Below are 72,089 nucleotides of genomic sequence, written 5' to 3'. Positions count from 1 at the left end.
TCCGAGGCCGGTACATCCTGGATGGTGTGCTCGTCCTTCATGAGACTGTCCATGAGGTCCGCTCCAAAAAACCTCAAGGCAGTCTTCCTGAAGCTGGACTTTCACAAGGCGTATGACACTGTTAGCTGGGATTTCCTTCGGGAAGTTCTACTGCGTAAGGGCTTCGACAACCGATGGTGACTAGGGTGATGCAGATGGTCTCCTCTGGCCGTACCGCAGTAAACATCAATGGGGAGATCGGACCCTACTTCCCCACCATGTGTGGGTTTCGTCAGGGTGATCCTTTCTCCCCGTTCATGTTTAACATGGTGGTCGATGCGCTAGCCTCCATCCTTGACAAGGCCAAGGAGGCTGGCCACATCTGCGGCATCGTCCCGCACCTGGTGGGAGACCTGGTGGGAGATCTTGGCGTCTCTCTCCTGCAATATGTGCACGACACGATCATGATGGTTGAAGGCTCGGACGATGACATCTCGAACCTGAAATTCCTCCTCCTCTGCTTTCAACAGATGTCCGGTCACAAAATAAACTTTAATAAGAGTGCGCTCATGGTCCTGGGCTACCCTTCTGCCGCAGCCCAGAGCATTGCCGACCGCCTCAATTGTCAACTGGGCTCCTTCCCCGCTTCATACCTGGGGATCCCCATTAGTGAGACCCGCCTCTCGGTTGCGAAGCTGTGACCTACGGTCGGCAAGCTTCAACACTGTATTGAACCATGACAGGGGCGGTGGCTATCGAAGGCTGCCAGGACGGTTCTCATCAACTCCTCCCTCTCCAACTTGTTGCTCTTCTTAATGAGCTTCTACAGCTTGCCAGAGACCCTCCACCATGAGATCGCCACGGTTCAGGCGCGATTCTTCTGGGCCGACGAGGGAGATAAGCAGAAGTACCACATGGTGCGATGGTCCGAGATCTGCAAGCCGCGCGAGCAGGATGGACTTGGGATCGTGTCCTCCAAGCGTATGAATATCGCTCTGCTCACCAGCTGGCTCTGGCGGATTGCTAAGGGCGAGGGGGCCTCTGGCTTCGCATAATTCAGAATAAGTACTTGTGCGGCCTCTGGCCTTCTGCCAGCGGTCTGGGGTTCTCATTTCTGGCAGCCCCTCATCCAGCCGCGCCAGGTCCTTCGCATTGGGACCTCTATCGAGGTTGGCTCCGGCTGGTAGAGGCTAGGGTTCTACCAGGTCTCGGACGTAGGTTGTAGGGGTGGAAGTGCGGGCTGCGAGGTTGGGGACGCCGGCGCCGGCGGTTGGGTGCCGTCACAGCGTGAGAGAGAGAGAGACGGCTAGGGTTTGGGGCTCCCGTCTCCTGAGGGAGACGACAACAGAATACTGTTTATTGTCTGCTTAATATCGAAGGGGTACATGTGTTTATATAGGAGGACAGCCTCCACTAAACCCTAGATAACTTGGACTCTAATATAACTTGGACTCTAATATAGCTAAGATAACTAGGGCTAAGCCCGTAACTAACCCTGCCCATTGGGCCTCCTCCGTTGGTACGTTGTACCGGTCATAACACTGGCGCATCCACCTTGTTCTGTTTGACCGCTGGGCCGGCGAGACCCCCTTTGCTGCTCGTTTGCCGGCCCTATTCTCTATTGCGGTCGAGCCTCGGATCTCGGTGGAGAAGGCCCTTATCGACCTCAGGCGCCTTGCTTTTAGACGGCCTTTCGGGCCTATGGACACGATCGCCTGGCAGGACCTCCTGGAGTCCATCGCCCTTCATGAACCGGACGTGGAGCGATCCATCGACAGTCTCTGTTGGCAATTAGAGCCATCGGGGTGTTTCTCTACGAAGTCCCTCAACCGGGCCATAGCGCCATCCCAGGGCATCGAGCCTCTCGCGGCGCTCTGGGAGATTCGGCTCCCCTTAAAGATTCGAATATTCCTCTGGCAGTGGCTTCGTGGCCGCCTTCCCTCTGGTGTCGAGGTCCTTAAGCAGAACGGACGAGGGGATGGCATATGTCCGCTCTGTGCGACGGAAGAAGACTCGAATCACCTCTTCTTCTCTTGCATGTACGCGCAATTCCTCTGGAGTTGTTTCCCCAAAGTGGTCGGTGGCGCCTGGTGCCACACAAACTTCCCTGACCTTTTCGCCGAACTCTAGGCTACGCCCTCATCTGTCCACCACACTAGGTGGCTGACGGTTGGGGTTCTAGCATGGACGTTGTGGACTGTTCGGAAGAATCTTGTTATTCAACGTGTTCCTCTTCGTCGTGCTACTGACTCGGTGTTCAAATTGTGTGGATATCTGCAGCTCTGGCGGACGCTTAGCCGCTTGCAGGACCGAGACGCCATCAACTCCATCATCTCTCCTCTTCGTGAGATGGCTCTCCGCTTGGCGCCGCCGCTACCTCCGCCACCTCCGGAGCCGGATTAGTGTTCCCTCCTCCAGGCCGCGCCGCCGTGTTGTTTCTATTTCTTTGGGCTTGCTGTGTTGTGCCCACAGCGTAACCTTTGTACCATGTGTTGTGCTACCTCCAGTGCGGCGTGTGTGTGTGGTGTTATGACTGTTGTCGGATGTTGTGCTTCCGTGGTTTGCTTTATCTATAAAGCGGGGCGAAAGCCTTTTTCGGTATGTAGATTTGGTAAGTGGACATGCCATCTCAATTTGGATCCTAGAGTTATCACGCTACTCACCGATGCACAGATGGCAGCATAGGAATTAGCAAGGGTTCCCTAAAGGAAAATTAACGATAAGCAAGTATGAAGAACCCATTAGCTTGACATCTAGCAATAGCATATATCAGGAACCATTCACAAACTGTATACCAACTACAATGATAAAAAATATGCTTTTAACAAACTCGGCAAAATGTGCAAATAACAACAGATGTAGTATAAACCCAGCAGTATGGCACCGCATTCAACCTGCAGATGGTTGTGTAATTGCGTTTAACCAAAGAACAGCTAAGCCACAAGGCACAATCTTTTCTATTCGCGGTTCAATATAGGGTTCACCTTGTACAACAGTATCCACAATTCTACAACTGAACTTAGTCTACCCTTTGATCAGATCAAGAACTCAGAGCCCCTGGTCAATGCTAAGTTGCTTAAGACCAAAGCAAAAAAAAAAAACGATATCTGCGCTAATTTCGTTTACACATATACAGCTGTTTGGTCACAAATCAGGATCAAGAATTCAATCACCTCAACGAAGTTAGTGAACTTGGGATCCCTGTTGACGACCAGCCGATGCACCTGGGATACAGAAAAATAACCCAGATCAACAACACCCTAATCAAATACGTAGAATCTTTCTCTGCGGCTAAGGGGCTGGCCCTGGCTCCGCTCACCTCATACTCAACCTTGTGCTTCTCCGAGTCCTCGAGCGGGACGTAGTACTTGGCAAGCCGCGTCTTCCCCTGCCGGTTCTGTAATAGTATGAAACGGATCTGCAACGAGGCGAGCAAAGATCGGACGGACAAATGTCAGATCCCGGAGAGGAAACCCTGCCGGGTGGAACGCGTGACCGATCTATACCATGCTGGGTGATGATGATGGCAACCACGCTTGAGAATTCGCCGGATTGGAGCTTGGGGGCGAAATGAATCGGATTTGTGCTGCTTGGTTTGTTGGGCTGGTATGCAGAATGAGCTGTGTGTGGGCTCACCGTTGAAAAGTGGTGCCTCCTCTCCAGCCAGACTAGTATGCGTCAGTTATTCTCTCCTAATCTATACTTCTCCCCTAATAATAAAGCAAATACGGTTTCTGGTCGTCCGTTTTGCAAATTACATTTAAAGTTTGCATAAATTACCCATCATGCCACTGATAACTAATAAAAAACGTTTCACAAAACGAAAAATCTTGAACTGGGCCGGTCCATATAAAATCCTCCTATATTACACTGTGCATGCTGGGAGAATATCCAGCACACCATATGGGCCGGGTCATGCACAGGCGTCTGCTTTTAGTTCTGTTTATTTATTTATTTTCAGTTTTATTTTATTTTTTATTTTCAATAGTTTAGAACTTTAAATAATCTTTAAATTTTAATAAATTGAAAATTATAAATCAACATATTTAGAAAACTAAAATGTTTGTGACTTCAAAAACTGCTCGGAGTTTTGTAAAATTGCTCGCATATACAACAAAATGTTTGCAATTTTAAAAAAGTTTTGTACAATAAGAAAAGTCCATGGTCTCAAATACAATTCCATGTATTAAAAATTATTAAAGACATTTAACAAAAAGCTTTCTAATTCAAAATATGTTAATGCATTTAAAAAAGTCACAAAATTTTAAAAATAGCTAATGCCTGTTTTGGTAGTTTCTTTTTTTTATTTAAAATTTTCCGTTTCATTTTTGTTTATTTCTAATTTAAATAATTTAGAATTACAAAAACTTTTGCATATTAAAAAATAGGAATTTTGAATTAAAATCCTGACGAATTTTTATTTTGAATTAAAAATAGGATTCAAAAAAAACGCCGGATTTTTATATTTTCTTTTCTTGAATTGGTCGCCAATTCAAAAGAAAATATTTAAACCCATTCGAAATATAAAAAATATTCACGATTTTTAGCAAATGTTTGTAAATTGGAAAAAATGTTCTCAATTTTAAAATTGTTTCCATATTTGTAAAATTGTTCACGAAAGATCTAATGTATGTAGTTAAACATTAATGCTTCTAAGTCTTTGTGACAATATACCTGTGTGAATTTTGAAGACTTAACTGTTGGATGGATCGAATTATTATTGTATGTTTTCTAAAAAAATTCTTGAAATTCAGAATAAATCTTTGAGTTATCAAGATTTTTGATAACCATGATATATATTTTTTAAAAATGTAAAGATTGCTTCAACTTGTGAATAAATTTAAAAGAAGAAACATTTTCTTGCATTCGTGCACAAAATTTCTAAATCAAGCGATGATATTTGAACATTAACGTAATGTGGTCACGATCATTGGAGATTATGTTTTTTTTTCCGTGGCAACGCACGGGCCATTTTGCTAGTCTATACCTAATATCCACCACGACATTTTTATAAAAAAAAACTGTAATTTTCGCGAAGACCCTGGTCCATCCTGGCCTGTGCCCAGGCCGCTGCCACACCACTCGCCGTCGCGGCCGACCTCAACCACCACTGTTGTCGATCTCAACCAACCCGCCTCCGCGGCCGTACCTCTGCCCGCTTGATGCCCCCGTTTCGGCGCTCGAGCACAGCTTCTGGATCAAATCAACGCGACAACTACAGTGACTCGGGCTGATGCGTCTGCTCGATGCAGAATGGCGGTGGCGCGCGGATAAGGCGCGGCGGAGCGAAGTACTTGCAGGTGGAGGCGGGCATCCATGGCTCACACGGGGAACTCCGAGGTTATGGCGCGGCAACGACGACTCCTTATGGCCAGATAGAGGCGCCTAACCCTTGCTCCCTTCATCGTATCCCCTCCTCCGGCAGGAACTCATCATTTGGTGAGATCCCCTCCCCATGCCTCCAACCGTGTGCCAAGCACCGGCAAGAAATTTTGTTTTATGGGGTTTTGTTTGCTGATGAATGAATGTATTAAATGTAAGATTGTATTGTTGTAGAGACAGAGAATGGAACACCGCCTTCAGTTTGTCATCTGATCCCACATTCTCTACCCAATGAGTGAAATAAGATAACAGTCCATTGATCAATTCACGTAGCCTTTTTGTTTTGCTTTGCTTGTCCCGCTCAATTTGTTATCATGATGGATTTAACAATGGACGGGTTGATTTCTTAATAAAATAGGATAGGACTGACTACATTAGTTAGTTAGCTTATTATTTTAATAAATCAAAATGATTATAAAAAAATTAAAAACGTGTGGTATTTTTTTCTCCCTTTGCAACGCACGGGCCCTTTTGCTAGTAATAATAAAGCAGGTATTGTTTCTATCCTACGTCGTCGATCATTTTGCATAAAATCTCCTACAATTTTAGATAATCAACCCGCAGTACGTTTTAAGTCGGACGAATCTTTTTTTCTTTTTACAAAAAGCCCCTGACTTTTATACTGATGAATCCTAAGTCTGATGAATCCTCAGTCTGATTTTATACAAAAAGCCACACGTATTGCTCTTGCTACTTGGCGAGGAACGAGCGAGGGAAATAATTACAATGAATCAATTACCATCCCTAGGCATGTTGTACTTTCACCAGCCTCTTTTTTTGTACATGTCACATGATCGAACATGCTATGTACGTATTTTATTTGGTCAAATCCACATGCGTATTTACCAACGGACTACACATTTTTTAGAGTGAATACATAAATCATTTTTGTAGCATATACATACATTTATAAAACTCATGAACATTACAAGTACATGAATATTTATTTTAGAAATATCCAAACAATTATTGTGATAGTCATGAGCATTAATATTGAAACCGATTCAAAACCGATACATAGCATCTTATTTTGTGTTTCATCTGCTGCATGTAACTGTGACACATATAGAACTTTTTAAATCTATATGCACACCATATTTAAATAGAAGACGTGTGGAATCTTCAACTGCGTTTTGTAGGCTAAGATCATCTTTGTTTGAATAGTAGCTACAAATACTCAAATTATAGATCATTTTTTTTAAATTAAGAGTATGTGATATTCTTTTCTCCCGTTGTATCGCATGGGCCCTTTTGCTAGTACTAGTACAAATGCTCGTGCTTTGAACATGTAGAAAAACACAACTATTTCATATATAAGAGCAACTTCAACGGACCGACCAAAACGAACATCGATTTGGTCCGCTTTTTGTCCGTTTGGATCGGCCGCCCGTCCGGCGTCCGTCCTGTTTTAGATATGGGTCAGCAGCGCGTCCAATGCGCCGACCCATATGTGTCGGCGTGGCCGGCTGGCCGCCCTATTTTGCATGATTTTTATAGTTTGAATCAAATAACATAACTTGGACCGAAAATATCATAGTTATTACAAGCCAAATAAAAATAAAAATGTATCACATAGTTTTGCAAACGAATAAAAGAAGATAAATCTATTGGTTGCCAACATGAGCCCACATATGCTCAACCAAATCATTTTGCAGTTGTACGTGAGTTTCCCAATCACGCATGTCTTGATGAAATTGGGTGAACTGTTCAAACGTTGCCGCTCCTTCATGCTCAGGCACAACATTTTCACCCTGAAACTGAAACCCTTGATCGTACAGACGTTCTGGGAGCTCGTCTTCTACGATCATATTATGCATGATCACACAAGAAGTCATCACCTCCCACAGTTTCTGCGTGCTCCAGGTATTAGCAGGATATGGAACGATGCCCCTCGAGATTGCAAAATACCAAAGGCACGTTCGACATCCTTCCTAGCACCCTCTTGCTCTTGGGAAAATCTTTTCCTCTTCTCTCTGATAGGGTTGGGTATTGTCTTGACAATGGCGGTCCACTGAGGATAGATACCATCATCGAGTAGTATCCTTTGTCGTAGTTGTGGCCATTGAGAGTAAAGTTCACCGGTGGGATGTTGCCTTCGACAAGCCTAGCAAACACCGGCGAGCGCTGAAACACGTTAATATCATTGTGTGATCCGGCCATGCCAAAGAAAGAGTGCCAGATCCAGAGATCTTCAGACGCAACGGCCTCTAGTATGACAGTGCAAGCCTTGACATGACCCTTATACTACCCTTGCCAAGCAGAAGGGCAATTCTTCCACTCCAGTGCATGCAGTCTATGCTACCAAGCATTCCTGGGAAGCCCCTGCTGGCATTCATCGCCAACAAATGGGTTGTATCTTCAGAAGTCGGCTCTCCCAAGTACTCAGGGTCAAACACAGCAATAACAGCCTTACAGAACTCATACAGGGACTTTAGGCAAGTAGACTCGCTCATACGGACGTACTCGTCAATAAGATCACCGGACACTCCGTATGCAAGCATCCGGATGGCGACAGTGCATTTCTGATAAGGGGAAAAACATATCTTGCCAACGGCATCCTCTTTGCACTCAAAATAGTCATCATAACCGACCACCCCCTCTCTAATACGGTTGAAAAGATTCCTACTCATACGGAAACGACGGCGGAATTTTTTATGCTTGAACAATGGGTTTCTTGTATCAAAGTAGTCCTTCCAAAGAAGGAAATGTCCGCTCTCTCGGTTGCTATTCAACGTCGGAACGTGGCTCGAAATGGAGCCACGGAACAACGGCCGTTGGCTGTTGAGCTGGTGATGGACCAACACGGCAGCCAACACCTCCTCCTCGTCATCAGACGACGAATCATCGGAGTCGCAAAGGAAATTGTGAAAAAAGAACTCGTCGGCGGAGTCCATTTTGTACCTTGGCAAACTGTCGAACAGCTTGCGAGCGTCGACGAAGAAGACAACCAGCGAAGGGAGTCGCAGCATGCACGGAGCAGCTAGATGCCCTGCCGGTGTCCGACGAGCGTGCTGATGAGGATCTGACCGGGCGGCGAGGCGGCTCCCCGGCGGGCGGTGTGCTGGGGGCGCGGGAGTGGGAAGCAGTTGGCTCCCCGGTCGCAAGACGTTGATGGGCAGACGTGGAGGCGCCGACAGCTGGCAGAGTCGCCGGAAAAATGAGCGGCGGTGGCGGTGACGAAGGAGGCGGGTGAGGGTTGGTTGTGGGGAGGCCAATGTGCCTCCGACGAGCGGGTCCGGAGGAAGAGAAGGCGAGCGTGCGCGCGTCCGTCGTGTGTCCGCGTCGACGCAAATCCGGCTAAAAAATGGACCGGGAATGGGTCGCCCGCAGACGAAAATCGGGGGCGCGTCCATTTGGGTCGGCACGTTGGGCCGCCTTTTGTGTCCGCGCCGATCCAAACGGACGGTGGCGGACGAAATGGGTCGTCCATTGGAGTTGCTCTAAAAAACATATATTTATTAAAATATTATTGAGCAATAAATAAAGTGTGTAGTTAGCTAAAAAACCTGCTTTATGTGCCATTATGCATCATTTTATATATCTAATTTTAATAAATGTCGATGATAAAGTTAAATGTAGAAATTTGCTTATTTTTTATAAAATTAACGTTTAAAAAAATGGAACACATTTTCAAGAATAGTTAACTTTTTTACAAAATAGGAACATTTCTCTAAAATGGAATATTTTTTAACAAATGTTTTTGAAGAATGTTCTATTTCTTGAATATTATATCATATTTGTAAAAGCAATTCATTATTTAGACTTGGCCCAAAATAAGGACTTGATTACACAAATTCACGTGCTCTCACAGAGAAAAGAAGACGCTGCCTGTTGCGAGAAAATAAGGTCTTATATTGCACTCAAATTTGGTTCCGGTATACAGTTGTCCGTCAAGACCATTAAATAAAAAATAAAAGGTTCGATTGACTCGTTTTTTTACCGGACACTAACTGCACCGGACATACCTTCGGGCGTTTAGAGATAAAATAGGGGTCCGGATGTAGCTCTCTTATCTATTATTAAAAAACTTGTGTGCTACTTGGTGTTTGTACGGGTGTTATGAAGGAGAGATGTGAGATGTGAATGGAAATTGTTGGGGAAAAAAGAGTGGATCTCGCGAGATGATTTAGCGGTGTGTGGGACCCTCACGATGTCGTGTGTATCTTGCGCAAGCCGGCTAACAGGCTACAAGCGGATTAGATCAATTCCCCGTCAAGGGACTTGCAAATAGCGGCACAATGCAGTCTTCCTTCTTCCCCAGATCTCACCGAGCCCGAGCACCTCCTCATGCCCTCGTCCATGAAGCGGGCAACAACAACACGACCACGTCGGTGAGTCGGCTCTTCCCCGCGCTTCTCCCTCCCAATACAACCATAAGTCTCGTCTATGTTCTCACCATCTTTCTTCTGTGTTGAATAGGAGAACTCACATGAACAACAATGGCGCCGCCATCATGGAGTTCAAAACTGCCGTCGGCACGCCCCCATCAAGTCGCCGGATTCAGATCGTCCAGAAGCATGTGTCACTTGCCCGCCTCATCCTCAAGCTCCTCCTCTATCGTCGTCCGATCTGGCCCGCCAAGTCGTCGTCCTGCGTTACGGATCCGTCCAGCAGCCTCGCGCCTCCGACCCCGATTCGGACCGTCCCTTCATCCTCGTTTCTTCATCTGTTCGCGATGGCCGCCAGGAGGCTGCCTCGGCCTCGTTAAGGCGCATCCCACCAGTCGCCTCACACCGGCCTACTCTGCCACAATCGTGTCCTCCGTCTTAGGGGTATCAAGGGGATCAAGTAGCACGCTGGCCGCCGCCAAACCCTAGCGACCGTCGCCGCCCTCACCAAGCCCTCGCCGGAGTGCCACCGACCGACATCCTCCTGTGCCTCCTCGACCCCGCCACCTGGCGTCATCCTACACCTCCTCGACCCTACCTCCTTGCGTACTTTCACCGCCTCGTCGGCGACACCCTCCCCCAATCGTCTAAGCTCCCTCGCCTCCTCGACGGAAGTCGCCGCCGTCGGGAATGGATTCGGCGATTCGCAAATGCCAGCCACGAGTGGTGAACCAATTTTTATTAAGCGGCAGTGGTGCCCGGTGGTGTTGTCTGGGGTTTTTATGTAAAAACTAAAATGTTTTTTAATATAAAAAATAAGTGCATGTAGAATTCTTAAAAACGGAGGTTTTTTGTAAAAACACCGACGACGTACGGTCAAAAGCGATTCATCCTTCAATAGTGGGTATAGACATATGTGAATGAAATATATATATACGCACCATGAAACAAGAACCGAGAGCCATTTGGCGAAACAGATTCCTCCAAAACCATATCGTAAATGTTTTCTGTTTTTTCTTTTTTCTTTACTCATGTTTCTTCTTTCTTGGGACATGTGCATGGACGAACTTGAACTCTGGTCGGCCTATCGTCTGATGTGGCTCGCTGCCTGCTCCAGTGACACTCCAGTCCGTTGCGTGCTCCCACGATGCTCCAGCTAGTCGTTGGTGAGCTCCTTCGCCTGCTCGGTGCTCATGTGTGGCATCGCGAGGCTCCCTAATCCAGTGTTGACAATCCTGCAAAAACGGTTGAAATCCTTCATATATCACAGATGGTCAAATATAGGGGAGCTCGTACTTTTTTTATGGAATAGACTATTTTATAAGGTCCATTCATAATGTTTTTTAGCTAGTACCGTAAATATGAAGGTTTGACCGTTTTATGGGATCTAGCACATTCGCAATCAGACAGCGTGCAAAAATAGTTTAAAGGCGTCCGAAAAACCTTTTTATGGTATCGCGAGCACTCCGCCGAAACAGATTTGATGAGATGGTGACAATCTTTTTTATGGAGTAGACTTTCATCATCCGACTACGAATGTGTGAAGACGTCACGTCTTAGAAATTGCTAAATCAACTTGGAGAGGTTATTAACCACGCGGGAGCACAATCAACCTGACCACGAGGGTCTATTTCCTGCACGCAAAGGAGCAACAAGCAAGAAACTAAAATTGCAATCTGAATATTGCGAATATAAGAGGAAAACTCTATTAATGAAGTGTGGTTCTACGACGTCTTGGTATGGTCGTGGAACACAAACGAAGAATGCAAAGTTACATTTATGGTGAACTTTTAATCTAAACAAAACTCAAGTCTAGACGGTGCCATAGGGTCTGTACTTATAGGGGAAATGGGAAGGGATTTCATCCTCCCTTTGCAAGGTGGGACTAATACACCTTCTCGATCATTTCCCCTATAATACAGACTCTAAAAATAGCATATTAAGTTGTATTTCTAAATTACATGGCTCTGGCCAAAAAATAAGGTGGCGCAGCACCTATACTAAGATATGGGTGAAATTTATAAAATAGCATCTTGTATATATTGTCCATGTCCTTGTATGTCATCGTGGTGGCTTCAAAGTGCTAAAATCTACATTAGAAACGTCGTTTTGGTTCCCTTCACGTGCGCTTCATCTCCATGCTTGATCCCGCTCCAGTGTTCATCCCTCATGTGTTGGGGAACTTTGCATGGGAAACAAAAAAAATTCTTGCGCACACGAAGACTTATCATGGTGATGACCATCTACGAGAGGGATATCGAATCCAGATACCCTTGTAGATTGCTAAGCGGGAAGTGTTAAGAAACACGGTTGATGTAGTGGAACGTCTTCGCGATCCGAATCACCCCCGTCCCACGATCCGTCCCGATCTAGCGCCGAACGGACGGCACCTCCGCGTTCAGCACACATACGGTTCGACGATGATCTCCGCCTTCTTGATCCAGCAAGAGGAGCGGAGAGGTAGATGAGTTCTCCGGCAGCGCGATGGCGTGACGGCGATGGTGGTGGAGCTAGTCCAGTAGGGCTTCGCCTAAGCACCGCTGAAACTAGACTAGAGGAGAAACAGATCTAGAGAGAGGGTAACACGTGGTTGATTGTTGTGTCCAAAACCCTCAAAAACCTATAGTATATATAGGAGGAGAGGAGAGGAGGCAGCCTTGGCGCCTACTCCAAGGAGAAGGGGTCGGCCGAACCAAGGAAGAGTCCACCTCCCCTTGTGGGGAGGTCGACTACTTTGGGAGGACTCCACCTTCCCTTCCTTTTAAAGGTCTCTTACCTTTTATCTCTTCTCCTAGCCGCATGGGCCTTTGAGAGATGCTTAGGCCAGCCCACCAGGGGCTGCTCCACCTCCTCTCACAGCACACAAGGCTCTTGGGTCGTCACACCCCTCCCGGTGGTCCCCCGGTACCCTCCCGGCACTCCCCGTACACTATCAATGAGCCTGAAACTTTTTCGGTGACCAAAATAGGACTTCCTATATATCAATCTTCACCTCCGAACCATAACGGCACTCCACATGATGTCACGATCTCATCCGAGACTCCGAACAACCTTCGGTCACCAACACCTATAACTCAACTATACCGAAACATCATCGAACCTTAATGTGCACACCCTGCGGGTTCGAGAACTATGTAGACATGACCGAGACACTCTTCGGTCCATATCCAATAGCGGGACATGGACGTCCATATTGGATTCTACATATTCTATGAAGATCTTATCGGTTGAACCTCTATGTCAAGGATTCACACAATCCCGTATACCATTCCCTTTGTCCTTCGGTATGTTACTTGCCTGAGATTCGATCAACAGTATCGACATACCTATTTCAATCTCGTTACTCACAAATCTCTTTACACATTTCGTAATACAAGATCCCATGGCTAACTCTTTAGTCACATTGCTTGTAAGGCTTGTTTGTGATGTTGTCTTACCGAGTGGGTCCCGAGATACCTCTCCGTCACACAGAGTGACAAATCCGAGTCTTGATCCATGACAACCCAACAGACACCTTCGGAGATATATGTAGAGCACCTTTATAGTCACCCAGCTACGTTGCGACGTTTGATACACACAAGGCATTCCTCCGGTGTCTGGGAGTTGTATGATCTCATGGTCATAGGAACAGATACATTGACATGCAGAAAACAGTAGCAACAAAATAACACGATCACATGCTACGTTTATAGTTTGGGTCTTGTCCATCACATCATTCTCCTAATGATGTGATCGTGTTATCAAATGACAACACTTGTCTATGGCTAGGAAACCTTGACCATCTTTGATCAACGAGCTAGTCAATAAGAGGCTCACTAGGGGCAATGTGTTGTCTATGTATCCACACATGTATTTGAGTTTGAAATCGATAAATTCTAGCATGGATAATAAACGATTATCATGAACAAGGAAATATAATAATAACCAATTTATTATTGCCTCTATGGCATATTTCCAATAGTCTCCCACTTGCACTAGAGTTAATAATCTAGTTCACATCACTATGTGATTGCAATGAATCAAACACCCTTACAGTTTTGGAGCTTGATCATGTCTTGCTTGTGAGAGAGGTTTTAGTCAACGGGTCTGAACCTTTGATATCCGTGTGTGCTTTCCAAATCTCTATTTCATCCTATAGATGCTGCTATCACGCGCCATTTGGAACTATTCCAAATGACTCCTCCACTATACGAATCCAATTTACTACTCAGAGCCATCCGGATTAATGTCGAAGCTTGCATCGACATAACCCTTTACGACAAACTCTTTAATCACCTCCATAATCGAGAAAAATTCCTTAGTCCACTAGTTACTAAGGATAACTTTGACCGGTGTTCAGTGATTCAATTTCGGATCACTCTTTGTACCCCTTGACAGACTCATGGCAAGGCACACATCGGGTGCGGTACACAACATGACATACTTTAGAGCCTACGGCTAAGGCATAGGGGACGACCTTCGTCCTTCTCTTTCTTCTGCCATGGTCGGGATTTGAGTCTTACTCAAATTCACACCTTACAACACAGCCAATAACTCCTTCTTTGCCGATCTATTTTGAACTCCTTCAATAACTTGTAAAAGCATGCAATATGTTGAAAGTTTTATCAAGCGTCTTGATTTATCTCTATGAATCTTGATGCTCAATGTTCAAGTAGCTTAATCCAGGTTTTCCTTTGAAAAACACTTTTCAAACAACCCTATATGCTTTCGAGAAATTCTACATCATTTCCGATCAACAGTATGTCAACCACATATACTCATCAGAAATTCTATAGTGCTCCCACTCACTTCCTTGGAAATACAAGTTTCTCATAAACCTTGTACAAACCCAAAAGTTTTGATCATCTAATCAAAGCATATATTCCAACTCCGAGATGCTTGTTCCAGTCCATAGAAGGATCGCTCGAGCTTGCATACATGTTAGCATCCTTAGGATCGATAAAACCTTCTGGTTGTATCACATACAACCTTTCCTTACGAAAACTTCATGCCCCCTGCTACACACTCGTTGAAGTGACGGTTCAATAACCTTATCAAGTTTCCACCATCTCCCACTCAATTCTTCCAAGAGAAACTCTTTCTTGAGAAAGGACCCGTTTAAAACAACAAACACTTTGCTTTCGGATGTGAGATAGGAGGTATACCCAACTATTTTGGGTATCCTATGAACATGCATTTATCCGCTTAGGGTTCGATCTTATCAGGCTGAAACCTTTTGACATAAGCATCACAACCCCAAACTTTAAGAAATGATAGCTTAGGTTTCTCCAAACCATAGTTCATACGGTGTCATCTCAACAAAATTACGTGGTGCCCTATTTAAAGTGAATGTGGTTGTCTCTAATGCCTAACCCAAAAACGATATTGGTAATTTGATAAGAGACATCATAATATGATCCATATCTAATAGGGCGCGCCTATGACATTTGGACACACCATCACTATGGTGTTCCAGGTGGCATGAGTTGTGAAACAATTTCCACATTGTCTTAAATGTGTACCAAACTCGCAACTCAGATATTCATCTCTACGATCATATCGTAGACATTTCATCCTCTTGTCACGACGATCTTCAACTTATCTCTGAAATTAGTTGAACCTTTCAATAATTCGGATTTGTTTTTCATCAAGTAAATATACTAGTATTTACTCAAATTGTCCGTAAAGTAAGTGTTGGAGAACATCACATGGGAAACAAAAACTTTGCTACGCACACGCAATACCTATCCATGGTGATGATCATCTACGAGAGGGGAGAGTGAATCTACATACTCATGTAGATCGCTAAGCGGAAGCGTATATAACGCGGTTGATGTAGTGGAACATCTTCGCGATCCAAATTGCAGCCCATCCCACGATCTCATCACGCCCCGTCCCGCGATCCCATCACGATCCATTCCGATCTAGTGCCGAACGGACGACACCTCCGCGTTCAGCACACGTACAACTCGATGATGATCCCTGCCTTCTTGATCCAGCAAGAGGGGTGGAAAGGTAGATGACTTCTCCAGCACAGCGTGGTGGTGGTGGTGGTGAACTAATACAGCAGGGCTTCGCCTAAGCACAGCCGAACTAGACTAGAGGAGAAACAAATCTAGAGAGAAGTAGAGGTAGCACGTGGCAATTAGGGTTAGCCCTCACCTCTAAAACCTCTACTATATATAGGAGGGAGGGAGGGGAGGAGGCAGCCTCAAACCCTCAAGGTTTGGCCGAAATTGGAGGTGGAGGAGTCCTAATCCAGTCCTACTAGGAGTAAGATTCCTCCTCTCCACTTGGAAACCCTTTCCACCTTTCCACCTTTGGGTTTCTTTCCTTCCCACATCCAATCCGCCTTGGGCTTTAGTGGAGGCTTCGACCAGCCCACTAAGGACTGGTCTACGTCCTCCCACAGCCCATGAGACCCTTTGGGGTGGGTGGGCCCACCTGGTGGACCCCCGGAACCCATTCGTCACTCCCGGTACAGTGGCGGAAATGCCCAAAACTTTTCCGGAGTTCAAAACCCACTTTCCTATATATAAATCTTTACCTATGGACCATTCCGTAGCTCCTCGTGATGTCCAGATCTCATCCGGGACTCCGAACAACTTTCAGTTACCAAACACACATAACTCAATAATACCAAAACGTCACTGAACCTTAAGTGTGCAGACCCTGCGGGTTCGAGAACTATGCAGACATGACCTGAGACACTCCCCGGTCCATAACCAATAGCGGGACCTAGATGTCCATATTGGCTCCTACATATTCTTCGAAGATATCTATTGGTTGAACCTCTATGTCAAGGATTCAGTTAATCTCGTATGTTGTTCCCTTTATCCTTCGGTATGTTACTTGCTCGAGATTCGATCATTGGTATGTCCATACCTAGTTCAATCTCGTTACCGGCAAGTCTCTTTACTCGTTCTGTAATACAAGATCCCGTAACTAACTCCTTAGTCACATTGCTTGCAAGGCTTGTTGTGATGTTGTATTACCGAGTGGGCCCCGAGATACCTCTCTGTCACACGGAGTGACAAACTCCAGTCTTGATCCATGACAACCCAACAGATACCTTTGGACATACCTGTAGAGCACCTTTATAGTCACCCAGTAACGTTGCGATGTTTGATACACACAAGGTATTCATTCGGTGTCCGGGAGTTGCATGATCTCATGGTCATAGGAACAAATACATGAACATGCAAAAAACAGTAGCAATAAACTGACACGATCATATGCTACGTTTATAATTTGGGTCTCGTGCATCACATCATTCTCCTAATGATGTGATCCCATTATCAAGTGACAACACTTGCCTATGGCCAGAAAACCTTGACCATCTTTGATCAAGGAGCTAGTCAACTAGAGGCTCACTAGGGACAGTGTGTTGTCTATGTATCCACACATGTATTTGAGTTTCCAATAAATACAATTCTAGCATGGATAATAAACGATTATCATGAACAAGGAAATATAATAATAACCAATTTATTATTGCCTCTAGGGCATATTACCAATTGTCTCCCACTTGCACTAGAGTTAAGAATCTAGTTCACATCAATATGTGATTGTAATGAATCTAACACCCATACACTTCTGGGGTTCAATCATGTCTTGCTTGTGAGAGAGGTTTTTAATCAACTGATCGGAACCTTTCAGATCCGTGTTTGCTTTACAAATCTCTATGTCATCCTATAGATGATGCTACTACGCGCCATGTGGAAGTATTCCAAATGATTGCTCCACTATATGAATTCGGTTTACTACCCAGCGTTATTCGGATTAGTGTTAAACCTTGCATTGACGTAACCCTTTACGACAAACTCTTTAATCACCTCCATAATCGAGAAAAAAAAAATCCTTAGTCCACTAGTTACTAAGGATAACTTTGACCGTTGTTTAGTGACTCAATCCTGAATCACTCTTTGTACCCCTTGACAGACTCATGGCAAGGCACACATTAGGTGCGGTACACAGCATGACATACTTTAGAGCCTACGGCTAAGGCATAGGGGACGACCTTCGTCCTTTCTATTTCTTCTGCCATGGTCGGGCTTTGAGTCTTACTCAAATTCACACCTTACAACACAACCAAGAACTCCTTCTTTGGTGATCTATTTTGAACTCCTTCAAAAACTTGTCAAGGCATGCATTTCATTGAAAGTTCTACTAAGCGTTTTGATCTATATGTATAGATCTTGATGCTCCATGTTCAAGTATCTCTATCCAGGGTTTCCTTTGAAAAAACTCCTTTCAAACAACCCTTTACGCTTTCCAGAAATTCTACATTACTTCCGATCAACAATACGTCAACCACATATACTTATCAGAAATTCTATAGTGCTCCCACTCACTTCTTTGGAAATACAAGTTTCTCATAAACCTTGTATAAACCCAAAAGCTTTGATCATCTCATCAAAGCGTATATTCCAACTCCGAGATGCTTGCACCAGTCCATATAAGGATCCTGGAGCTTGCATACTTGTTAGCATCCTTAGGATCGACAAAACCTTCTGGTTGTATCACATACAATCTTTCCTCAAGGAAACCGCCGAGGAAACAATGTTTTGACATCCTATGTGCAATATTTCATAAATAATGCAGCAACTCCTAACATAATTCCAACAGACTTTTAGCATCGCTATGAGTGAGAAAGTCTCATCATAGTCAACTCTTTGAACTTGTCGGAAACATCTTTGCGACAAGTCGAGCTTTTCTTAGTGGTGACTTTTCACCATCATCGTTTGTCTTCCTTTTAAAGGTCCATCTGTACTTAATAGTCTTACGACCATCAAGTAGTTCTTCCAAAGTCTACACTTTATTTTCATACATGGATCCTCTCTCGGATTTCATGGCCTCCACCCATTTGCCGGAATCCGGACCCACCATCACTTCTCCATAGCTCGTAGGTTCATTCTTGTCCAACAACATGGCCTCCGAGACAGGGTTACCGTACCACTCTGTAGCAGTACGTGACCTTGTCGACCTACAAGGTTTGTAGTAACTTGATCCAAAGTTTCATGATCACTATCATTAGCTTCCACTTCAATTGGTGCAGGCGCCACAGGAACAACTTCCTGCGCCCTGCTACACACTGGTTGAAGTGACGGTTCAATAACCTCATCAAGTTACCACCATCCTCCCACTCAATTCTTTAGAGAGAAACTTTTCCTCGAGAAAGGACCCGTTTCTAGAAACAAACACTTTGCTTCTGCATCTGAGATAGGAGATGTACCCAACTGTTTTGGGTATCCTATGAAGATGCATTTATCCGCTTTGGGTTTGATCTTATCAGACTGAAACTTTTTCACATAAGCGTCGTAGCCCCAAACTTTTAAGAAATGATAGCTTAGGTTTCTCCAAACCATAGTTCATACGTTGTCATCTCAATGGAATTACGTGGTGCCCTATTTAAAGTGAATGCGATTGTCTCTAATGCCTAACCCAAAACGATAGTGGTATTTCGATAAGAGACATCGTAGTATGCGCTATATCCAATATGGCGCGGGTATGACGTTCGGACACACCATCACACTATGGGACTCCAAGTGGCATGAGTTGCGAAACAATTTACACATTGTCTTAACTGTGTACCAAACTCGCAACTCAGATGTTCATCTCTATGATCATATCCTAGATATTTTATCCTCTTGTCACGACGATCTTCACTCTGAAATAGCTTGAACTTTTCAATATTTCAGACTTGTGATTCATCAAGCAAATACTCTTGTATCTACTCAAATCATCAGTGGAGTAAGAACATAACAATATCCACTGCGTGCGTCAGCACTCATTGGACTGCACACATCAAAATGTATTACTTCCAACAAGTTACTTTCTTGTTCCATCTCACTGGAAAAATGAGGCCTTCAGTCATCTTGCCCATGTGGTATGATTTGCATGCCTCAAGTGATTCAAAATCAAGTGAGTCCAAACGATCCATCTGCGTGGAGTTTCTTCATGCGTTTATACCAATAGGCATGGTTTGCATGTCTAAAACGTTTCAAATATGAGTGATTACAAAGATCCATAAACATGGAGCTCCTTCATTCATTTTACACCAATATAACTCAAGCGACAGTGCCACAAGTAAGTGGTACTATCATTACTACTTTTTATATTTTGGCATCAATATTATGAACATGTGTACCACTACGATCGAGATGCAATAAACCATTGAAGGTATTTATTCAAGCAAGTAGAATAACCATTATTCTCTTTAAATGAATAATCGTATTGCAATAAACACGATCTAATCATGTTCATGCTCAACGCAAACGCCAACTAACAATTATTTAGGTTTAATACTAATCCCGATGGTAGAGGGAGTGTGCGATGTTTGATCACATCAACCTTGGAAGCACTTCTAACACATATCGTCTCCTCACCTTTAGCTAGTCTCGGTTTATTCCGTAGCTTTATTTCGAGTTACTAACACTTAGCAACCGAGCCGGTATCTAATACCCTCGTGCTACTAGGAGTACTAGTAAAGTACACATCAATATCATGTATATCCAATATACTTCTGTCGACTTTGCGAGCCTTCTCATCTACCAAGTATCTAGGGTAGTTCCTCTTCAATGATCGTTCCCCTCATTACAGAAGCACTTAGTCTCGGGTTTGGGTTCAACCATGGGTCTCTTCACTAGAGCAGCAACTCGTTTGCCATTTCATGAAGTATCCCTTCTTTCCCTTACCCTTCTTGAAACTAGTGGTTTTACTAACCATCAACAATTGATGCTCCTTTTTTATTTCTACTTTCGTGGTGTCAAACATCACAAATAGCTCAAGGATCATCATATATATCACTGATATGTTATAGTTCATCACGAAGCTCTAGTAGCTTGGTGGAAGTGACTTTGGAGAACCATCACTATCTCATCTGGAAGATTAACTCCCACTCAATTCAGGTGATTGTAGCACTCAGACAATCTGAGCACATGCTCAACGATTGAGCTTTTCTCCCTTACTTTGTAGACAAAGAATCTTGTCGGAGGTCTCATACCTTTCAACAAGGGCATGAGCACGAAATCCCAATTTCATCTCTTGGAACTTCTCATATGTTCCATGACATTCAAAACGTCTTTGGTGCCCCAATTCTAAGTCGTTAAGCATTACACACTGAACTATCACGTAGTCATCAAAAATGTGTATGTCAGATGTTCACAACATCCACAGACGACGCTCGAGGTTTAGCACACCGAGCGGTGCATTAAGGACATAAGCCTTCTGCGCAGCAATGAGGAAAATCCTCAGTTTACGGACCTAATCCGGATAATTGCTACTATCATCTTTGAACTAAATTTTCTCTAGGAACAGATCAAAAACACTAGAGCTACAACGCAAGCTACAACATAATTTGCAAATACCTTTTGACTATGTTCATGATAATTGAGTTTAGCTAATCACATTACTAATAACTCCCACTCAAATAGACATCCCTCTAGTCATTCGAGTGGCGCATGATCCAAATCCACTAACTCAAGTCCGATCATTACGTGAGTTGAGTATAGTTTCAGTGGTGAACATCTCCATGTTGATCATATCAACTATATGATTCATGCTCGAACTTTTGGTCTCTTGTGTTCCGAGGCCATGTCTGTACATGCTAGGCTCGTCAAGTTTTACCCGAGTGTTCCGCGTGTGCAACTGTTTTGCACCTGCTGTATGTGAATGTTGAGTCTATCACACCCGATCATCACGTGGTGTCTCGAAATGACGAACTGTCGCAATGCTGCACAGTCGGGGAGAACACAATTTTATCTTGAAATTTTAGCGAGGGATCACCTTATAATGCTACCGTCGTTCTAAGCAAAATAAGGTGCATAAAAGGATTAACATCACATACAAATCATAAGTGACATGATATGGCCATGAACTTGTGCTTCTTGATCTCCATCACCAAAGCACCGGCATGATCTCCATCGTCACCAGCACCGCACCATGATCTCCATCATCATGCCGCCATCAAGGTTGTCACGCTATCTATGCAATTACGACTAAAGCTACCACCTAGCGATATAGTAAAAGCATCTGCAAGCACAAACATTAGTTTAAATACAACCCTATGGCTCCTGCCGGTAGCCCTAGCATCGACGAGCAAGTCGATATTTAACTATTAAAACATGATCATCTCATACATCCAATATATCATATAATGTATTTGGCCATATCACATCACATGCATACCTTGCAAAAACAAGTTAGACGTCCTCTAATTTGTTGTTGCATGTTTTACGTGACTGCTATGGGTATCTAGTATGATCGCATCTTACTTACGCAAAGCCATAACAGTGATATGCAAATTGCTATTTAACCTTCTCCAAGGACCGCCTCGGTCAAATCTGATTCAACTAAAGTTGAAGAAATAGACACCCGTCAGTCATCTTTATGCAACAAGTTGCATGTCAGTTGATGAAACCGGTCTCTCGTAAGCGTACGAGTAAAGTTGGTCCGAGACGCTTCAATCCAACAATACCGCAGAATCAAGAAAAGACTAAGGAGGGCATCAAATTGAACATCAACGCCCACAGACTCTTTTGTGTACTACTCGAGATACCATCTACGCATGAACCTAGCTCATGATGCCACTGTTGTAGAACATCGCATGGGAAACAAAAAATTTGCTACGCACACGCAATACCTATTGATGACGAGTTGATGTATATACTTCTCGCCCCTCGTTGGTTACCCCAAGTAGAAGGTGGAGATGTAGTGAGCAAAAAATTTCCCTTACACGAAGATTGTAAGGTTTATCGAACCAGGAGGACTCCTAGGCTCAACAAGTAGGTGTCTTCCACCCTGGCGCTATCAGAAGACGTGGACCCCCACACACAACAAATAATTTTGCTCCCAACGAGTACATAGAGGTTGTCAATCTCTCCGGCCTTGTAGTTTGCAAAGGATCAAAACACAAGAGGGAAGGTAATAGTGATTGCAACGAAAAAGTAAATGAAAGCGATAAATGATGGAGGTGTAAGCAATGATGGTGAGATGGACTGGAGTCACATGATGTTCACTAGTGATGTCTCTCTCCCAAAAGACGATAAACAACTATGCTAGGGTAAACAAATCAAAGTTGGGCAATTAACAGAATTATGATCGCACCACAATGTTAATTATGCTCCTTGATAGTTAGAGGTTCAATAGTAATGGGCAGTACGCCAAGACAAGTAGACCATTTATTCATCAGCATATACTTACTAATCATCCACCTTGAGGTATCTATCCAGAACACCTCTCCGGTATTAAGTTGCGAGTCCCATCCAAAGTGTAAACTCAAAGCAATGGACAACTTCATTAACAAACTATGCGTAAGGTAAACAATCCTTGCAACCGTGGCCACAAGCACCGTTGTTTTCTCCCTGGTGGCAACAAGCACATCCCCTAGTCTCATGTTTATGTCACTCAAGCTAGACATCGAGGGTCCCAAACCCACAATCATGCATAACACTCCCTCTTGGAGTTACGATCTACTACTTGGCCAAAGCAATAAAAAACAATGGAGAACATGCATGAATCACTAAGAAACATAATATAAAAGGACAATCAAATATATAACTCATAACAATCTGAACATAATATCATAATTCATCGGATCCCAACAAATCGAGCATAGCAATAGCAAGAGAATTACATAGATGCCTTGATCATGTAGGGCAGCTCACAAGGACTAACCATTGAAGCACAAGATTGGAGAGAAGATATCACATAGCTACGGGTCATGGACTCATGGTCCAAGGACGACTACTCACGACACGTCCGGGAAGCGTCCATGGCGGTGGAGAAGCTCGCAGAGGTCAATCCTCCCTCTGAGAGGGTGCCGGGAAGCGGTCTCCTGACGCTCCCGATCTTGGAAGTGCTGCGGCGGCGGAACGATGGCAAAATTCGCGATTCCAGAAAGTCTGCGAGGATTTCCTCTCGGGACTCTAAATATAGGCCAAAGTAGGGCACCTGAGGAGGTGGGACCCACCGAGGCGACCTCCTGGAAGGCTGGCCCGTGGCCCCCCTCTGGCCCTCCTTCGATGATCCGGAAGCTTCTGTTTCGCTGATTTTTTATATATTTTTTCTGGATTTTCTGGGCTTCGGAAAATTGGGTAAAAGCCCCTGCAAAATAGACATCAAAAGACAAAATCTGACACTGGTTGCACTGAGTTAGTAGGTTAGTCCAAATATGTGTAAAATGATATAAAAGTGTAGCAAAACATATAACAATTTCACCCAAAAGATCATGGAACAAGCAAAAATTATAGATACGTTTGGGACGTATCAACATCCCAAGCTTAATTTTTGCTCGTCCTCGCGTAGATAAATGATAACACAACAATTTCTGTGGTGACATGCTAACAGACATATAAGAACTTCAAAGTAAAGCAAGTAAGATATGCAATTCAACTCAAGATAATAACAAGCAAGAGTCTATATCTAGTATCGAGTTTAGCAAAGTAAGAACATAAAGGTGCAAGAGCTCTCGCTGTCCGTGACTCGAATGTCTCCAAATGGTGTTTGCGTGCAAGAAGTGGGAGATGGGTTGATATCATATTTTTTTTAATTGATAACTCAATCTACTAAACCTCACACTTAGTCTCCTTCGGAATCTTATTTTGACTCATCCCCAAACCATTAGTCAGGCACAAGTCAAAATGATCCTCTCCCTTTCGACTTTGAGCACTCATGCAATGTATGAGCGTAAGCAAGATGTGTTGGCACTTAGGATGGCAAATAGAATAGTGACGGGGAAGGAAGAAAAAAAGGTGTGAAAGACTCACATCAATGAGGACAACCATAGGCGAGAGAAAGCCAAATGATAGATATGATGTGAGGAGTAGGGATTGTCATGTAACAGATGCAGATATGAGCTAAGGTAAGATCTCCAATGGAATTAGTGGGGGTGCATCCAACTTGTTTGCTCATAAATACCTAGAGCTCATTTGAGGAGGCTCATCGCTGGAATATGCAAACCAAGTTCTATAGTGTAAAGGTCCCCACATAGTTATGCATGAATGATAATCTCTATGTAGTACCAATATAACAATGGAGTTTGAGTGTGGATCTTTCAAAAGGAATAGTAGTGTTGCCCTTTTTTTTTACTTTTCTATTTTTTATTTTTATTTTTGTGTCCTCTTTGGCTCTTTCTTTTTATCTCTCATTTGTCCTCTTTGGGATCTTTTGTTTTGTCCACTTTGGGATCTTTTCCTCACTTAAGGGCAACACTCTATGTTATACATGAATAGAAAGTAAAATCATCACACTTTATAAGAAGTACTCAACATAAAGACAAGTGAAAAACTATCATGATGTATGCAAATGTATGTCTCTGCGAGTGTAGCAGGATATGCAATGATACTAGCGCGTCACGTAGCAGTAATGAGGCCAAGGCCCAACTAGCATGCGGCTCTATGATCAAGCAAAAGCATGTATGACATGAATATCAAGTCCTGAGATGGTGGATGTTGCATGGCAATGTATCTCAGAAAGGCTATGGAAATGCCTTAATAGGTAGGTATGGTGGTTGTTTTGAGGAAAGATATATTGAGGCTTATGTATGACAGAGTGTATCATGTCATGGGTTTGGATGCACCGGCGGAGTTTGCACCAACTCTCAGTGTGAGAAAGGGCAATGCACGGTACCGAAGAGGCTAGCAAAATATGGATGGTGGAAGTGCCAACAATCGAATACTCACATTAGTCCGAAGAACTCATACACTTATTATCGGTAACTATTTATCTAATTAGGAAATTCACAAAGAGACAAGTACCCCGAGGAGGAGTGTTTGGGGGTTTGGTTATCCTTGCGCATCCTCGACTCATGGTAACGTGTGGGTACTCTATATATTCCAACCCCTCCAGAGGTTAGCGATCAATTTAGTAGCTAGAGTTCTCAACTATCTTTTTTGTTTTTGAAGAACACACGGATTTCCCAAAATACGACACCTATCACTAATAGGCTCAAGCTCTTGGCACCAATAGTCCAAACATTACTCAAATCAGTACCTCAAAACTATTGCAAGTTACTGCTATACTTAAATAGCAACCTCATTTACCTACTCATGCAAGACACACAACTCAGTGCAACAAGCCAACTCTCTAAACAAGATAAGCATGATAACTCAAGAGAGTTCCAAAATGAACCTAAATACAAGTTCTGAAAAAGATAAGCATGAAAACTAAGAGCCATGACAATAGCTATGAAAAGATGAAGAACACATAAAAAGATAAGCATGAAAACCTATGTTGTGTTCTAGAGTGGAATGGAGCATGTGTCTCTCCCAAACAAGGTAGGCTAGGTTCCGACTTGTTATGAACAACAAGCAAAACTAAAAAAACTAGAAAGCAAATAGCGGGATGCTCCAAGCATAGCACATATCATATGAAGTGATAAAAATATAGCATGGAGATGGGCGAACTGATGATTGTTGATAGAGAAGGGGATGCACGGGGGCATCCCCAAGCTTAGACGCTTGAGTATCCTTGACTATTTATTAGGATGCATGGGGGCATCCCCAAGCTTGAGCGCTTGACACTCATGTATCTTCTTTCATCATCTCTCCCATCGCATACTTGAAAACTCCCTTCATACAAAACTCATCATAAGCTGATTAGAGTGGTTAGTTCCCATAATAAAATAATTCAATACCTGCTAGAAATAAATATTTTCATGGAAAGCTACTGCTTCTCATGATTGCCAAAAGGTTTTTGAAAATAAAAAGCAAGCTTAGGATTCTCAAGACAATGAAAACACAAAACATGACAGAATATGTGAAATAAAGAACATCATGTAGTAAATAAATTATTCGGGCCACTTCAGCAACTCAAATCAAAAAACTCAGAACATATGCCAGAAAGACAATTATATAGAGCATGTTGTCAAAACAATTCAGATCAAAAAGATGATCTAGTTATTTTTGGCGAATGTTTCCGTCAAGCAGACATAATCTGTTTCTGGACAACATGTCACAATTTTTGAACTTTCTTGCAATTGGAGGCTATAACTTGGCACAAAGCTTAAAAATAAAGATACAATGATGTTGCTACAGTAGTAACACACATCAAGACCACTAAAACAGAAAGTAAAAACAAATTGGGTTGCCTTCCAACAAGCGCTTTCTTTTATGCCTTTGAGCTAGGCACAATGCAAGAAGATCAAGTGTTAACAACTCCAAAAGAATAACTTGCCCGTGTAACGGACTCATAAGGTAACTTAATATTCTTTCTAGGGAAGTGTTCCATTCCCTTTTTAAGAGGAAATTGGAATTTAATAATTCCCTCTTTCATGTCAATGATATCACCAACGGTGCGGAGAAAAGGACGTCCCAAAATAATTGGACATGAAGGATCACATTCAATGTCCATAATAAGAAAATCAACGGGCACATAATTATCATTGACAATAATAAGAACATCATCAATTCTTCCTAAAGGTTTCTTTATGGAAGAATCAACAAGACGAACAACGAAAGAACATGGATCATAAGGTTTCTAATCAAGCATATCATACATTCTTTTGGGCATAACGGAGGCACTAGCTCCAACATCACACAATGCAAAGCAAGAGATATTATTCAATTTAATCTTGACCATAGGATCCCAACCATCTTATAGTTTCCTAGGAATAGAAGTCTCTAGCTTGAGCTTCTCCTGCCTAGCTTTGATAAGAGCATTGGTAATATGCTCGGTGAAGGCCATATTGAGTGTACTAGTGTGGGGGTCTTTAGCCATTCTTTGCAAAAAGGTGATATCTTCGGAGAGACTACAATTGTCAAAATCAAGGTTACTACCATTAATTAAAGTGGTACTAATGTCATCTAAGCTCTTTGGTAGTCCCTAAATTCATAGGACCTTCTTGTCCTATAGTCGAGGTATTAACATCACCATTAATATGTGGCAGTCCGAGACCGACGCTCCAGAAGATTCCCCTCTTTTCCGTTGTCGTCGTGTTATTATTTTGTTTGTCGCATTCATCATCGCATCATTTGCATCATTAACATTGCATCGGCACTCCGTTGCCGCCAGTTTTCAAAACCTGCATCCGTTATTAGTTGTCGGTTCCCTCCGTGTTCGTCGTTGTCCGTTTTGAGCCCGACCACACTCGCATGCGCCCGCAGCATCGTCGAAACCTTGTTTTAAAAGTGTGTATAAAACTTTCTCTTAGTGGATTGAAACTTGGTGTGCGGTCTTAATATAGTGTAGGTAGTCCGCCTGTCAATTTTCGTCGCAGTCCGAGTTTGTTTGATACCCGAACAGGTAAACCTATAGCGACACTATAGCCGGTCATTTCGTTAGACGTTTTTGGTTTTAACACCTTGTTACTGGGCTGCTCATTTTTTTCCTCTCATCTTAATTCTAGCCCATCCGTGTAGCCCAATGGAGCCCACCTAAACCTTCTTGTAATCTAGACCATCCGATTATGATCTAATGGACTAATTGATCCCTACCCAAAACCACCTATTTTATATAGTAGGTAGTGTCCTAGCAACCCTAAAATCTAGGAGGTTGTCCCGTCCATCCCATCGTCGCACCGCCACAACTACGTGGTATCCTCCCAGCTCGTGTTTGACATCCAGCCAACCCCCTCTTCCTGTTTCAGCCATCACCAAATCCACATTGAGCCAATACACAACGCTCGAATGCCCAATGCCTCCACCTCTCTCCACGTGCAGCCAACCAGATCGCCAACATGCGTCATGCCCTCCTTCGCCGCGCGTCCGAGCTCGCTCTGACCCAGCACTTGATCCAGTTGGATTGAGGCCATAGCCTCGCGCGCCCGCGTTGCATGGGAAGGAGCTCCCCGCACCAAGCCAACAGACCCCGCCGCCTTGCCGCCAGTCGCTTCGCTGCAGATGAGCTCCTCGTCCTCGCCTCGTCGCATCAAGCCGCCTCCCCATCAGCCCGAGCGTCCGCTCCCCATGTTCTCCCGCAAATAACCATGGAGAGGAGCTGCAGCTGGTCGCCCGATCTCCGCGTCCGCGCCGCCCCAAGCCTCCTCGTCACCGGGAATGGAAACCCCGGTGTCGGATCTATCGAACCCCGCTATTTACGCGCCGCCGGACCTCATCCTCAAGCCGATCCTGCCATGGCATCCCCTGCATCCCCGACCTGCTATAGAGCTGTTCAATGTATTTCTCAGGTTCGCCTCTGTTCTGCAGTTCCCGCTCGATGTAGTGCATTAGATATTTTAGGTCTGGCTTGCATCACAAGGAGCATGCTAGCTCAACTGGTTTGCAACACTGGATTGTACCCACGCGACCAAGGGTCAAATCCCCGCAGCTGCGTATCATTTTGTGCATTTTCGCCTTGGCCACAAGATCAACTCACGTTGTGTTTTATAAAATAGCCGAGGTCATTTGGTTAAAAGCTCTGTCCTTAGTCTAATGGCTGGTGCCACAAGTTCCATGCGAGAGTTGCTCGGTTCAAATCCGAGGAAGCTGATTTTTGTTTTGTTATTGCTTTTTCAGTTTTTTTCTGTTTCAAGTGTGCATGCACTCACCCGCTTGGGCTGATCCATTTCCTGGCTGCTGCACTATGGTGCAATTCGGCACGGTTGTGTTTTTTCCCGCGTGCGAATTTGTCGAATTAGCCCCGAATTTCAAAATTACACATTAGATGCATGATTTTAAAACGTCTGTAACTTTTAATCCATGCGTCGGATTGCGACAAGTTATATATTTAACTTGTCTAGAATTTTGCATAGATTAACATTTTCCAACTCTCATGCATGATAAAAACTGCTAAACTCGCTGTTTACCTCGTTTTGCGTGTTGTGTCGTGTTTAGACGGTTTAGGTCGTAACTATTTGTCCGTAGCTTCGTTGAAGATGTGTCATATATGTAAATGGACCAGAACGACGAGTAGAATCACGTGAACCACTTTGTTTTGACTTTTAACAAACATAAAATGTGATTAGGACAAATCTGGACAGATTTAGAAATTAATGCATGGGACCATATCGGAGATGCTATATGATGTTTCCGGCCTCATTTAAAATGCCTAGATAGGTATTTTTATTCCGCTTCACCCCTTGCCATGTTAACAACATTTTAATATTGCCGCGTTAATAAACGGGAGTGAACTAAATAATTAAACATGGAGTTTCGTCAATATGCAACTCGTTGCATATTGAACTTCACTTAAGGTGTAGTGTTTGCGTGATGTGAATTGTCATGTCTTGCACATTTGAAACTGCTCAGGCATCACATTAGGGTGTGCATCATATTGTGCATGTGCCGTCATGAATATCATGTGTTGATTCTTGTTTCCGGTTTGCTTCGTCTAGATAGAGTTCCGCAAGCGTGTCGGAAAGTGAGGACCCGTTCGACTACATCGATCCGTCTGCTTCACTGAGTCGTTCTTCTTCCAAGCGGGATCTCAGGCAAGATGAACATTTCCCTAGATATCATTACTATCATTGCCATGCTAGTTGTCTTGGTTATTTTGTTATGTCTTGCTGCCTACCACTTGTTAAATATCAGCCTCCCAACAATGCCATGAAATACCTTCAACCTGTACACAACCTAGCAAACCACTGATTGGCTATGTTACCGCTTGCTTAACCATGTGTTAGCGTTGCTAGTTGTAGGTGCAGTTGCTTCCATGTGTTAACATGGGTTACTTGTTATATCACCATATTTATTGCTAATTAATTTAATGCACCTATATACTTGGTAAAAGGTGGAAGGCTCGGCCTTTCTAGCCTGGTGTTTTCTTCCACCTTTGCCGCCTTAGTTTTTGGCTACCGGTGTTATGTTCCATAAATGAGCGCTCCTAACATGCTTGGGGTTGTTATGGGGACCCCCTAGATTCTCGTTTTGGGATAAATATCGTCTGGCAAGGCCCAATATTGGTACTATATTTGCCCAACATAATAATGTTGTTAATACTAAAAAACATAGGGCATCATGAACCCAAGGAGTAATTCAACATAATACAGGGAGGGCCAGTGCTGATGGTGCTGGTCCAAAACAGAGCCACTTGCGGGGCCACCCGAGGAAACTCGGGGGATGTCTATCTGGCCACCGTACGTAGTGCTCATCCATCGTGTCCTGAGAACGAGATACGCAGCTCCTATCGGGATCGTCGACACGCCAGGCGGCCTTGCTGGACTTGTTTTACCTTTCTCGAGCGTCTTGTGCGAGGGATTCCGAGGATGCTTTGGGTTATCTCGAGGTTGAGGTTTTCCAATAGGAACCCGAGGAGATCACGGGTTTCTCTGGTCGAGGTCATTCCATCGCAGCGTGTGGTAGTTTGTGATGGACTAGTTGGAGCACCCCTGTAGGGTTAATTCTTTCGGAAAGCCGTGCCCGCGGTTATGTGGCAATGTGAAAATTTTGTTTAACACTGAGTGCGTAACCGTGACTGTCTCTCTCGCAAGTTCCTTCTCCGACTGAGGACACGGTGGGGTTATGTCTGACGTAAGTAGGTGTCCATGATCATTCATCTGATCATCAGTAGTTCACGTCCGTTATGCGTAGATCATCCCCCTCTTTATTCTTGTACTCATAAGTTAGCCACCTCAAATAAATGCTTAGCCGCTTGCTGCAGCCTCACCACTTAACCATATCTCACCCATTAAGCTTTGCTAGTCTTGATACCTTTGGAAATGAGATTGCTGAGTCCCCTGTGGCTCACAGATTACTACAACACCTATTGCAGGTGCAGGTAAAGGTTACTTTGACGTGAGCGCGATGATTGTTCATTTGGATTTTCTTCTTCTTCTTCTTCGATATAGGATGGGTTCCAGGCCGGCAGCCTGGGATAGCAAGGATGGACGTCGTTCTTTTATCATTTCTTTTTCGTCCGTAGACGGACCTTGCTCTTCTTCATGATGATTGTATGTATTGTACTGATGTGACTCTGATGTAGCTTGTGGCGAGTGTAAGCCAACTCCTTATACTCATCTTTTCAGTACATGTACTTGTAATGATATCCATTCTTGCAAAACGACGAGATGCATTTCTATCCCTGTCGAGGCCCTCGCGCCAAAAATAAGGATAGGACCGCATCTTGGGCGTTACATAATAGGTCCATTAGGACTAGGAGTGCGATGGGTGCTAAAAGTTTTGAGATCCTCGACAACTTGTATAGTAGCAATGGTAGTGTGTGTAGGAAGGCTCTTAATTCTCTCTTCCTCTTCTTTTTCTCTAGCCCATCTCTCTTTAAGTTTGGCTAGCATTCTTATGTTCTCATTAATTTGGACTTGGATAGCATTCATGGGTGTGGTGTTCCTTTCATCAAGTGGGGAAGTTCTACTTTTAAGCATCTCTACATCATGAGCTATGTTGTCCACCTTCAAAGAGAGACTATCTATTTTTTCTAGTTTCTCTTCTACACTCTTGTTGAAGCCTTTCTGAGAAGTGATAAAATCTTTAAGCATGCTCTCTAATTCAGAAGTGGAGTTTTTGGTGCTAGGATAATTGTTGTTATTCCCATAGTTGTTGGATGGGAACAGTCTAGGATTGCTACCAAAATTACTCCTATAAGCATTGTTATTGAAGTTGTTCATAGAAATAAAATTAACATCCACTTGCTCTCTTTCTTGAGCAACCAAAGAATTTACAGGAACATCATGAGGACCAATAGGAGCTTGCTTAGTAAGTAGAGTCATGATCATGTCAACCTTATCATTAAGGGAGGAAATCTCCTCAACAGAGTTTACCTTCCTACCTGTTGGAGCTCTCTCGGTGTGCCATTGAGAATATTTTGGCATCATCTCATCCAATAGCTTTGTGGAAGCACCAAGTGTAGTTGACATAAAGGTTCCTCCCGCGGTCGAGTCTAATAGATTCCGCGAGGTAAAGTTCAATCCTGCATAAAAAGTTTGGATAACCATCCAAGTAGTCAAACCATGAGTAGGGAAATTCTTAACAAGAGATTTCATACGTTCCCAAGCTTGAGCAACATGTTCATTATCCAATTGTCTAAAATTCATAATGTTACTCCTCAATTGGATAATCTTAGCAGGCGGGTAATACTTCCCAATAAAATCATCTTTACACTTATCCCAAGAATCTATGCTATTCCTAGGCGAAGATTGAAGCCACACTTTAGGTCCTCCTCTCAAGGAGAAAGGAAAAAGCTTAAGTTTAACAATATCACCATCTACTTCTTTATATTTTTGCATATCACAGAGCTCAAAAAATTGTTCAAGTGCAAAGCCGCATCATCTCCAGCACCGGAGAATTGATCTTTCATAACTAGGTTCAGCAAAGCACGTTTAATCTCATAGGACGTGGCTCTAGTGGAGGGAGCAGCAATAGGAGTGCAAATAAAGTCATTGTTGTTGTGACTAGTGAAGTCACACAACTTGGTGTTCTGAGTGGAACCCATAGCAGCGGCAACAAGCAAGAGCAAAGCAACTATTTTTTTTGTGGTTTTTGGTATACGAGTCTAAAGAAAAAACTAAAAAGCAAACTAACAAGACTAAAAAGAAAAGAGAAAAGATAGCGTGCAACTCCCCTATCTTGAAGACTGGATTCTCCGGCAACGGCGCCAGAAACTCGCTTGATGATGAGTTGATGTATATACTTCTCGCCCCTCGTTGGTTACCCCAAGTGGAAGGTGGAGATGTAGTCAGCAACAAATTTCCCTTACACGGAGACTATAATGTTTATCGAACCAGGAGGACTCCTAGGCTCAACAAGTAGGTGTCTTCCACCCTGGCGCTAGCAGAAGACGTGGAACTACACACACAACAAATAACTTTGCTCCCAACGAGTACAGAGAGGTTGTCAATCTATCCGGCCTTATACTTTGTAAAGGATCAAAACACAAGCAGGAAGGTAATAGTGATTGCAACGGAAAAGTAAATGAAAGCGGTAAATGATGGAGGTGTAAGCAATGATGGTGAGATGGACCGGAGTCACATAATGTTCACCAGTGATGTCTCTCTCCCAAAAGACGATAAACAACTATGCTAGGGTAAACAAATCACAGTTGGGCAATTGACAAAATTATGACCGCACCGCAATGCTAATTATGCTCCTTGATAGTTAGAGGTTCAATAGTAATGGGCAGTATGCGAAGACAAGTAGACCGTTTATTCATCAGCAGCTACTTACTAATCATCCACCTTGAGGTATCAATCCGGAACACCTCTCCGGTACTAAGTTGCGAGTCCCACCCAAACTGTAAACCCAAAGCAACGGACAACTGCAATTACGAACTATGTGTAAGGTAAACAATCCTTGCAACCGTGGTCACAAGCACCATTGTTTTATCCCTGGTGGCAACAAGCACATCCACTAGTCTCATGTTTCTGTCACTCAAGCTAGACATCGAGGGGCCCGAACCCACAATCATGCACAATGCTCCCTCTTGGAGTTACGATCTACTACTTGGCCAAAGCAACAAAAAGCAACGGAGAACATGCATGAATCACTAAGGAACATAATATAAATGGATAATCAAATATATAACTCATAACAATTTGAACACAATCTTATAATCCATCGGATCCCAACAAACCGAGCATAGCAATAGCAAGAGAATTACATAGATGCCTTGATCATGTAGGGCAGCTCACAAGGACTAACCATTGAAGCACAAGATTGGAGAGAAGGCATCACATAGCTACTGGTCATGGACTGATACATCTCAAATGTATCTATAATTTTTTATGGTTTCATGCTGTTATCTTGTCAACTTTGGATGTTTTATATACCTTTTATATCTTTTTTGGGACTAACTTATTAATTCCGTGCCAAGTGCCACTTCCCGGTTTTTCTGTGTTTTTGACTGTTTTCAGATCTGATTTTGGAACGGAGTCCAAACAGAATAAAATCCATGAAATAATTTTTTCCAGAATAGAAGAAGATCGGGGGACTTGAGGGCCAAGGCAGGAGGCCCACAGGGAGCCCCCAAGCCCTGTGGCTTCAGCCAGGGGGGCCCCGCGTCCACGAGGCTTGTGGCCTCCGTGGAGCTCCCCTGCCCTAACTCTTTGGCCTATATATTCCCTAAAATCCTAGAAAAAATCAGGGCGTCCTCGAAACCACTTTTCCGCCGCCGCAAGCTTCCGTTTCCGCTAGATCTCTTCTGGAGAACCTTCCCGGTGCCTTGTCGGAGGGGACTTTGGAGCTGGAGGGCTTCTACATCAACATCATTGCCTCTCCAATGACTCATGAGTAGTCTAGTTCAGACCTACGGGTCAGTAGTTAGTAGCTAGATGGCTTCTTCTCTCTCTTGGATCTTCAATACAAAGTTCTCCATGATCTTCATGGAGATCTATCCGATGTAATCCTCTTTGGCGGTGTGTTTGTCGAGATCCGATGAATTGTGGATTTGTGATCAGATTATCTATGAATTATATTTGAGTCTTTGCTAATTTCTTATATGCATGATTTCATATCCTTGTAAGTCTCTCCGAGTCTTGGGTTTTGTTTGGCCAACTAGATCTATGATTCTTGCAATGGGAGAAGTGCTTGGTTTTGGGTTCATACCGTGCGGTGACCTTTCCGAGTGTCAGAAGGGGCAGCAAGGCACGCATCGTGTTGTTGCCATCAAGGGTAACAAGATGGGCTTTCATAATAGATTTGAGATTTTCCATCTACATCATGTCATCTTGCTTAAGGCGTTACTCTATTCTTATGAACTCAATACACTAGATGTATGCTGTATAGCGGTCGACGTGTGGAGTAATAGTAGTAGATGCAGAAAGTATCGGTCTACTTGTTTTGGACGTGATGCCTATAGATATGATCATTGCCTTAGATAACGTCATGACTATGCGCGGTTCTATCAATTGCTCGACCGTAATTCGTTCACCCACGTCTACTTGCTTTCATGAGAGAAGCCATTAGTGAACACTACGACCCCCGGGTCTATTCACAACTATCATCTCCGCTTTTACTTTTACTTCGCTTTGTTTACTTTTTGCTTTCAGTTCTCACTTTGCAAACAATCTATAAGGGATTGACAACCCCTTCATAGCGCTGGGTGCAAGCTCTTTGTGTTTGTGCAGGTACTTGTGACTTGACGCGATTCTCCTACTGGATTGATACCTTGGTTCTCAAGTTGAGGGAAATACTTACCGCCACTGTGCTACATCACCCTTTCCTCTTCAAGGGAACACCAACGCAAGGCTCCAAGGCCGCGGGGGAATCCTTTGCATATTTGCCAAGGAAATCCCTATAGGCATAGCCAGAAGGAGAAGGATTTCTGGCGCCGTTGCCGGGAAAGGTTTTCGTTGCCGTAGCAGAAGGATTTCTTGCGCCGTTGCCGGGGAGAGATCAAGTCAAGATTTATCCAAGTAAGTGTCACAAACTCATCTCTTGCATTTACCTTTTTTGCCAGTTGCCTCTCGTTTTCCTCTCCTCCACTTCACATTTGGCGTTTTCATTTGCCTTTCTCCTTTGTCGTTTTCCTTTGCCAGTTTTCTTGCTTGCTTGTGTTCTTGTTTGTTTGTTGAAGTCATCATGGCTGAAAACACCAAACTTTGCGACTTCTCGAATACTAATAATAATGATTTTATTAATACTCCGATTGCTCCCGCCACTAGTGCGGAATCATATGAAATCAATGCTGCCTTGCTGAATCTTGTTATGAAAGAGCAATTTTGTGGCCTTCCTAGTGAAGATGCCGCATCCCATCTTAATACTTTCATTGAACTTTGCGATATGCAAAAGAAGAAAGATGTGGATAACGATGTTGTTAAATTGAAGCTTTTTCCGTTCTCTTTGCGAGATCATGCGAAAACTTGGTTTTCTTCTTTGCCTAAAAATAGTATCAATTCTTGGAATAAGTGCAAAGATGCTTACATATCCAAGTATTTTCCGCCTGCTAAGATTATCTCTCTCCGTAACGATATCATGAATTTCAAGCAACTTGATCATGAACACGTTGCACAATCTTGGGAGAGGATGAAGTTAATGGTTAGAAATTGTCCCGCTCATGGCTTGAGTTTGTGGATGATTATACAAATCTTTTACGCTGGTTTGAATTTTTCTTATCGCAATATCTTGGACTCCGCCTCAGGTGGAACGTTCATGGAAATCACGTTAGGAGAAGCTACAAAACTCCTAGACAATATCATGACCAACTACTCTTAGTGGCACACTGAAAGGTCACCTGCTAGCAAAAAGGTACACGCTATAGAAGAAATTAACTCGCTTAGTGTTAAGATGGATGAGTTGATGAATTTGGTTGCTAGTAGAAATGCTCCTTTAGATCCTAATGACATGCCACTATCTTCCTTGATTGAGAGTAGCAACGCTAGTTTGGACGTTAATTTTGTTGGTAGGAACAATTTTGGCAACAACAATGCTTTTAGAGGAAACTATGTTCCTAGGCCTTTTCCTAGTAACTCCTCTAACAATTATGGCAATTCCTACAACAACACTTATCGAAATCACAACAAATTACCCTCTGATTTAGAGAGTAATATCAAAGAGTTCATCAACTCCCAAAAGATTTTCAATGCATCCATAGAGGAAAAACTACTCAAAATAGACGATTTGGCTAAGAGCGTTGATAGGATGTCTTGTGATATTGATGCTTTTAAAGTTAGATGTGCTCCTCCCAAGGTTAACTTGGATGAAACTTTAAAAGCTATGCGTGTCTCCATGAATGAGAGCAAAGAAAGAACCGCCCAAATTGGCGCTGGGCATGAATGGTTTAAAAGGGTGCGTTCTAGTGATGCAAATCACGAAAATCTTAAAGTTCTTGGTGTGACTCCTCTTGAATCTTAGTTTTCGCGTGTCAAACCTATTGATGAAGGGGCTGGATATGAATCCACTTTGGTTGAAAAACGCCCCAATGATTCGGAGTCCACCTATCTTGATGATAAAGGTGTGGAGAGTGGAGTATAAGAAATCAAAATATTGGGTAGTAATGAAACTCCCACTTTAGATTTCAAGGAATTCAATTATGATAGTTGCTCCTTGTTTGAATGCATTTATTTGATGCAATCCATTGCAAACTCTCCACATGCTTATAGCCAAATCAAAGCCTTTACCGCACATATCGTAGATGCTATGATGAAATCTCTTGAAGAGAAACTCGAATTAGAAGTCTCTATACCTAGAAAACTTCATGATGAGTGGGAACCTACTATCAAAATCAAAATCAAAAACTATGAATGCAATGCTTTGTGTGATTTGGGTGCTAGTGTTTCCGCGATTCCAAAGTCTTTATGTGATATTCTTGGTTTTCATGAGATTGAAGAGTGTTCTCTTAATTTGCATCTTGCGGATTCTACTGTCAAGAAACCCATGGGAAGGATCAATGATGTTCTTATTGTTGCAAATAAGAACTATGTACCCGTGGATTTCATTGTACTTGACATAGATTGCAATCCTTCATGTCCCATTATTCTTGGTAGACCTTTCCTAAGGACTATTGGTGCTATCATCAGTATGAAGAAAGGGAATATTAGATTTCAATTTCCTCCAAAGAAGGGCATGGAGCATTTTCCTAGAAAGAAAATAAGTCTGCCTTATGAATCTATGATGAGGGCTACTTATGGTTTGAGCACCAAAGATGACTATACGTGATTCCATCACCTTATGCCTAGCTAAGGGCGTTAAACAATAGCGCTTGTTGGGAGGCAACCCAACGAATCTATCCTTTTTCTTTCTGTTTTGTGTTTTTCACACACTCATAATTCTGGTATGATTGTGTTTTTTGTGTTTCTTTTGCGTTTGTGCCAAGTAAAACCGTTATGATTGGTCTTGGGGATGATCGTTTGATCATGCTGGAAAAGACAGAAACTTTCTGGTCACGAAAAGAATTTTCGTTTTTTTTCTGTAAGAGATTTTGAGTTGATTCTTTTTTCTGCTGATTTCCACGCAAATTCTTCAGACTGTCGTAATTTTTTAGAATTTTGGAAGTGCCAGAAGTATACGAAGTATACAGATTGCTACAGACTGGTCTGATGTTAACAGATTCTGTTTTTGTTGAGTTGGTTGCTTATTTTGATGAAACTATGGATAGTATCGGGGGGTATTAGCCATGGAAGATTGAATGTATAGTAACCCAACATCAACATAAGTAGAATTTAAGTTTGTTACAGTACCTAAGGAAGTGGTGATTTGCTTTCTTATACTAATGATATCACGAGTTTCTGTTTAAGTTTCGTGTTGTGAAGTTTTCAAGTTTTGGGTGAAGTTCTTATGGACAAAGAGATAAAGAGTGGCAAGAGCTCAAGCTTGGGGATGCCCAAGGCACCCCAAGTTGATTCAAGGATGCCGAAAAAGCCTAAGCTTGGGGATGCCCCGGGAAGGCATCCCCTCTTTCGTCTTCAATCCATCGGTAACGTTACTTGGGGCTATATTTTTATTCACCACATGTTATGTGTTTTGCTTGGAGCGTCTTGTATCGTAGGAGTCTTTTATTTTTGTTGTGTCACAATCTTCCTTGCTTCATACCTAGAGAGATAGACATGCACTCACCATGATTTTGTCGAGCTTCACTTATATCCTTTGGTTAGGCAATTAAGCTCACATGTGTTTCACTTATATCTTTTGAGCTAGTTGATTTTGCTCTTTGTGTTTCACTTCTATCTTTTGGAGCACGGCAGTGCGTGGCGTGGTAGTTGATCTATGCTATGAAATTAGTCTCAAAAGGGGTAGTTATCCAAAGGGATATGGAAACTTCCACCTTCATGTGCATTGAGTAGTTAGAGAAGTTTGATTCATCTCAATTAGTTTTGAGTTGTGGTTGTGGTAATATTGAGGTTATACTAGTAAGGTGTTGTGGTCTAGAAACACTTGTGTTGAAGTTAGTGATTCCCGTAGCATGCACGTATGGTGAACCGCTATGTGATGAAGTCTGAGCATGATTAGTTTATTGATTGTCATCCTTTGTGTAGGTGTCGGGATCGCACGATGGTTTATACCTACCAACCCTTCCCCTAGGAGTATGCGTTGAATGCTTTGTTTCGATTACTACTAAAACTTTTGCAACAAGTATATGAGTTCTTCATGACTAATGTTGAGTCCATGGTTTAGATGCACTTTCACCTTCCACCATCACTATCTTCTTTAGTGCCGTGCAACTTTCGCCGGTGCATAAAACCCACCATTAGCCTCCCTCAAAATAGCCACCATACCTACCTACTATGGCTTTTTTCAAAGCTATTGCGAGATATATTGCCATGCAACTACCACCATGACATGTGTCATAGCTTCTACATTACCATTGCATGATCATAAGATAGCTAACATGATGTTTCCATTGATGTCTATGCCATGCTAGATCATTGTCACGGTACACTACCAAAGGCATTCCATATAGAGTCATCATTGCTCTAAGTTTTGAGTTGTAAGTGTGATGATCATCATTGATGGAGCATTGTCCCATGTGAGGAAATAAAAGAGGCGAGCGAAGCCCATTTACAAAAAGAGGCCAAATATGCCCACCAAAAATAAATAAAATAATAAAATAATAAAAGAGGCCAAAGAGCCCAAAAAAAATGAGAGAAAAAGAGAGAAGGGACAATGCTACTATCTCCTTTTCACACTTGTGCTTATTAAGCACCATGATCTTCATGATTGAGAGTCCCTCGTTTTGTCACCACCATATAGCTAGTGGGAAATTTTCATCTTTTAACTTGGCTTGTATATTCCAATGATGGGCTTCCTCAAAATTGCCTTAGGTCTTCGTGAGCAAGCAAGCTGGATGCACACCCACTAGTTTTCTTTAAGAGCTTTCACATACTCTTAGCTCTAGTGCATCATTTGTATGGCAATCCCTACTCATTCACATTGATATCTATTGATGAGCATCTCCATAGCTCATTGATATGCCTAGTTATTGTGACCATCTTCTCATTGTTTGCCTTGCAACCTCCACCACACTCCATTCCACTCATAGTGCTAAAACCATGGCTCACGCTCATGTATTGCGTGAGAGTTGAAAAGGTTTGAGAAAGTAAAGGTGTGAAAACAATTACTTGGCCAATACCGAGGTTGTGCATGATTTAAATTCGTTGTGCAAGGATGATAGAGCATAGCCAGACTATATGATTTTGTAGGGATAACTTTCTTTTGGCCTTGTTATTTTGAAAGTTCATGATTACCTTGCTAGTTTGCTTGAAGTATTATTGTCTCCACGTCAATAGAAAACTATTGTTTTGAATCTAATGGATCTGAACATTCATGTCACATAAGAGGAGTTACAAAGGACATCTATGCTAGGTAGCATGAAAGCATCAAAAATTCATTCTTTATCACTTCCCTACAAGAGGACGAATAGGAGTTAAGCTTGGGGATGCTTGATACATCTCAAAAGTATCTATATTTTTGATGGTTTCATGCTATTATCTTGTCAACTTTGGATGTTTTCTATACCTTCTATATCTTTTTTGGGACTAACTTATTAATTCAGTGCCAAGTGCGAGTTCCTATTTTTTATGTGTTTTTGACTCTTTTTAGATCTGATTTTGGAACGGAGTCCAAATGGAATAAAATCCCCGAAATATTTTTTTCCAGAACAGAAGAAGATCGGGGGACTTGAGGGCCAAGGCAGGAGGCCCACACGGAGTCCACAAGCCCTGTGGCCGTGGCCAAGGGGGGCGCGGCCACGAGGCTTGTGGCCTCCCTAGAGCTCCCCTACCCTAGCTCTTTGGCCTGTATATTCCCTAAAATCCTAGAAAAAATCAAGGCGTCCACAAAACCACTTTTCCGCCGCCGCAAGCTTTCGTTTCCGCGAGATCTCATCTAGAGACCCTTCCCGGTGCCCTGCCGGAGGGTACTTTGGAGCTGGAGGGCTTCTAAATCAACATCATTGCCTGTCCAATGACTCGTGAGTAGTCTACTTCAGACCTACAGGTTCGTAGTTAGTAGCTAGATGGCTTCTTCTCTCTCTTGTATCTTCAATAAAAAGTTCTCCATGATCTTCATGGAGATCTATCCGATGTAATCCTCTTTGGTGGTGTGTTTGTCGAGATCCGATGAATTGTGGATCTCCTTAACCCAAAATGAGTGGAGGAGCGCTATATTTGTGTATACCAACTAACCCTTAAGGTAAACTGCTTTAGAAGACAGCATGATCACTTCAGAAGCATTCATCATCAAACACTATAGGACGAGGCAAGCAATCAATCATCATGACTCAATTCATAGGACACTCTGCGCAATCCAATTCCATGATGTAACTGAAATCCTACGGAATGGGTGACGCGTGATGTGTATACCTTGACGGAGGCGAAGAGGTCAGCGGGCACCTTTCTGCGATGCCCCTCGATGCTGGCCCTAACGTTGCGCGAGATCTCGAGAAACTGTAGGTCCCATGATGTATATGCATGATTTGGTATCTCCTTGTAAGTCTCTCTGAGTCTTGGGTTTTGTTTGGCCAACTAGATCTATGATTCTTGCAATGGGAGAAGTGCTTGGTTTTGGGTTCATACCGTGCGGTGACCTTTCCCAGTGACAGAAGGGGCAGCAAGGCACGCATCATGTTGTTTCCATCAAGGGTACCAAGATGGGCTTTCATCATAGATTTGAGATTGTCCATCTACATCATGTCATCTTGCTTAAGGCGTTACTCTATTCTTATGAACTCAATACACTAGATGCATGCTGGATAGCGGTCGATGTGTGGAGTAATAGTAGTAGATGCGGCAAGTATCGGTCTACTTGTTTTGGACGTGATGCCTATAGATATGATCATTGCCTTAGATAACGTCATGACTATGCGCGGTTCTATCAATTGCTCGACAGTAATTCGTTCACCCACCGTCTACTTGCTTTCATGAGAGAAGCCACTAGTGAACACTACGGCCCCCGGGTCTATTCACAACTATCATCTCCGCTTTTACTTTTACTTCTCTTTGTTTACTTTTTGCTTTCAGTTCTCACTTTGCAAACAATTTATAAGGGATTGACAACCCCTTCATAGCGTTGGGTGCAAGCTCTTTGTGTTTGTGCAGGTACTTGTGACTTGACGCGATCCTCCTACTGGATTGATACCTTTGTTCTCAAACTGAGGGAAATACTTACCGCCGCTGTGCTACATCACCCTTTCCTCTTCAAGGGAACACCAACGCAAGGCTCCAAGGCCCCGGGGGAATCCTTTGCATATTTGCCAAGGAAATCCCTATAGGCATAGCCAGCAGCAGAAGGATTTTTGGCGCCGTTGTCGGGAAATGTTTTTTTTTGCCGTAGCATGGACTCATGGTCCAAGGAGGACTACTCACGACACGTTCGAGAAGCGTCCATGGCGGTGGAGAAGCTCTTGGAGGTCAATCCTCCTTCTGACAGGGTGCCCGGAAGAGGTCTCGTGACACTCCCAATATTGGAAGCGTTGTGGCGGCGGAACGATGGAGAAATTCGTGATTCCAGAAAGTCTGTGTGGGTTTCCTATTGGGACTCTAATTATAGGCCAAAGGAGGGCACCGGAGGAGGTGGGACCCACCCAGGCGACCTCCTCGCATGGCCTAGGGCCTGACCGCACGAGCAGTGTGCCTGAGAGGCCCCTAGCCCCGTGATACGTCTCCAACGTATCTATAATTTTTGATGGTTCATGCTATTATCTTGTCAAACTTTGGATGTTTTGTATTCCTTTTATATCTATTTTGGGACTAACTTATTAACTCAGTGCCAAGCGCCAATTCCTGTTTTTTCTGTGTTTTTAACCCTTTTCAAAGGAGGATTTTGAACGGAGTCCAAATGGAATAAAACTTCCGAAAAGATTTTTTCCGAAACAGAAGACGATCGGGAGACTTGAGAACCAAGGCAAGGGGCCACCAGTGACCCCACAAGCCCCCTAGCCATGGCCGGGGGGGGGGGGCGCCTCCCAGGCTTGTGGGCTCCGTGGACCTCCTCTACCCTAGGTCTTTCGCCTATATATTGTGACAGCCCGATGCCGACGCCCCAGAAGATTCCCCTTTATTCCGTCTTCGTCGTGTGTTTATTTTATTTGTCGCATCATCATTGCATCATGTGCATCATCAGCATTGCATCGGCATCCCGTTGCCGCCAGTTTACAAACTTGCATCCGTTAGTAGTTGCCGGTTCTCGTCGTTGTCCGTTCTGAGCCCGACCACACACACACGCGCCCGCGGCATCGTCAAAACCTGTTTTTAAAAGTGTGTATAAAAATTTCTCTAATTGGGTTGAAACTTGGCTTGCGGTCGTGTTTAGTTATAGTTAGGCTGCCTGTCAAATTTCGTCGCAATCTGAGTCCGTATGGTACCCGAACGGTTGACCGTAGCAACACCGTATTCGGACTATCGTCGGACGTTTTATCGGTGTTTTAAAATACGTTGCCGGGTCGCCCGTTTTCCCTCTCATCCCCGCCTAGCCCCTCTGCACAGTGCACAGACCTGCCCACAACCTAGATCGGAACCTCCCGGAACCCGAACCCGGCGGTCGTGACCATAGGATCCGGATCAACCCCGTTTTACCGCAAACCATCATCAATTTGTTCATCGGACCACCTAACCTAGTTATTTTCAAACGTCTGATTTAGATTGGAGGGTCCAAATAACCCCTAATCTAACTTACCCTCTATATTTATAGAGCATCCCTACCTAATTAGGAACAAACCCTAACTCCTAGGGGTCTTGTCCCGCAGCCGCCGCCGCCCACCTCATTTTCTCCGCCAAGCAAAACCGCAGCCAAATCCATCCCGCGGCTCCTCTCCCCGTGGACGTGTCCCCCTACCCGTAGCCCCGCAGCAAGCAGGAGTAGCAGCTCCCGCCGTGCTGGCCGGAGCCCCCAACCTCACCTCGCTGACCGGCCTCCTCGGATCTCCACCAGCAGGCTGACCAGGCTGGACCCCTTGTATCGCCCTTCCTCCGCCTCTCCATCTCTCTGCCTACCTTCCTCTCTCCCTCACGTTCTTTCTCTCCCTCTTCTCTGACCCACAGGAACAGCCGAGGAGTTCCTGAATCGCCGCCATGGACGTCAAGGCTGACCTCCCGTGGACGGATCTGGCCGACCCCGTCGCTCTGTGCCGGGATCAACGAATTTTGCGTTCCCGTTCCATTCCCAACCACCCCCGCGTCGTGCCAGGCCCTTTGCCATGTTCCCGTGGCTGTCCCCTGCATCGACATGGCCGTTGGCCTCTGATCTCCGTTGTGAGTCCCGTACCAGAAGCTTTATTGTTTCTTGATCCGTTTTTTTGCTGCAAGGGTTATTTCGAGCGGCCATTAAGTTTTGCCACAACAGATGCAATAGACGGTGTGGTTGCTCCGTCGTGGTTACAACCACGAGGTCCCTAGTTCGAATCCTGGATGTGCTAATTCAGTTTTGCCTCGTATTTGTTTCTTGCACCCTGCCGTAGGGCTAATGTTTAATAGATAACCGCTCTCACTTTCACCAATATTTGTGCACAACGCAATGGCAGTGCCTTGCAACTTCACCCGTGAGATCCTGGGATAAAATCCCACTCACCCCTATTTTCTGTGTTGTTTTGGTTTGCTTCAAGTTGGTACCTTTTGCGCCCTTATATTTGCTAAACCCTTATCTTATCAGAGCTGCTACGTAGGTGGACTGGTTGGTGCCTTTGTCTCCACCAGAGAGGTCCCGGGATTGAATCGCATGGAGGTCTCAATTCTTTTGCTGCTGAGTTTATTTTTTCTCTTGACCATAGCACCACTTGGGCCGATTTCTGCCCTCGGCCACTGCACAATAGTGCAATTCGGTCCATTCTTCTTTTTTTTAACGCCGTGTGAATTATTTTCCAATTTACACGGACTCTGCTAATTTCAAGAAAAGCTTTGTTTTTCAAACGAGCGTAGTTTCTAAACCGTGCATCGGATTGGAGTGATTCAAATTTGTAGCTTGACTAGATTTTCACGTAGGTTAATAATTTCCAACTCTCATGCATAATTAGAACTGTTTAGTGTGCTGTTTGCATCGGTTTGCGTGTCGACATGTTGAAAACGGTTTAGGTCGTAACTATTTGTCCGTAGCTCCGTTGGAGATGTGCCATATATGTAAATGGACCAGAACGACGAGTAGAATCACGTGAACCACTTTGTTTTGCCGTTTAACAAACCTAAAATGTGATTAGGACAAATCTTGACAGAATTAAGATTTAATACGTGGGGTCATTTCGGAGATGCTATATGTCATTTCCGGTCTCATTTAAAATGCCTAGCTAGGTAGATTAATTTGTGCTTCACCCTCGTGCCATGTTTAATAACATTTAATATAGCCGTGTACCTAAACGGGAGTGAACTAAATAATTAAACGTGGAATTTCGTCGATATGCAACTCATTGCATATCGAGCTTCACTTAATGTGTAGTGTTTGATTATTGTGATTGTCATGCCTTGCATTAGATCGTTCATGCATCATATGTGTCTTGCATCATGCGGTGTATATCTGTGTTGATGTTTGTTTCCGGTTTCCTCCGTCTCGATAGAGTTCCGCAAGCGTGTCGGAAAGTGAGGACCCATTCGACTACATCGGTTCGTCTACTTCACGGAGTCATTCTTCTTCCAAGCGGGATCTCAGGCAAGATGATCATTTCCCCAGATACCATTACTACACTACTAGGAAAAGGTCTATAGATGATATAGACACTAATGGCGCACCAGACAAGTAGTGCGCCACTACTATATAGTAGTGGCGCACCATGTGCACGTGTGCCATTAGTGTGATGGACACTAATGGCGCACCACACACTCGGTGCGCCACTACTATAATTTTTTTGTTGCAAAAGTACTAATGGCGCACCGGGACAGAGTGGGCCATTACTAGTTTAACTAGTAATGGCGAACCACTCACCCAGTGCACCACTACTATATATATATATATATATATTTGCAAAGCTACTAATGGCGCACCACGAGCTGGTGCACCATTAGTAACCTGGCGCATTTGTCGGTGGTGCGCCACTACTATTTTTTTTGCAAAACTACTAATGGCCACCGCTCCACCGCCGCCGCCGACCCCCCGCACCCTCCCCCGCCGCCGCCGACCCCCCGCACCCTCCCCGATCCACCACTGCCGACGACTCCCAGCACCCTCCCCGGCCGCTCCACCGCCGCCGACGACCCCCCGCACCCTCCCCCGCTCCACCGCCGCCGCCGACCACCCGCACCCTCCCCTGCTCCACCGCCACTGACGACCCCCCGCACCCTCCCCCGCTCCACCGCCGCCGCCGACCCGCCGCACCCTCCCCTGTCTCCTCGCTCGGTTCCCCCGAACGGAATCGGCTGAGCGCACCACCCACCCCTCCCTCCCCCCGAGTGCCATTGCTATCCCAAAAAAAATTACTAATGGCGCACCTCTCTGGGGTGCGCTGTTGCTATCCAAAAAAAATATTACTAATAGCGCACCTCTCTGGGATGCACCATTGCTATTTAAAAAAAGATTACTAATGGCGCACTGCATGGAGATGCGCCATTGCTATAAAAAAGTTCTAATGACGCACCGCTCGGGGGTGCGCCATTGCTAACCGGCAGTGCCTCTCTCCCGTGCCCACTCTCTCTCTCCACCCCCAGCCCCTCCCTCGTGCTGTCGGCCGGTCGCATCCCCATCGCACGGCCTCGCCCCCACCCATCGACGGATCTCCGGACCTGCGCGGCCTCGCCCCCCACCCGCCCGGATCTGCACCGAGGCGCGGGTGCCGCCTCCACGGGAAGGAATTTGGTTCTCCCCCTAGTAGGCGGCGTCCTCGACGGTCAGCGGCTGCGACCCGGCGCGGGAGTCCTTTCGCCGGTAAGGAACCCTAGATTTCTATTCATTTTCCTCTTTTCCCGTGCCTTCCTTCTCCTACTCAGCCGCGCCACCATGACTTTCCCCATGGCCACCTCCACCACCTCCACGGCCGCCGCCGCTTCCCTCCGTCTCCTCCCCGCGCCGGCCACCCCATCCTCCCGCACTATCCGCTTCCCGCCCATACTCTGCCGCGTGCCCCGCGCCCTCTTGTCCGTCTCCGCCCTCAATAAGCTCTCCGAGGCGTCCCCCGTCCCCATCCCGCAGGAGCCCACCCAGACTTTGCCCGACGAGGTCGCGCTGCCCCCTAGGCCCGGGGTCTACGGCGTCTTCAATCGCGCATGAGACCTACAGTTTCTCGAGATCTCGCGCAACGTTAGGGCCAGCATCGAGGGGCATCGCAGAAAGGTGCCCGCTGACCTCTTCGCCTCTGTCAAGGTATACACATCACGCGTCACCCATTCCGTAGGATTTCAGTTACATCATGGAATTGGATTGCGTAGAGTGTCCTATGAATTGAGTCATGATAATTGATTGCTTGCCTCGTCCTATAGTGTTTGATGATGAATGCTTCTGAAGTGATCATGCTGTGTTCTAAAGCAGTTTACCTTAAGGGTTAGTTGGTATACACAAATATAGCGCTCCTCCACTCATTTTGATCACTTTTGGAGATGATTGCCCTATAGTAATGACTATGTATCAAATCTCGGAGTCTTAGTTATCTCTCTTCACGTTTTGACCATGCTGAAGCGGAAGAGGGCTTCCAACGGCCCTGTGATTGCCGCTCCGGAGAAGGAGGCCCTTGCTGCCGGCTGCCGGAAGGAGCTCGCGGGCTTGTTGGAGTACTTCAAGGAGGTTTCTGGCCACAAGATGCAGATCGATGGTGGTGGAAACCTGTCAACCAATGCCATGATTGGGTGCTTGCTGGAGGAGAGCAATCTTGGGCTATCCAAGTTGGTGGATGATACATTTGAGAAGCTCAAGGGAACAGAGGGTGTCTCTGTCACTTTGGTCCGCAGCTCAGTCCTGCTCATTGGATAGAGGATGATGTTCGGACAATCTAGCCCCGATGCTGATGTGTTGGAAGATGAATCGAATCTTTCTCTTTGGTGCTGGGAGGTAAATCCTATCCCATGTTCTTAATTCTGAAGTTGGTGCCATAACATTTCATTTCAATGCTATTTTAATCCAGAAAGACCGGTTCTGTTCAAATTAGTATGTCTTGATGTCTTGTGCTGGGTTATAATAGAAGCAATATGCCTACGTCGACTCCCTCAAGCTTGCCGCCAACGGCAAGGAGGTCTGGGTCTTCGACATCAACGAGACCACCCTCTCTAACCTCCCCTACTACATCAAGCACGGCTTCGGGTACGTACTTACACTCTTGTATACATTACATACACACTCTAGTGCATTAGACTTGCTATTTACTGCAGGTACATCCGATCGAGCAGGGACTTGCACTCATCCGATCATGACTAGAAGCCGCATTGATAAACAATAGATATATCTTAAATGGTTCCTGTGGATATTGTGGTCATGAGTTATGTGTGGTGTGCCATCGCAGAGATGATTGTGTGTTTCTTGAAGGTCTGTCGGGCGCCAAGAATTTGGAGTTGATAGCTGACTACATTATGGTATGCTTGCACTCTTTTCTAGTGGATATGCTCGCTGTTTTGCTAACATTGTTTGTTGTTTTCTGTTCACCCCGGTATTATTAAATCATACACTTGAAGTTAGAGCTTCAATTGTCTTTTAGTTCTTCACCTCGTCCAGGTTTACAGAATGGATATAAAATGGTACCCTTGAACTTTATAAACCATTTTAGCAGGGGGAGGATCAATCTGGTGGAGCTTTCATATGTTTGCTTCTGTTATGTGCAGGCAGTGCCTTCTTATATTCTGACAAGAGTCAAGCTATCACCATGACGATGCCAGAATCATGCATCTCCATCGTATACCTATTCTTTGGTTTCTCTTCTTCCAACCTAATCCGAAGTATGCATTTCTTCAACCTTGATACTGCATGGTTGAAATTAGAAAATGGAACATGTTTGGAGTGTGTGCCAAGATAATGTTTATGTTCAGATTTGGTAAGAAACTGAGTACCCACACACATGAGATTGTAACATCTGTAGCCAACTTATTTCTTCATGTAATCTTATAGATAATGTAGGACCATAGCACGGATCCGAACTCGGTAGCTAGCCAATATGCAATGCCTATGCTAATAATCTTCTGTCCAAGTAGCTGCAAAGGGTTACTTTGATGACCACATGGCGGCCCCGTCTTTGGGACAGTTGATTACAGTTTGTAGTTTAGGGATAAGTGATCAGTTAATACAGTAGCTTTAAATAGTGTGTGGTATGACCGCTATCGCTGCTATTGTGCCTTGACCTCAGCGCTATTTTCCCTTTACTAAATCACATGATATATTGCCAATATTGTGGGAAATAGCACTACAATCATGCAATTTTAGACCCGCTGTGGCAGGTCCAACGCGTGCAATCTTAATCTTTGGCTAATTCAAGAGTGAATAATTTCACATAGTAGTTCTTTTATATATTAGAGCATATATAGATGGTAGACCTAAGGTTTTAGTTTGCCTCATACATGCGTCCACAAAGGTTAAGGACCCCCTAGCTTCTCTTCACTGACATGCCACCACTAATGTGTTTGCCTAGGTACCAACATGTTGTTGATCAGTCCTCCACGGCATGCACATCATCTACCACCCAGTTCAAAATTCCGATTTCGGCAGCCCTTCACCTTTGCCGACAACCTGGTATGGCACAACCAGTCTACTCTGAAGCTAGACTTTCTTACAATATGTGTAAGATACTAGCATCAAAATATTGTTTTTTGTTCGTTGTTGGAACCTACAATGGTCCTTGAAACTACAGTTACATGTGATGTTGACTGCCAGAGACCAGCACCCGTGTCGTCCACTATTGAAGATGGTCACGGTTATACTACAATGCATGGATGTGTTGGGAGCTATGTCCACAGTCCACATGGAGATCAATAGGCATGGTACGCTCGCTGGGGATCAAGAAGCGTCTCATACATTATGGTATTCGTAGAAAGAAATTTTCTTAATGATATCATTATGTGTTGTGTCCATATTTGTAAATCACATCCTTCTCAGTCTCTTCTGTTTCTCACACTTTGATGGGATATGATTTTCAAGTTTTAGTGAGCTGGATGATATCAGTCCATTGAAAGACGAATTCCTGGATGCCATGGAGCCGAAGTTAAATAGTGCAATAATCTGAGTCTAATTTTCTTTTCTCAGCTCATATACATATGTACCGTTGTATTCTGGTATTAGAAGTTGAAAGTTTTTTTATAGTAATATGCATGCTAATTTGTAGTAACTACATATATAGGGTCGAAGATAATGGATATAAGGCATGTGCATTGTCAAATTATTATTATTGTAATATCAAACTGGTATTTTGGTAAATATTGTGTTGATTATAAATTCGGTTTGGTGTCCAAATTCACCAGAATTCAAGAAAGAGCCAACACCATTTTACTTTTCTCTATATGCTAAAACAATAGATTTGAGCATTTTCATTTTAGTAAATGATAAATATAATGAAAATGGGCATGTTTAGAGCAATACACAACCAAAGGGATGCACAAAAGTGCAACCACTTGACGACAAGTCTATTTCCTTTATGCATTATTTTATAGTGTAATTTTCACTATATCCGTTCGCGAATAGGCTTTCATATTTTTATATGATAAAAGAGGAGGAACAGTAAACTACCTAACATAATAATTGTCTCTAATGTCTACATGGATATCTATTCTCTTTTGAAAAGTAAACCATCAAATTGTATTTATTGTGTGATTCTGTGATGCTCTCTCATTATCTATATACAGTAAATTGTTTAGTTTGGTCAGAATAGGTCATAGGTCAAAGGAAAATAATAACATTTTATTTTAAATATATTGTGAAATTTTCAATAAATAGTTTGATTTCTTATCTAAAGAGTGCATTGTTTAGTAGGTGATTCATTTCTATTATGTTACTTCATATACATTTTTCATTTTTAGTATGATAAGGATATATGTTAAACTCAATGATAAGACAAGATGAAACTTTCCAAATAGAAAGCGGGACCGTTCAATTTCATTACTCCATGAAATTAAAAGTTGAATTCCATATTTTATAACATAGGTTATCAAACTAGCCCGCGCGAATGCACGGCTTGGCGACTAGTATATTTAATTTTGTATATTGAATAATGGTGATGGTGTTGTTAGTCTTGACGCTTATCTTTTGTTTTGCTCTAAACCAGGTGTAGAACGATCAGAGACTGCTGCACTGGGAGCTAGTATGGTTATTATGACAATAAGTGCAGTTGATGGGTGGACTGAAGATGACACTAAACTTATCAAATGTGTCATGATTGATAAGGTACCATCAGTTTCATTTTCTCAACAATTTTGTTGATGATGTCTGGTTGCCTGGTTGTTGGTTTGCATGCCTTCTGTTTGAGCAACATATTCAACAAATTCTGCATTGGAAAATGATGTCTTTCGGAATCATGTTGGTCCTCGGTCATTTCCGACACTTTTGACCTTTGAGCAGCATATGCAGTGGCATAGAACGATCTGAACAAGCGTGGTAGGTATCCAAAGAACAAGCAATGAAATTGAACCCATTTTCTGAATGGGGTCAAAGATCTATAGGCTGGGATTACTGTTGTCACTGCCCTATAGATTTGGGTTGTATCGTTGTGTATTATATTTGCTATGGAGCTATGTATGTATGGACGCTATGGAACTATATGTATATATGGATGCTATGGAATTTTGAATGTATGGATGCTATGGAATTTTGATATATGGATCATGAAATTTGTTATGCAACTTTGCATATATGTTATGTGTTGTGGATCAGTAAAACTATTGGGCACATTATGTATTATATATTTGATATATATGTTATGTGCTGTTGAATTTGTGGTTTTGAAACAAAACATATATATGTCAGAATACCAGATACTAATGGAGCACCATGGGCTATACTAATGGCGCACTGCCTGGTGCGCCATTAGTATATGTGCCCTGGGAGGCATACTAATGGAGCACCATGTGCTATACTAATGGCGCACTGCCTGGTGCGCCATTAGTATATATGCCCTGTGAGGCATACTAATGGAGCACCATGGGCTATACTAATGGCGCACTGCCTGGTGCACCATTAGTATACCAGATACTAATGGCGCACCTGTGGTGGGTCATTAGTAAAAAATTCTAATGGTGTGATGCTAGTGGCGCACCTGTAGTGCGCCATTAGTAGCCAAAACAAGTACGCCACTAGCAAGCCTTTTTCTAGTAGTGCTATTATTGCCATGCTAGTTTTATCGCTTCTAACGATTATGTCTCGTTGCATACCACATGTTAAATATCAGCCTCCCAACATTGCCACGAAAACCTTCAACCTGTTCACAACCTAGCAAACCACTGATTGGCTATGTTATTGCTTGCTTTACCATGTGTTGCGTTGCTAGTTGTAGGTGTAGTTGCTTCCATGTGATAACATGGGTCCCTTTTCATATCACCATATTAAATGCTATTTAATTTAATGGACCTATATACTTGGTAAAAGGTGGAAGGCTCGGCCTTTCTAACCTCGTGCTTTGTTCCACCTTTGCCCCCTTAGTTTCGGCTACCGGTGTTATGTTCCATAATTGAGCGCTCCTAACACGATCGCGGTTGTTATGGGGACCCCCTTGATAATTCGTTTTAGATTAAAGCTGGTGTGGCAAGGCCCAACATTGGTTCTACATTTGCCCAACATAATAATTTTGTTAATACTGAGATGTATAGGGCGTCATGAACCCAAGGAGTAATTTTACATAAACAAGGGGGGCAGTGTTGATGGTGTTGGTCCCAAACGGTCTACCTGCGGGGCTACCGCGAGGAAACTCGAGGTTTGGCACTCGTAGGTAGTTCCATCTGTCGTGTCCTGAGAACGAGATACGCGGTCCTATCGGGATCATCAACACGTCGGGCGGCCTTGCTGGATTAGTTTTACCTTTGACGAGATATCTTGTGCATTGGGATTCCGGTGATGCTTTGGGTAATCTGAGAGTTGAGGTTTTCCACTAAGGAATCCGACGAGATTGCGAGTGTCGTGATCGAGGATTTCTATGTGGCTTGTGGTAATTTGTGATGGACTAGTTGGAGCACCCATGCAGGGTTAAATCTTTTCGGAGAGCCGTGCCCGCAGTTATGTGGCAACGTGGAAAATTTGTTTAACACTGGTTCTAGATAACTTGAAATTAATTTAATTAAAAACTTGCCAACTGTGTGCGTAACCGTGACTGTCTCTTTCGTGAGTTCCTTCTCCGATCGAGGACAAGGTGGGGTTATGTATGACATTGGTAGGTGTTCAGGATCATTCATTTGTTCATCAGTAGTCACGTCCGCTATGCGTAGATCTTCCCCCTCTTATTTCTTGTACTCGTAAGTTTAGCCACCAAATACATGCTTAGCCGCTGCTGCAACCTCACCACTTAACCATGTCTCACCCATTGAGCCTTGGTAGTCTTGATACCTTTGGAAATGAGATTGCTGAGTCCCCTGTGGCTCACAGATTACTACAACACCAGTTGCAGGTACAGGTAAAGGTTACCTGACGCGAGCGCGTTGATTGTTCATTTGGAGTTGCTTCTTCTTCTTCTTCATCATCGATCTAGGAAGGGTTCCAGGCCGGCAGCCTGGGATAGCAAGGATGGACGTCGTTCTTCTTTTCTCGTTTGTTTTCGTCCGTAGTCGGACCCTGCACTTCTTCAAGATGTTTGTGTATTGTACTAATGTGACTCTGATGTAGCTTGTGGCGAGTGTAAGCCAATTCTATATATATATATCTCTTCTTTTCAGTACATGTACTTGTAACGATATCCATTCTTGCGACACGACGAGATGCGCTTCTATCCCTAACGGGGCCTTCGTGCCAAATTGAGGATAGGGTCGCATCTTGGGCGTGACAAGTTGGTATCAGAGCAGTACCGACCTAGGAGCCCCCTTGATTGATCGAACTTGGCCGAGTCGAGTCTAGTGAAAAATTGCTTTGAGTCTAGTTATATATCGGAGAGTAGGATTCTTTTTCTCCTCTTCTATGCTCTGGTGAGGAATCTTGACGTAATATTTTAATTCTACTCCACTTCTCACTCAATTTTTTAGGATCACGCGGATATTTTTGGAATCTATATGATGCCGATGTGATAGAGTTCTGTCTTGGTGCCTCCTGTCTGACTTGATTTCTTCTAGGGAGTTGAGCTTGAAGGGATTCTCGAGCACATCATTATCATTCAGATTTCTTAGTATCTCAGAACGAAGGATGTTCGTAATTGCTCCAATACTAGTAGTGGCGAGATAACCCCGATGTCCCCAGTACTGGTGCAGATTGTTCGGGAGTACTGCCATACTTTGTATCGTTGTGATCACGAGGGTCTGTTGTAGATGAAGGTCCGAGATTCTGGTTGTGTGTTGACGGATGTGATACGCGTGACGGGTTAGTATAGGAGTTGTATGATAGTACTCCTTGTATCCATGTACCAGATTTTATGACCAGAAATTTCGGGAATTCTTAGGTGGGAATTCTAGTAGTTACTTATAGGACAATCTTCCAACAAATGCATGATGTTATGTTGGGGTTCGACATCTAGTGGATTCGTTTGTTGACGGTCATCTTACAGAGGTTCTTGTTGTGTCTTAAAGAGTCCTTGTAGCTTGCTACGACTCGGGGACACTTCGTATGTCGGGTGCACTGCCTTGCACTTGATGACTACTGTAAGGTTCGAGCCCGTGCGATCCTGTCCATGAAAATATCGCACGAAATCTTTCTCATGAGTTTGTTCTGGCAAATTGCAAGCCGCTTCCTTTGTTTTGTTGAATATGGTAATTCGAGTTGCTTCGATGTCAAGTGGTGATTTCAGATCTTTTCTAAGAATGTTCTCATATTCATATGAGAGTGCTAATCCTTTTTCTCAATCAATTGTCATATCAATTCTTGTCAACCGGAGTCGTCATGTTAATTCTTTTCCAACTAGTGTGTTTCTCTCCAAGTGAATTCATTCATCTCCAAATTTTGCAAGATCATTCTCTCATTTCTTTTCTGGAGTTCATCTCATCTGTCTCAAGTCGTCTTTGTTTTTCCCTGCCCTCCCACCCTTTTTCTTGAGTGATTCAATTTTCGTCCAAGAGTTTTCTTTTCATTGTGCTTCCGCTATCTCTTCTTCCTTTTGTAGCCGGTGATTCATTGTGAATATTCTGAGGTGATTCATGTCATATTTGTTCATTCTTGTCATCCGTACCGGTGAATTTAATTCAGTTGTCCGTGTTCATCATATCCTTTTCATCCTTGTAAATTCTTTCCCATGTTGGAGATTCTTGTCAACCTATCTTGTTTATTCAATTATCTCTATTCTATCCGGAGCGTTGAAGTTATCTCACAAGTTTCTTGTTTTCAATTCTTTATTTATTTCGAGGGCCTCATCTAATCTAGTTTTCATTTGTACCGGTGCAATATCTCTCCTTCTAAGCAATCTTTTCAACAGTGGTTTCCTTGAGTGGGCCCATAACCCACAGGTTCTTTCCCAGGATCTTATCTGGCTCTTGTAATCTTTCCCGAAGGTCTCTAATGCTTTCAACTATGACATAAGTATGGATTTCATCAGTCATATTCCTTCTTGAAGATCAATTTGAGTTAATTGTCATATTTGGCTCAACCTTGCATTTTTCTTTACTCCGGAGTGTCTCAGTAATTCTTGGTGTTGTTCTTGTCATCATTCTCAGCTTACAATTCGAAGGAGTGTTTCTCTCAGTCTTGGTCCATTCTCTAGAAGATTCATCATTTCAGCTTGGTGCCATCATCTTAATTGTTCCAATCATGAGTAATCCCTTTCTTGCTATCCGTTGCATTTCTTAGTTGTTTTTATTTCTCGTTCCTCCGAAGGCCATCATTTCAGAAGACTTCGTCGTTCTCAGCTTTCAGCTTTCGTTCACTAATCTTTTCAATTGTTGCCTCTTCGTTCGTCTCTCGGTTATTTCGGCGCCTTGTTCAAGTTTTCTCTCAGGTGGCTTATGATCTCTTCATTCTCTTGTATCTCCATTAATTCGTGGTGTTCCCATTCAATTGTGAATTTTTACCGGTGCTTCCTTCAATTATGCCTCAAGTGGTGCTTATCTCTCTGTCTCTTCAAGATTCTTTCAAGAGGAATAAGTGCTATGCTAAATCCGTTGCTTGTCATCAATTAAACTTGATGAAGGATAAGCATAACATAATTCTTATTCCTGTTTCATAGTGATTCCATTCTTCTTCCGGAGTGGCTCATGATATCGATTCTTTTCTCAGGTGCTTATCTTTCTTTTCCGGAGTTCCAAGTAATTTTAAGTATCTCCTTGTGAGGCTTCATCTAAGTCTTCGCTAGGTCATAGTCTTATTCTTTTCTACCTTCATATCTTTGCTTCATTCATTCGTATACGGAGGCTCGTCATGGTGGCTCTTCAAGGATGTGATTTTTTTCTCAAAGTGTTCTTCAAGATTCCTGTTGGAGTACCTCAAGTATTCTTTCTCTTGCTGTTCCAATGCGTTTGTTATTCCTTTATCCTTTGAGGTGTTATTTTAGCATTCTTGTTAGTGTAGGAGCCTTGAAGAGTTATTCTTTCAAGAATGAGATAATTAAATCCACCAATTCTATGATCATGAGACATTTTTTTTTCTCAAACCATGATTTCTTCATTGAGCTATCTTGTTTTGGATTTGACCTAAAGCTTTTCCTATGGATTGTTTCTATCATGTTGCTTGTCATTAATCCAAGTTCTCAATGTATCCTCTTGGTGTAAGAATTGTTCATATCTTGTTTCTCCCAAACAATCCTTGTTCTGTTAGTGGCTGGTTGTCACTTCATTAGTTTGAAAAGGTTTCCATAAACCCAGTACTATCTTGTTCTTTTCGTTGTTGTTTTTCCAACAACTCCGTTCAATTCTTTTTGCAAGGATGATTGCCAAGTTCATTTGAGATGGTAGTTGTCATTCATTTCTTCATTCTCTTCTTCCGTATGAGCTAGTTCCTACTCTATTGTTTCCGGGGCATTGTGATGTTGCTCATTTGGGTCAATCATGTTGTTCTATCAAGATCTTGGTGTTGCCTTGTTTTATGTAGTTGTTTGTTATGAACATTGTATATTTCTCCCATCTATCAAACTTTTTGTCCCATTTTCCTACCGAAGTGTTGCCGAAATTTTCCGTGAATTCTTGCTTGTTTCTTGTGTCATTCCTTATCTCTTTGCAACCTTCAAGGATCGTTGGTTTCACTCGTTTGTCAAAGAAGCGATCAAGTTTTACCTCTTGCTTTCTCATTCTCTTCCCCCTTTCATTCTTGGATCTCGGGGCGAGATCCTCTTGTAGTGTAGGAGAGTTGTGATAGCCCGATGCCGACGCCCCTGAAGATTCCCCTTTATTCCGTCTTCGTCATGTGTTTGTTTTATTTGTCGCATCATCATCGCATCATGCGCATCATGAGCATTGCATCGGCATCCCATTGCCGCCAGTTTTCAAACTTGCATCCGTTAGTAGTTGCCGGTTCTCGTCGTTGTCCATTCTGAGCCCGACCACACACGCACGCGCCCGCGACATCATCAAAACCTATTTTTAAAAGTGTGTATAAAACTTTCTCTGATTGGGTTGAAACTTGGCGTGCGGTCGTGTTTAGTTATAGGTAGGCCGCCTGTCAAATTTCGCCGCAATCGGAGTCAGTCTGGTACCCGAACGATCGATCGTAGCCGCACCGTATTGGGACTATCGTCGGACGTTTTATCGGTGTTTTAAAATACGTTGCCGGGTCGCCCGTTTTCCCTCTCATCCCCGCCTAGCCCCTCTGCACAGTGCACAGACCTGCCCACAACCTAGATCGGAACCTCCCGGAACCCGAACCCGGCGGTCGTGACCGTTGGATCCGGATCAACCCTGTTTTACCGCAAACCATCATCGATTTGTCCATTGGACCACCTAACCTAGTTATTTTCGAATGTCCGATTTAGATTGGAGGGTCCAAATAACCCCTAATCTAACTTACCCTCTATATTTATAGACCATCCCTACGTAATTAGGAACAAACCCTAACTCCTAGGGGTCTTGTCCCGCAGCCGCCGCCGCCCACCTCATTTTCTCCGCCAAGCAAAACCGCAACCAAATCCATCCCGTGGTTCCTCTCCCCGTGGACGTGTCCGCCTACCCGTAGCCCCGCAGCAAGCAGGAGTAGCAGCTCCCGCCGTGCTGGCCGGAGCCTCAACCTCACCTCGCTCACCGCCCTCCTCGGAGCTCCACCAGCAGGCCGACCAGGCTGGTCCCGTCGTGCCGCCCTTCCTCCGCCTCTCCATCTCTCTGCCTATCTTCCTCTCTCCCACACGTTCTTTCTCTCCCTCTTCTCTGACCCGCAGGAACAGCCGAGGAGTTCCTGAATCGCCGCCATGGACGTCAAGGTTGACCTCCCGTAGACGGATCTGGCCGACCCCGTCGCTCTGTGCCCTGGATCCGACAGATTTTGCGTTCCCGTTCCATTCCCAACCACCCCCGCGTCGTGCCAGGCCCGTTGCCCTATTTCCGTGGCCGTCCCCTGCATCTACATGGCCGTTGGCCTCTGATATCCGTTGTGAGTCCCGTACGAGAAGCTTTATTGTTTCTAGATCCGTTTTTTTGCTGCAAGGGTTATTTCGAGCGGCCATTAAGTTTTGCCACAACAGATGCAGTAGACGGTGTGGTTGCTCCGTCGTGGTTACAACCACGAGGTCCCTAGTTCGAATCCTGGATGTGCTAATTCAGTTTTGCCTCGTATTTGTTTCTTGCACCCTGCCGTAGGGCTAATCTTTAATAGATAACCGCTCTCACTTTCACCAATATTTGTGCACATCGCAATGGCAGTGCCTTGCAACTCCACCCGTGAGATCCTGGGATAAAATCCCACTCACCCCTATTTTCTGTGTTGTTTTGGTTTGCTTCAAGTTGGTACCTTTTGCGCCCTTATATTTGCTAAACCCTTACCTTATCAAAGCTGCTACGTAGGTGGACTGGTTGGTGCCTTTGTCTCCACCAGAGAGGTCCCGGGATTGAATCGCATGGAGGTCTCAATTCTTTTGCAGCACCACTTGGGCCGATTTCAGCCCCGGGCCACTCGACAATAGTGCAATTCGGTCCATTGTTCTTTTTTTAACGTCGTGTGATTTATCTTACAATTTACACGGACTTTGCTAATTTCAAGAAAATCTTTGTTTTTCAAACGAGCGTAGTTTCTAAACCGTGCATTGGATCGGAGTGATTCAAATTTGTAGCTTGACTAGAATTTCGCATAGGTTAATAGTTTCCAACTCTCATGCATAATTAGAACTGTTTAGTGTGCTGTTTGCATCGGTTTGCGTGTCGATGTATTGAAAACGGTTTAGGTCGTAACTATTTGTCTATAGCTCCGTTGGAGATGTGCCATATATGTAAATGGACCACAACGACGAGTAGAATCACGTGAATCACTTTGTTTTGCCGTTTAACAAACCTAAAACGTGATTATGACAAATCTTGACAGAATTAAGATTTAACACGTGGGGTCATTTCGGAGATGTTATAGGTCGTTTCCGGTCTCATTTAAAATGCCTAGCTAGGTAGATTAATTTGTGCTTCACACTCGTGCCATGTTTAACAACATTTAATATAGACGTGTACCTGAACGGGAGTGAACAAAATAATTAAACGTGGAGTTTCGTCGATATGCAACTCGTTGCAAATCGAGCTTCACTTAATGTGTAGTGTTTGATTGTTGTGATTGTCATGCCTTGCATTAGACCGTTCATGCATCATATGTGTCTTGCATCGTGTGGTGTATATCTGTGTTGATGTTTGTTTCCGGTTTCCTCCATCTCGATAGAGTTCCGCAAGCATGTCGGAAAGTGAGGACCCGTTCGACCACATCGGTTCGTCTGCTTCACGGAGTCATTCTTCTTCCAAGCGGGATCTCAGGCAAGATGACCATTTTCCCAGATACCATTACTATCATTGCCATGCTAGTTTTATCACTTCTAACGATTATGTCTTGTTGCCTACCACATGTTAAATATTAGCATCCCAACATTGCCACGAAAACCTTCAACCGGTTCACAACCTAGCAAACAACTGATTGGCTATGTTACTGCTTGCTTTACCATGTGTTGCGTTGCTAGTTGTAGGTGTAGTTGCTTCCATGTGAAAGGTGGAAGGCTCGGCCTTTCTAGCCTGGTGTTTTGTTCCACCTTTGCCCCCTTAGTTTCTGCTACCGGTGTTATGTTCCATAATTGAGCGCTCCTAACACGATCAGGGTTGTTATGGGGACCCCCTTGATAATTCGTTTTAGATTAAAGCTGGTCTGGCAAGGCACAACATTGGTTCTACATTTTCCCAACATAATAATTTTGTTAATACTGAGATGCATAGGGCGTCATGAACCCGAGGAGTAATTTTACATAAACAGGGGGGCCAATGCTGATGGTGTTGGTCCCAAACGGTCTGCCTGCGGGGCTACCGCGAGGAAACTTGAGGTTTGGCACTCGTAGCTAGTTCCATCCGTCGTGTCCCGAGAACGAGATACGCGGCTCCAATCAGGATTGTCGACACGTCGGGCGGCCTTGCTGGATTAGTTTTACATTTGACGAGATATCTTGTGCATTGGGATTCCGGTGATGCTTTGGGTAATCTCAGAGTTTAGGTTTTCCACTAAGGAATCTGACGGGATTGCGAGTGTCGTGATCGAGGATTTCTATGCGGCTTGTGGTAATTTGTGATGGACTAGTTGGAGCACCCCTGCAGGGTTAAATATTTTCAGAAAGCCGTGCCCGCGGTTATGTGGCAACGTGGAAAATTTGTTTAACACTGGTTCTAGATAACTTGAAATTAATTTAATTAAAAACTTGCCAACTATGTGCGTAACCGTGTCTGTCTCTTTCGTGAGTTCCTTCTCTGATCGAGGACACGGTGGGGTTATGTCTGACGTAGGTAGGTGTTCTGGATCATTCATTTGGTCATCAGTTGTCACGTACACTATGCGTAGATCTTCCCACTCTTATTTCTTGTACTTGTATGTTTAGCCACCAAATACATGCTTAGCCGCTGCTGCAACCTCACCACTTAACCATGTCTCACCCATTGAGCCTTGCTAGTCATGATACCTTTGGAAATGAGATTGTTGAGTCCCCTGTGGCTCACAGATTACTACAACACCAGTTGCAGGTACAGGTAAAGGTTACTTGACGCGAGCGCGTTGATTGTTCATTTGGAGTTGCTTCTTCTTCTTCTTCTTCATCAATCTAGGAAGGGTTCCAGGCCGGCAACCTGGGATAGCAAGGATGGATGTCGTTCTTCTTTTCTCGCTTGTTTTCGTCCGTAGTCGGACCCTGCTCTTCTTCATGATGTTTACGTATTGTACTGATGTGACTCTGATGTAGCTTGTGGCGAGTGTAAGCCAATTCTATATATATATATATATCTTCTTTTCAGTACATGTACTTGTAACGATATCCATTCTTGCGACATGACGAGATGCGCTTCTATCCCTGACGGGGCCTTCGTGCCAAATTGAGGATAGGGTCGCATCTTGGGCGTGACATATATTCCCTAAAATCCCAGAAAAAATCAGGAGATCATCGAAAGTACTTTTCCGCCGCCGCAAGCTTCTGTCTTCGCAAGATCCCATGTGGGGCACGTTCTGGTGCCCTGCCGAAGGGGGGATTCGGATACGGAGGGCTTCTTCATCAACAGCATGACCTCTCCGATGACATGTGAGTAGTTCACCATAGACCTACGGGTCCATAGCTAGTAGCTAGATGGCTTCTTTTCTCTCTTGGATCTTCAATACAAAGTTCTCCATGATCTTCATGGAGATCTATCCGACGCAATCTTCTTTTGCGGTGTGTTTGTCGAGATCCGATAAATTGTGGATTTATGATCAGATTATCTATGAATCTTATTTGAGTTTATTCTGATCTCTTATATGCATGATTTCATATCCTTGTAATTCTGTTCGAGTTGTGGGTTTTGTTTGGCCAACTTGATCTATGATTCTTGCAATGGGAGAAGTGCTTCGTTTTGGGTTCATACCGTGCGGTGACCTCACCCAGTGACAGAAGGGGTAGCGAGGCACGCATCATGTTGTTGCCATCAAGGGTAAAAAGCTGGGGTTTTCATCATTGGTTTGAGTTTATCCCTCTACATCATGTCATCTTGCTTAAGGCGTTACTCTGTTTGTCGTGAACTCAATACACTAGATGCATGCTGGATAGCGGTCGATGTGTGGAGTAATAGTAGTAGATGTAGAAAGTATCGGTCTACTTGTCTCGGACGTGATGCCTATATGTATGATCATTGCCTTAGATAACGTCATGACTGTGCGCGGTTCTATCAATTGCTCGACAGTAATTTGTTCACCCACCGTAATATTTGCTATTTTGAGAGAAGCCTCTAGTGAACACTATGGCCCCCGGGTCTACTTCACACCATATTTTCAGCCTTACTCTTTTACTTCATTGCACTTTCCGCCTTCAGATCTCACTTTGCAATCAATCTTGAAGGGATTGACAACCCCTTTATAGTGTTGGGTGCAAGCTCTTTTGTGTTTGCGCAGGTACTTTGGACTTGACGTGATTCTCCTACTGGATTGATACCTTGGTTCTCAAACTGCGGGAAATACTTACTGCTCCTATGCTGCATCGCCCTTTCCTCTTCAAGGGAAAAACCAACACAAGCTCAAGAGACGATAGAGGGATTTCTGTCGCCGTAGCAGAAGAATTTCTCGCGCCGTTGCCGGGGAGGATCAAGTCAAGAACTCATCCAAGTAAGTGTCGCAAACTCATCTCTTGCATTTACTTTTTTGCCTCTCGTTTTCCTCTCCCCCCACTTCGGAAAAACAAAATTTTACAAAAAATATTTGCCTTTTTCGTTTTCCCTTTTCTTCGTTTGCCTCTTTCGTTCGCCCTTTTCTCTCGCTTGCTCTTTGTTCGCTTGTGTGCTTGCTTGCTTGCTGAAGTCACCATGACTGAAAACACCAAACTTTGTGACTTCTCGAATAATAATAATAATGATTTTATTAGTACTCCAATTTCTCCCGCCACTAGTGCAGAGTCATACGAAATCAATGCTGCTTTGCTGAATCTTGTTATGAAAGAGCAATTCTCCGGCCTTCCTAGTGAAGATGCCGCATCCCATCTTAATACCTTCATTGAGCTTTGCGATATGCAAAATAAGAAAGATGTGGATAATGATGTGATTAAATTGAAGCTTTTTTCCTTTCTCGTTGCGATATCGAGCAAACACTTGGTTTTTGTCTTTGCCCAAAAATAGTATTAGTTCTTGGAACAAGTGCAAAGATGCTTATATATCCAAGTATTTTCCACCGGCTAAGATCATATCTCTCCGTAACGATATCATGAATTTTAAGCAACTTGATCATGAACATGTTGCACAATCTTGGGAGAGAATGAAATTGATGATTAGAAATTGTCCCGCTCATGGCTTGAGTCTTTGGATGATTATACAAATCTTCTACGCTCGCTTGAATTTCGCTTCTAGAAATATCTTGGACTCCACCTCAGGTGGAACGTTCATGGAAATCACTTTAGGAGAAGCCACAAAACTCCTAGACAATATCATGACGAACTACTCTTAGTGGCACACTGAAAGGTCACCTACTAGTAAAAAGGTACACGCTATAGAAGAAATTAACTCGTTAAGTGCTAAGATGGATGAGTTAATGAATTTGGTTGCTAGTAGAAGTGCTCCTTTAGATCCTAATGATATGCCCTTGTCTTCCTTGATTGAGAGTAGCAACGCTAGTTTGGATGTTAATTTTGTTGGTAGGAATAATTTTGGCAACAACAATGCTTTTAGAGGAAACTATGTTCCTAGGCCTTTTCCTAGTAACCCCTCTAATAACTTTGGCAACTCCTACAACAATAATCATGGAAATTACAATAGATTACCCTCTGATCTAGAGAGTAATATCAAAGAGTTTATCAACTCACAAAAGATTTTCAATGCGTCCATAGAGTAAAAACTACTCAAAATTGACGATTTGGCTAGGAGCGTTGATAGAATTTCTAGTGATATTGATGCTTTTAAAGTTAGATGTGCTCCTCCCAAGATCGATATGGATGAAACTTTGAAAGCCATGCGTGTTTACATGAGTGAGAGCAAAGAAAGAACCGCCCAAATTCGTGCTAGACATGAATGGCTTAAAAAGGCATGTTCTCGTGATAAGAATCACGAAGATCTTAAAGTGCTTGGTGTGACTCCCATTGAATCTTTGTTTTCTTGTGTCAAACCTAATGATGACGGGGCTGGATATGAATCCACTTTGGTTGAAAAACGCCCCAATGATTCGGAGTCCATCTATCTTGATGCTAAAAGCATTGAAAGTGGAGTAGAAGATATTAAAACCTTGAGTAGTAATGAAATTACTACTTTGGATTTCAAGGAATTCAATTATGATAGTTGCTCCTTGATTGAATGCATTTCTTTGATGCAATCGATGCTAAACTCTCCACACGCTTATAGCCAAAAGAAGGCCTTTACCGATCATATCGTCGAAGCTATGATAAATTCTCTTGAAGAGAAACTTGAATTGGAAGTTTCTATCCCTAGAAAGCTTCATGATGAGTTGGAACCTACTATCAAAATCAAAATCAAAAATTATGAATGCAATGCCTTGTGTGATTTGGGTGCTAGTGTTTCCGCGATTCCAAAGTCTTTATGTGATGTTCTGGATTTTAATGAGATTGAGGACTGTTCTCTTAATTTGCATCTTGCGGATTCTACTGTCAAGAAACCCATGGGAAGGATCAATGATGTTCTTATTATTGCAAATAGGAACTACGTACCCGTGGATTTCATTTTGCTTGACATTGATTGCAATCCTACATGCCCTATCATTCTTGGTAGACCTTTCATAAGGACTATCGGTGCTATCATCGATATGAAGGAAGGGAATATTATATTTCAATTTCCTTTAAAGAAGGGCATGGAGCACTTTCCTAGAAAGAAAATAAGATTGCCTTGTGAATCCATGATGAGGGCTACTTATGGTTTGAGCACCAAAGACGACGATACGTGATTCTATCGCTTTATGCCTAGCTAAGGGCGTTAAAAAATAGCGCTTGTTGGGAGGCAACCCAATGAATTTACTTTTCTCTTTCTGTTTTGTTGCGTCCACACCATCATAAGTCTGTTATGATAGTGTCTTTTGTGTTTCTTTTTGTGTTTGAGCCAAGCAAAACCTTTATGACTAGTCTTGGTGATGGTTGTTTGATCCTGCTGGAAAAAGACATAAACTTTTCGCTCACGAGATTATTTTTAATTTTTATTCAGAAAGAGATTTTGAGTTGATTCTTTTTGCTGCTGGTTTATATGCCTTTTGCCCAGGGAGTCGTGATGTTTCAGAATTTTTGAGGTACCAGAAGTATACGAAGTATACAGATTGCTACAGACTGGTCTGTTTTTGACAGATTCTTTTTTTGTTGAGTTGGTTGCATGTTTTGATGAAACTATGGATAGTAGCGGGGGGTACTATCCATGGAAAAGTGAGAATACAGTAATCTAACACCAATATAAATAGAAATCAAGATTGCTACAGTACCTAAAATGGTGGTAGTTTGTTTTCTTGTGCTAATGATATCACGAGTTTCTGTTTAAGTTTTGTGTTGTGAAGTTTTCAAGTTTTGGGTCATGTTCTGATGGACAAAGGGATAAAGAGTGGAAAGAGCTCAAGCTTGGGGATGCCCAAGGCATCCCAAGCCAAATTCAAGGACACCAAAAAGCTTAAGCTTGGGGATGCCTTGGGAAGGCATCCCCCCTTTCGTCTTCAATCCATCGGTAACATTACTTGGAGATATATTTTTATTCACCACATGATATGTGTTTTGCTTGGAGCGTCTTGTATCGTAGGAGTCTTTTATTTTTGTTGTGTCACAATCATCCTTGCTGTATACCTTTGGAGAGAGACATGCACTCATCGTGATTTTGCTAGAACGCTCATCGTGCTTCATTTATATCTTTTGAGCTAGATAATTTTGCTCTATGTGCTTCACTTAGATCTTTCAGAGCACGGCGGTGTGTAACTTGGTAGTTGGCTTGTGCTATGAAAGTAGTCCCAAAGATGATAGGTACCCAAATAGGATACAAAAGCCTCCATCTTCATGTGCATTGAGTAGAAAGAGAAGTTTTGATTCCTCTCAACCAGTTTTGAGACGTGGATTTGGTAATATTAAGAGTTATGTTAGTAGGGTGTTGTGAATCTAGAAATACTTGTGTTGAGGTTAGTGATTCCCGTAACATGCACGTATGGTGAACCGCTATGTTAGGAAGTTGGAGCATAATTGATCTATTGATTGTCATCCTTTGTGTTGCGGTCGGGATCGCGCGATGGTTTACACCTACCAACCCTTCCCCTAGGAGTATGCGTTTAGCACTTTGTTTCGATTACTAATAAAAACTTTCGCAACAAGTATGTGAGTTCTTCATGACTAATGTGAGTCCACGGTATAGATGCACTTTCACCTTCCACCATTGCTAGCCTCTCTAGTACCGCGCAATTTTCGTCGGTGCACAAACCCACCATATGCCTTCCTCAAAACAGCCACCATACCTACCTACTATGGCATTTTCATAGCCATTCCGAGATATATTGCCATGCAACTCCCATCGTTCCATCTCATGACTTGTGCCGTCACTCTCATATTGCCTTTGCATGATCATAAGATAGCTAGCGAGATGTTTCAACGTCATACGCCAAGCTAGATCGTTGCACATCCCGATACGCTGCCAGAGGCATTTTCTATAGAGTCATCATTGTTCTGAGCTTTGAGCTATGAGTAAATAAAAGTGTGATGATCATCATTATTAGAGCATTATCCCATGTGAGGAAATAAAAAAAGAGGCCAAAGTTGCCCACAAAAAAAGAGAAAAAAAGAGGCCAAAGAGCCCAAATAAAAAAAGAGAGAAAAAGAGAGAAGGGACAATGCTACTATCTTTTTCCACACTTGTGCTTAATAATAGCACCATGTTCTTCATGGTTGAGAGCCTCTCGTTTCGTCACCACCATATTCTAGTGGGAATCTTTATTATATAACTTGGCTTGTATATTCCAATGATGGGCTTCCTCAAATTTCCCTAGGTCTTCGTGAGCAAGCAAGTTGGATGCACACCCACTAGTTCCCCTTTTGAGCTTTCACATACTTATAGCTCTAGTGCATCCTTTGAATGGAAATCCCTACTCATTCACATTGATATCTATTAATGGGCATTTCCATATCCCTTTGATACGCCGAGTCAATGTGACCATCTCCTCTTTTTTTGTCTCACAACCACCACCACACTCTATTCCACCTATAGTGCTATATCCATGGCTCACGCTCATGTATTGTGTGATAGTTATAAAAGGTTTGAGAAAGTAAGAGTGCTAAAACAATTACTTGGCCAACAGCGGGGTTGTGTATGATTTAAATTAGTTGTGTGAGGATGATAGAGCATAGCCAGACTAAAAGATTTTGTAGGGATAACTTTCTTTGGCCTTGTTATTTCGAAAGTTCATGATAACCTTGCTAGTTTGCTTGAAGTATTATTGTTTTCATGTCAATAGCACACTATTGTTTTGAATCTTACGGATCTGAACATTCATGTCACATGAAAGAAGTTACAAAGGACAACTATGCTAGGTAGCATTCCACATCAAAAATTCAGTCTTTATCACTTCCCTACTCGAGGACGAGCAGGAGTTAAGCTTGGGGATGCTTGATACGTCTCCAACGTATCTATAATTTTTGCTGGTTTCATGCTATTATCTTGTCAAACTTTGGATGTTTTGTATGCCTTTTATATATTTTTTGGGACTAACTTATTAACTCAGTGCCAAGCGCCAGTTCCTGTTTTTTCCGTGTTTTTGACCCTTTTCAGAGGAGGATTTTGAACGGAGTCCAAACGGAATAAAACTTCCGAAAAGATTTTTTCCGAAACAGAAGACGATCGGGAGACTTGGGAACCAAGGCAGGGGGCCACCAGGGACCCCACAATCCCCCTAGCCACGGCCAGGGGGGCCCGCGCCTCCCAGGCTTGTGGGCTCCCTGGACCTCCTCTGCCCAAGGTCTTTTGCCTATATATTCCCTAAAATCCCAGAAAAAATCAGGAGATCATCGAAAGTACTTTTCCGCCGCCGCAAGCTTCTGTCTCCACAAGATCCCATCTGGGGCACGTTCTGGTGCCCTGTCGGAGGGGGGATTCGGATACGGAGGGCTTCTTCATCAACACCATGACCTCTCCGATGATGCGTGAGTAGTTCACCATAGACCTATGGGTCCATAGCTAGTAGCTAGATGGCTTCTTCTCTCTCTTGGATCTTCAACGCAAAGTTCTCCATGATCTTCATGGAGATCTATCCGATGTAATCTTCTTTTGTGGTGTGTTTGTCGAGATCCGATGAATTGTGGATTTATGATCAGATTATCTATGAATCTTATTTGAGTTTCTTCTGATCTCTTATATGCATGATTTCATATCCTTGTAACTCTCTTCGAGTTGTGGATTTTGTTTGGCCAACTTGATCTATGATTCTGGCAATGGGAGAAGTGCTTGGTCTTGGGTTCATACCGTGCGGTGACCTCACCCAATGACAGAAGGGGTAGCGAGGCACACATCGTGTTGTTGCCATCAAGGGTAAAAAGATGGTGTTTTCATCATTGGTTTGAGTTTATCTCTCTACATCATGTCATCTTGCTTAAGGCGTTACTCTGTTTGTCGTGAACTCAATACACTAGATGCATGCTGGATAGCGGTCGATGTGTGGAGTAATAGTAGTAGATGTAGAAAGTATCGGTCTACTTGTCTCGGACGTGATGCCTATATGTATGATCATTGCCTTAGATATTGTCATGACTTTGCGCGGTTCTATCAATTGCTCGACAGTAATTTGTTCACCCACCGTAATATTTGCTATTTTGAGAGAAGCCTCTAGTGAACACTATGGCCCCCGGGTCTACTTCACACCATATTTTCAGCCTTACTCTTTTACTTCATTGCACTTTCCGCCTTCAGATCTCACTTTGCAATCAATCTTGAAGGGATTGACAACCCCTTTATAGCGTTGGGTGCAACCTCTTTTGTGTTTGCACAGGTACTCTGGACTTGACGCAATTCTCCTACTGGATTGATACCTTGGTTCTGAAACTGAGGGAAATACTTACTGCTCCTATGCTGCATCGCCCTTTCATCTTCAAGGGAAAAACCAACGCAAGCTCAAGAGATGATAGAAGGATTTTTGTCGCCGTAACACCCCCCTCTGACCCTCCTTCGGTGATCCGGAAGCTTCTGTTTCGCTGATTTTTCATATATTTTTTCTGGAGTTTTTCGGGCTTCGGAAAATTGGGTAAAAGCCCCTGCAAAATAGACATCAGCAGACAGATAATGGCACTAGGTGCCCTGAGTTAGTAAGTTAGTCCAAATATGTGTAAAATGATATAAAAGTGTAGTAAAACATATAACAATGTCACCCAAAAGATCATAGAACAAGCAGAATTATAGATACGTTTGGGACGTATCACCTATCCATGGTGATGATCATCTACGAGAGGGGAGAGTAAATCTACATACCCTTGTAGATCGCTAAGCGGAAGCGTATATAACACGGTTGATGTAGTGGAACATCTTTGCGATCCAAATCGCAGCTCGTCCCGCGATCTCATCACGATCCATCCCGATCTAGTGCCGAAAGGACGACACCTCCGCGCTCAGCACACGTACATCTCGATGACGATCCCCGCCTTCTTTATCCAGCAAGAGGGGCGGAGAGGTAGATGAGTTCTCCAACATGGCGGCGTGGTGGTGGTGGTGCTGGTGAACTAATCCAGCATGGCTTCACCTAAGCCCCACGAACTAGACTAGAGGAGAAACAGATATAGAGAGAAGTAGAGGGAGCACATGGTAATTAGGGTTAGCCCTCACCTCTAAAATCGGAGGAGGCATCCTCAAACCCTCAAGGTTTGTCCGAAATTGGAGGCGAGGAGTCCTAGTCCAATCCTACTAGGAGTAGGATTCCTCCTCTCCACTTGGAAACCCTTTCCACCTTTGGGTTTCTTTCCTTCCCACCTCCAATCCGCCTTGGAATTTAGTAGAGCCTTCGGCCAGCCCACTAAGGGCTGGTCCACGTCCTCCCACAGCCCATGAGACCCTTTGGGGTGGGTGGGCGCACCTGGTCGACCCCTGGAACCCATTCATCACTCCCGGTACACCGCCGGAAAAGCCCGAAACTTTTCCGAAGTTCAAAACCCACATTACTATATATCAATCTTTACCTCCGGAGCTCCTCGTGATGTCCGGGATCTCATCCGGGACTCCGAACAACTTTTGGTTACCAAACACACATAACTCAATAGTACCAAAACATCACTGAACCTTAAGTGTGCAGACCCTGCGGGTTCGAGAACTATGCAGACATGACCTAAGACACTCCCCGGTCAATAACCAATAGCGGGACCTGGATATCCATATCGGCTCCTACATATTCTACGAAGATCTCTAGCGATTGAACCTCTATGTCAAGGATACAGTTAATCCCGTATGTTGTTCCCTTTGTCCTTCAGTATGTTACTTGCCCGAGATTCGATCGTCGGTATGTCCATACCTAGTTCAATCTAATTACCGTCAAGTCACTTTATTCGTTTTGTAATACAAGATCCCGTAACTAATTCCTTAGTCACATTGCGTGCAAGGCTTGTTGTGATGTTGTATTACCGAGTGGGCCCCGAGAAACCTCTCCGTCACATGGAGTGACAAATCCCAGTCTTGATCCATGCCAACCCAACAGACACGTTTGGAGATACATGTAGACCACCTTTATAGTCACCCAGTAACATTGCAACATTTGATACACACAAGGTATTCCTCCGGTGTCCGGGAGTTGCATGATCTCATGGTCATAGGAACAGATACATTGACATGCAGAAAACAGTAGCAATAAACTGACACAATCATATGCTACGTTTTTATTTATGGTCTTGTCCATCACATCATTCTCCTAATGGTGTGATCCAGTTATCAAGTGACAACACTTGCCTATGGTCAGGAAACCTTGACCATCTTTGATCAACGAGCTACTCAACTAGAGGCTCACTAGGGATAGTGTGTTGTCTATGTATCCACACATGTATTTGAGTTTCCAATAACTACAATTCTAGCGTGGATAATAAAAGATTATCATGAACAAGGAAATATAATAATTAGTAATTTATTATTGCCTCTAGGGCATATTACCAACAGTAAGAACATAACAATATCCAGTTGGTGCCTCAGCACTCATTGGACTGCATACATAAAAAATGTATTACTTCCAATAAGTCACTTGCTCATTCCATCTTACTGAAATCGAGGTCTTCAGTCATTTTACCCATGTGGCATGATTTGCATGTCTCAAGTGATTCAAAATCAAGTGAGTCCAAACGATCCATCTGCATGGAGTTTCTTCATGTGTTTACACCAATAGACATGGTTTGCATGTCTCAAATGTTTCAAAAACGAGTGAGTCGAAAGATCCATCAGTATGGAGCTTCTTCATGCGTTTTACACCAATATGACTCTAGCGGAAGTGCCACAAGTAAGTGGTACTATCATCACTACTTTGTATCTTTTGGCATTAATATTATGAACATGTGTATCACTACGATCGAGATTCAATAAACCATTGAAGGTATTTATTCAAGCAAATAGAATAACCATTATTCTTTTTAAATGAATAATTGTATTGC

At 43.5% G+C, this 72,089-nt stretch overlaps 1 protein-coding gene and 1 pseudogene across 1 annotated transcript in view; one reads left to right on the top strand and one right to left on the bottom strand.

Annotated features, from left to right (window-relative positions):
• LOC123396586 (AP-2 complex subunit sigma) overlaps nucleotides 1-3,657 on the bottom strand; it is a 7,263-nt gene extending 3,606 nt beyond the window's left edge. Inside the window, exons 1-3 of the mRNA XM_045091480.1 lie at nucleotides 3,486-3,657; nucleotides 3,299-3,397; nucleotides 3,153-3,203 (exon numbers count right to left, since the gene is read on the bottom strand). Of these exons, the coding sequence (XP_044947415.1) occupies nucleotides 3,153-3,203; nucleotides 3,299-3,397; nucleotides 3,486-3,488 (153 nt within the window). The 5' untranslated portion in view covers nucleotides 3,489-3,657. The remainder of the gene's footprint in view (nucleotides 1-3,152; nucleotides 3,204-3,298; nucleotides 3,398-3,485) is intronic.
• Nucleotides 3,658-44,496: 40,839 nt separating this feature from the next.
• Nucleotides 44,497-52,090, top strand: LOC123396495 (annotated as a pseudogene).
• The last annotated feature ends 19,999 nt before the right edge of the window (nucleotides 52,091-72,089 follow it).

Source organism: Hordeum vulgare, chromosome 5H, assembly GCF_904849725.1.
Source record: "Hordeum vulgare subsp. vulgare chromosome 5H, MorexV3_pseudomolecules_assembly, whole genome shotgun sequence".
In the NCBI taxonomy this organism is placed as follows: Eukaryota; Viridiplantae; Streptophyta; class Magnoliopsida; order Poales; family Poaceae; genus Hordeum; species Hordeum vulgare.
The sequence above is the reverse complement of the archived record's forward strand: the minus strand, read 5'-3'. Positions and strand labels throughout refer to the sequence as shown.